Raw genomic sequence first — 69,274 nt, forward strand, 5'->3', positions numbered from 1 at the left:
TTTGCCTGTGACCCATCGTGAGGTCAGGTGTGAGGTTTATTTTCCACTTGTGGTGTCATGTCAGTGCTCAAAAAGATTCAGTTTTTTAGGCATTTCAGATTTTTGGATTAGGAACACTCACCCTGTTTAAGGGTTGCCTGCTAGTAGGGCGATGAGCCATCCTGGTTTGCATAGGACTGAAGAATTTTCAAGAATATGGAGCTTTTAGTGCTAAGACAAAGATAGAGCGTTGGGTGCACAGCTCAGCAGTGGACAAACAAACAAGCCAGACACACACACACACACACACACACACACACACACACACACACACACAAAGATAGTTCCTGGCAAACCTGAGTGACTGATCACACTCTGGAGATCTGCCCCCAGCGGGACAGCCCTCCCTGCAGGGCTCTGCATCCTTTCAGAAGGGACCTTGCATTTCTTCTCTTGATGTCTGTCCCAATTACAGAAAAATTGCAAGGGTAAAACAGTCCTGCATCTGCCGATGAACGTTCCACCCCATTTCTGTTTTCCTTTTTCCTCTTCCTCTGAACTGTTGAGGAGGAGAGTGCAGACATCGTGCCTCTTTTTCCTTCAATTCGTTGAGGTGTGTTTTATAAAAACGAGACTTTCTCTTTTATAACCAGTGTACAGTCATCGGAATCAGGAAACGAGTGTTGAAACATCGCTACCTGATCTACAGACTGTGCGGGGACTTTGCCAACTGTCCTTAAAGTGTCCTTTAAGGCAGAGGGCAACCAGGCTCAGGTGTTGGCGGCAGCGGTCACATCTCCTCAGTCTCCCTCTGGAGCAGCCCCCGAGGGGTTCTGAGAATTTCATGGCAATGACGCTCCAGAAGAGGCCAGGCCATTATTTTTAGAAGAAGGAGCTTCTGGGGCGACTGGCACATCCCTGGCTCCTATGAAGTGCCGCCTGCACTGAGCACCGACTGTGTCCCAGGCCCCTGGTATGGCTTCACACCCTCTCCCTCCGACAGCTCTGTGGGGACAAGAGACACGATGATCTCCATTCTGCACGGGCTCAGGGAAGTGAAGGGGCTTACCTGAGCTCGCTCAGCCAGAGAACTGCTGGATTTGAACCCCAGAGCATGGTTTCTTTTTTTTTTTCCATCACTGGGCTGTGGGGCACTGGGGAATTATTTTGGTGTTTTACTTATAGGTATTGTTGTTTCTTTTGGTACTGGGATATCAAACCCAGGGGCATTTTTATCTACAAGCTACACTCCCAGCCCTGCGTGTGTGTGTGTGTGTGTGTGTGTGTGTGTGTGTGTGTGTGTGTGTAGTACTGGGAATTAAACCCAGGGGCATTCTACCTCTGAGCTATACCCCCAGCCCATACACACACACACACACACACACACACACACACACACACACACATACATATATATGTATATATGTATACATGGTATATATGTATATATGGTATACATATGGTATATGTGTGTATATATGGTCTATATATGGTCTATATATATATTTTAGTACTGGGGATGGAACCCAGGGGCATTCTACCTCTGAACTACACCCTCAGTCCTATTTTTTATTCTTTATTTTGAATCAGGGTCTCATTGAGTTGCAAGGGACCTCATTAAGTACTCAAAGTAGCTGAGGCTGGCCACAAACTATGATCCTCCTGTCTCAGCCTCCCAAATGTTGGGATTACAAGCATGCACCACCAACATCCAGTTTATATTTTTGTTTTGAAGCAGGTTTTGTAGGTTGCTGAGGTTGTCCTCAAACCTTCTGTCTCAGCCTCCTAAGACCTGGGATTACAGGCATGTACCACCACACCTGGCGCCCCCAGCCTTTTTCATTTTTCATTTTGAAACAGGGTCTTACTAAATTGTTGAGGCTGGCCTCAAATTTACAACCCTCCTGTCTCAGCCTCCCAAACACTGGGATTATAGGAGTGTACCATTACACCCAGCTATTTCTTTTAACTTCTGGACTCCCAGGTCCTAGAGGTCCTTATCCCTCCCCCAGACACCCACAGATAGAAAGCTGACCTTTGACCGTCCCCAAGCCTGCAAGAAACAAGGAGCAATTAGCCTTCAGCACTTTGGAAAGACTCCAACCAAAGGTCAGAGGACTCCAGGGTGAAAATCCGCCTTTGAATTTGAAACCTCTGCCTCCTAGTCCAAGTCACTATTGTGGGCCAGGCAGGATAAGACGGACTAAGAGATTCTCCCTGGTCTTGTCGCCAGCCACCTGGCTCCCTTTCCTGCCCAAAGCTGCAGCCAGAGGCCAAGCGTCCTGTCGCTCTCCTCCAGGAAGTCTTCCTGGCTTGAGGCCCAGCCGCCCTTTCTGCTTCCCTAGTATTTCCTCAGCAGTTCTGCTTGGGCCTTACTCCCCGAGGTCTTTGCAGTCTTTGGGTCACCCGTCTGTGACTCTGTTCCCTGGTGAATCCATTCCTGTACACATCCGGTGACTGTCCACCAGGACCTGCCCTGTGTGAGAGCCTGCGGTAGGTGCTGGGCTCAGCAGGCAACAAGACCAAGTCCTTGTCTGCATGGGGCTTAAGGAACAGCAGTAAATACCCTAGGCAATGCAGGAGGCGGGGAATGCTTTAAGAAAATAAAACGAGGAGATAAGATAGGGAACAACGGGGGCCACCAGGGCTAAGGCTGCTCTGCAGAGGGGACAACTGAGATGGGCTGCTAAGGGTGAGAAGCCAGTGTGTACAGAGTACAGGGAACAGCAATCTAGACAGGGGAACAGCAAGTGCAAAGGCCTGGTGGAATGTTTGAGAGTCTGATTGGCTGGAGCCGAGCTTAGGTGGGGAGGTTCTGGGAGACACCCTAAGGCCTTGTTCACCACAGTAAGGAGTTTGGATTCTGTCCTGAGATCCATGGGAAGCCATTGGCGCTTTGATTTATTCATTTGTTTTCTTTTTTTTTCCTTTCTTTTTTTGTTTGTTTGGTGTCCCCCCCCCCACCCAGTACTGAAGATTGAACCCAGGGGCATTCTAATCTCTGAGCTACATCCCAGCCCTGTTTTTAATTCTTTATTTTGAAACAGGGTCTCACTAGGTTGCAGAGGACCTCACAAGTTCCTGAGGTTGGCAACTTGAGAACCTGCAATCCTCCTGTTTTAGCATCTCAAGTACTGAGATTACAAGCCTGTACCACCACACCTGGCGTTACTTTTCTCTTTGGTACTGGGGATTAAACCCAGGGACATTCTACCTCTGAGCCACACCCCCAGCTCTTTTTTTTTTTTTAAATTTTGAAACAGGTCTTGCTAGATTGCTGGGAGTCTTGCTAAGCTCCTGAGGCTGGTCTTGAACCTGCGGTCCTCCTGTCTCAGCCTCCCAAGTCCTGGGATTACTGGCATGTGTCTCCATGCCCAGTGTCATTGGGGCTTTTAAAGTCAGGAGTGATGCATTCTCCTTTATCTGTTAAGACTATGACCTCCAGGTGGCAGGGTCCAGATGGGTGGTCTCCTGGGCCCCCACCCTTCTGCCAAGTCTTGCGTCCCCCTCCTGCCTGGCCCTGTATGGCTCCAGAGGGCACTGACTGGCCCAGGTCTCCGGGTCCTCAGCACCGTCTTCCTCTTAAACCCTCCGTGAGCCCCACCCCAGTCTTGGTCCTCTAAGACCCTGCCCGCCCCCTGCAGCCTCTTTTCAGCTCTCCATGAATATTCTCTTGAGACCAAGCCCTAGGTAGCGCTGGAGCCAAGTCCCGATGTGGCTTGTAGGCTGCAGAATGAATTTCCTCCGAGCCTCAGTTTCCTCATCTGGTCATGACAATAGTGCCTCCTTGGCGAGGGCCTTCGCGAGCATTCAATGAGAAAGCTCTGGATTCTGAATCTCCATCTTCGTATACTGCAGGGACGGAATGGGACTGATGATGAGGGAGGTCAGTTGAAGCCGCTGATTTACAGGCCTTTTATGAGCTTGGCTAGGAAACTGAAGTGGGCGTTGTTAGTGAACACAACGCAGCCATTGATCAGCCTGGGCCCGTAGCCTGGCTGGCCAAGCAGAGCCTTGGAAGGTCCCCGTAAGCGCCTATGGAGACCTGTAGTGGAGAGTGCACACCTGGGCCGGGGGCCCGCCACTCCACTCGTTCGCCCTGTGAGCTTGGTTGACTTAATCCACAGAGCCCTGTTTCCTTTGCAACAGGCCCCTCAAGGCTGTGGTGGGAGGAAGAGCAGGCAGTGATGACCAGGAGCAGCTTTGTGAATGGCCAGCCTCGGTGGCCTCTGTGAAATGATGGTGATGAGGCCTGGCGTGGTGGCGCACGCTTGTAATCCCAGCATTCTGGAGGCTGAGACAGGAGGATCGCGGTTCGCCACCAGCCTCAGCTACTAAGTGAGGCCTTTTGCAACTCAGTGAGACCCTGTTTTATTTTATTATTATTAGTATTATTATTATTATTATTATTACTATTATTATTTTATTATTATTATTTTTGGTGGTACTGGGGTTCCTGGAAACCCTTCTACCTCCGGGCTACACTCCCAGACCTATTTTATTTATTTATTTATTTATTTTTAAATTTTTTATTGGTGCACTGTATTCATACATCATAGTGGGATACAAAAAAAACTTTTGTAGACATACATGCACACATTGCCCAGTAAGCCCCTACCCGATCCCCACCCCATTCCCTCCCCATCCCTCCTTCCCATGCTTGGCTTAGTGGTTGACATCTAGTATTATAGCAATTTATCCAACATTAAAAATGATAATCTCACATAACAGTTTTATTTGTCTGATACCAAGCTTTTGATAACTTAAAGATAACATTTCAATATTTCTTTTTGCTTTCTTTCTCACCAGAGAATATATTTTTTCTTTTTTTTTAGGTGAAACTATCATATATTTATATATTTATTTTTCAGAAAAAAATCTATCCTAATATGGAATATGGACTCTAGATACCCAAAACGATCTCGAAAAAGAACAAAGCTAGGAGATATATATTTTCTGATTTCAAGCCATATAAAGCTACAATAATTGAAACAGTGTAGTACTGTTATAAAGGTAGATATATAAACCATTGGGGTTAAACAAAAGCCTAGAGCTAAATTCTTCCATATATTGTCAAGTTATTTTTGACAAGGTTTCCATGAACATTTGGTGGAAGAAATAATAATCTTTTAACTAAATATTGTTGAAAAATAATAATTACATGAAAAAAAATACAATTGGACCCTTACCTAATCCCATATACAAATATTAACTCAAAATAGATAAAAGACCTAAATATAAATCTTAAGACTATCAACTTTTAGAAGAAAATCTGGGTTATAAAACCTCACAACATTGAAATTGGCAGTGATTTCTTGGATATGATTTCAATGGCACAGGCTACAGAAGAGTATACAAACTCCCTAAAAAATAAAAAAAATATTGTATATCCAAAGACAATGTAAACAGAGTTAAAAGTTACTGATAAAATGGGATAAAATATTTCCAAATCCTATATCTGGAGGTATATTAATATTCCAACTAGAAATCCTAAAAATTAACAACAATCAAAGCAAACAATACAATTTAGAGATAGGTAAAAGACTAACATAAATAATGAATCTCCAAAGATAACCAATCTAGTTGTCTGTTGGATGGAAAATCTTGTTTCTCTGGTTCTGGTGTGTGTTACCTATTTCTTCTTTGTAGTTAATCTCTTTGAGTATTTTCTCTAGCGCTGGTTTTGAAGACATAAATTCCTTCAGTTTCTGTTTGTCATGGAAGCTTCTTATTTCTCCATCTAATTTGATAGAAAGTTTTTCTGGGTAGGAAATTTTTGGCTGGAAGTTGTTTTCTTTCAGAGTTTGGAATATGTTACTCCAAGCCCTTCTGGCTCTCATGACTTGGTTTGGGAAGTCTGGAGTGATTCTAATTGGTTTGCCTCTGAATGTCACTTGGCCCTTTGTTTTTGTTGCCTTTAAGATTCTCTGCTTGGCTTCCACATTGGTCATTTTGACAATTATGTGGCGTGGGGATCCTCTTCTCTGATCTTGTCTAAAGGGAGTTCTATAAGTTTCCTGGACCTGTGTATCGACCTCTTACTCTATTTTTGGAAAATTTTCTGCTATTACTTCCTTGAAGAGATTGTTGATCCCTTTGGTGTCACTTTCTTTTCCCTCTTCTATTCCAATTATTCTTAGGTTAGGACCCATATTTCTTCAATGTCAGATTCCTGCTGTCAGATATTTTTTTCTAGATTAGAAACTATGCATTCATTTTTGGATTGATCATCTTCTAAGAGTGAGATTCTATTCTCCATGTGGTCTAATCAGTTGTTTGTACTTTGAATTGAGGCCTTTACTTCATTAATTGCATCCTTTATCTCTTTTTGGCTCTCTCTCTGAATTCTTTTCGAAACACCTCTATTATTTCTACAGTTATTTTCCTGATTTGATCTTCTAGAAATCTCTGAATTTCTGTTTTATCAGGTTCTGATGTTGTGGGGTTGTGGGCATTCATTGTTCCATTGTTATTCCTCTTTCCCATGATTTCGGAAGTTTGTGCCTTCTCTGGGTTCTTCCCTTGGGTCACTATAACTTCACTTAAGGTGCTCTGGATCTCGAGTCTGTGGTATCTCAGACCCCATTACTCCTTTAATGGGTTGTATCACAGAGTCTCAGACCCAGGGAGTCGATAGAGGCTGCTTTAGACTATGGGGGGTGCCCGGTTGGGCGTTCTCCTATGGTGTGATATCTCTGCCACCACCACTCCCCCACTGGGTCAAGTCCCTGGGAGTACAGTACTGGGATTTCTCCTCTAGGGGCCCCAATTTGACTCACTGTTGTTGAGTGCGCTGATGGAGCTGTAGTGGACTTGGTGAATTCGCTGCTGCTGCCGCCGGTGGCAATATGGCGCCGCTGCCACGCCCTTGGCCGTGAGGTTGGCGTATTTCTTCTCTGGTTTTGAGCTCCGCTCTGAGTCCCTCGGCTTGCTGTCCACCGCTTCTCTCTGGAGCCTGGTGGGCTGTTGAGTGCGTTGGTCTGTAGCCGTAGCCGTTTGCTGCTGCCACCGGCAGTAAGGCGCTGCTGCCGCGTGTTCGGGCGTGAGGCCGCCGTATCTCCTCTGTGGCTCTGAGCTCCGTTCTGAGTCCCCCTCCTCTCTGGAGCCTGGTGATTTTTTTGTTTCTCTGGTGATGGTGTTTTCTGGCTATGAAAGGCGTTGATTTTGTGGTAATGGAGATTGGTTGTTAGCGGGGCTCTTAAGCCCCACTTTTCTCAGTCGCCATCTTCCCGGAAGTCCCGGAACTCCCTATTTTATATTTTTATTTGGAAACAGGGTCTCTTAAGCCAGTGAGGCTGGCTTTGAACCAGCTCCATCCTACTGTTTCCGCCTCCCAAGCACGGGGATCACAAGTGTGTGCCACCACGCCCGGCTAAGAGAGACCCTGTTTTAAAATAAAGAATAAAAAAATAGGGCTGGGGGTATAGCTCAGAGGTAGAATGCCCCTGAGTCCCATCCCCAGTACTGCCAAAAAAAAAAAAAATTAGATGATGATGCTTCTGGGTGTGTGTGATGGTAAGAGGAGTTAGGTTCCCTACTGGCTGTATGACTTCTGGCAAGTTGCTTGACCTCTCTGAGTCCCTTATCTATAATATGGAGATAAGAGCTGTATAAGACTTGTAGAGAGGATTACATGGGATGTATTTGACTGAATAATGTGCCTGAAACTTGTGAATATGAGTTTATGTGGGAATAGGATCTTTGTGGATATATGTAGAGGTCATAATTGGATTAAAGTTGGCCCTTAAATGCAAGATGACTGGTGTCCTTCTAAGAAGAGGGAAATTTGGACACAGACCTTTAGGGAGGAGAACAGAGATTGGAGTGCTCTCTCTGTAAGTCATGGGAAACCAAACATCACCAGCCACACCCCTGGGAGTTTTAAGAGACAGGACAATTCTTCCCCAGATTCTTTGAAGGGAGCCTGGCCTGCTGATACCCTTGCATGTGAACTTCTAGCCTTTAGAGCTGTGAGAGAATATACCTCTGTTGTCTGAAGCCATCCTGCTTGTGGTCATTTTGTTATAACAGTTAACTGCAGGAAACTAGTACACTCAATAAATAGTCCAGAAGACACACTCAATGCTGCAATACCGGGCATCGCCACAGTGAGCGCTGTGTGAGGGTTAGTCATGATCACTGCTGGGACCACTCAGGATTATTTTATATATGGTTCAAGGTAGGTTGTGATAACTGCAGATTTTTTGGGAAGGGGGCTTCCATCTTCCTGGCCCCAAGTGTTTCTGGGATGGGGAGAGGCGGGAGGCCCCAACTCGCAGTCTTCCCTTGGCCCTGCCTGGAGGTGGTGGCGACCCTAGGGGTGGTGGGTGATGTTGGCTTAGGCTGAGGCTGGGGGTCTAGGCTGGGGCTGGGGGTCCTTAGGCTGAGGCTGGGGTCCTTAGGCTGGGGCTGGGGGTCCTTAGGCTGAGGCTGGTGTCCTTAGGCTGAGGCTGAGGGTCCTTAGGCTGGGGCTGGGGGTCCTTAGGCTGAGGCTGAGGGTCCTTAGGCTGGGGCTGGGGGTCCTTAGGCTGAGGCTGGGGTCCTTAGGCTGGGGCTGGGGGTCCTTAGGCTGGGGCTGAGGGTCCTTAGGCTGGGGCTGGGGGTCCTTAGGCTGAGGCTGGGGTCCTTAGGCTGAGGCTAGGGGTCCTTAGGCTGAGGCTGGGGTCCTTAGGCTGGGGCTGGAGGTCCTTAGGCTGGGGCTGAGGGTCCTTAGGCTGAGGTTGGGGTCCTTAGGCTGAGGCTGAGGGTCCTTAGGCTGGGGTTGGAGGTCTTTAGGCTGAGGCTGGGGTCCTTAGGCTGAGGCTGGGGGTCCTTAGGCTGGGGCTGAGGGTCCTTAGGCTGGGGCTGGGGGTCCTTAGGCTGAGGCTGGGGTCCTTAGGCTGAGGCTAGGGGTCCTTAGGCTGAGGCTGGGGTCCTTAGGCTGGGGCTGGAGGTCCTTAGGCTGGGGCTGAGGGTCCTTAGGCTGGGGCTGGGGGTCCTTAGGCTGGGGCTGAGGGTCCTTAGGCTGGGGCTGGGGGTCCTTAGGCTGAGGCTGGGGTCCTTAGGCTGGGGCTGGGGGTCCTTAGGCTGAGTCTGAGGGTCCTTAGGCTGGGGTTGGAGGTCTTTAGGCTGAGGCTGGGGTCCTTAGGCTGAGGCTGGGGGTCCTTAGGCTGAGGCTGGGGTCCTTAGGCTGAGGCTGGGAGTCCTTAGGCTGGGGTTAGGGGTCCTCCCCGCAACCTTGTGGCGGGAGGGGCAGTGTCTGCTCGCCGGTTACCGCCCTGCTTTCTGGAACACAGCTTGCAGCTGCCTCTGAAACCTGTCTGGCAGCGCATTCCTCGACACTCGCAGCCGGCTGTCACTCCACAGCCTGTTGTGGTTTTGCAAGGCGCAGACAGGAACATCAGCTGCTCCCCGCGAGGCCTGTGACTCACTTCGGCAGATCTGAGCCTAGGTTTCCCCTGTGGCAGCCAAAACCCTTGCTTCTCCCTCCACCCAGCTTCTGTTCGTAGACCAATACTGGTCTTCTGAGGCTTCCTACAAGAGGAGAGGGGCAGAGTTGGGCCTGGCCTACTGAGGCCTCAAGGACCAAAGACCTGGCTCTACTTCCCGGCTTTCTCAAGGGCTTGGCACCACTTCCTGTTTGGGGAAGGCATTCATTGTTTAAGTGTGTTCTTAGCCGGTCGTGGTGGCGCACGGTTGTGATCCCAGTACTTGGGAGGTTGAGACAGGAGGATTGGGGTTTACAGACAGCCTCAGCTACTTAGAGAGGCCCTCCACAAATTAGTGAGACCCTGTTTCAGAATAAAGAATAAAAATAGGGCTGGGGGTATAGCCTGGAGGTAGAATAAACCTGGATTCAATTCCCAGTACCAAAAAAAAAAAAAAAAAGTGTGTTCTCTCCACTGTGCTTGGCCTTAGAACCAGGTTCTAGTACTTTCCTTGGACTATCCATTTCATCTTTTAGGGGTTCAGTTTTCTCACCTGTAAATGGAGATGTTTTGAGGACTTGAGCTATTAGGAGCGGGGACTTCCAGCCAGGTATGGTGGTGCACACCTGTCATCCCAGTAGTTGGGAGTCTGAGACAGGAGAACCACGGGTTCAAGGCCAGCTTCACAACTTAGAACTTCAGCAACTTATCTTGTTTCAAAATAGACAACAGATCTTGTTTCAAAATAATTTTTTAAAAAGGGCTGGGGGTGTAGTTTGAAGATAGAATGCTCCTGGACTCAATCCCCAGTACCACCAAAAAAAAAAAAAAAAAAGTGGGGACTCCATGTCCTCCCCTCTCCCCAAAAGCCCAAGCACATTCATTGAATATGCGTAGTGGATGAAAGGGCTTGGATTTGCTGGGAAGAGGGTCTGTAGCATACTTTTCGGTGGGTACCTGGTAATGCCACTAGTTTAACTCAGGACTAAGAAAGCCTAGACCTGGGGGCAAAAGGGTCAGGACTCATGAAGCTCTTTACCCCAGCTGAAGTTCAAGGAAGTGAAAGCCTCTTTGCAGTAGGCGAGTCTGCGTGAATGGCCCCTGGGCCCACAGACACAGACATCATAATCAGATGCCAAGCACTGCATGTGAGCCTGCTGTGAGGAGCAGCAGGAAAGGAGTCTGGGGGGTGTTTGTGGGTGTCTTTGGTGAGACAGAAGAACTATGTCACAAACGCGGGCAACTTTGTTGGTTTGTGGGATGAGCCATGACTGGCAGAATTGGGGAGCGCGGAGAGCTTGTCTCCTTACTCTCCCCAGACCCAGAGGAGAGTGTTTTGCAGGAATGCTCCGCTCACCTCGCTTTGAATTTTGGAGCCTACATTTTCAATCTCAGTTGCAGCACCAATTTGGGGGCACCGTCAGCCTCAGAGGAATGGGGGCTTGGGTATTGGCTTTGGTCTTGAAGAGCATCCTGGTAGAAGAGGCAGGCCAGCTGCGGCCATGGCTCTAGCTCAGAGTTGGGGACAATGGGCCAAGAATCTTGCAAACTGCCCCTGAGACTTCTGGAGAAGGTTTGGAGGGGTCAAGTATCCTGGAAAACACTGGGGCGGTTGGAGCATGGAGCACAGAAACGCAGGGCATTCTGTCCCTGTGGCTTCGGGCTGGCAAAATCAACATTGAAGCTACTCTGGTTCCAGGTGTGCACAAATGCTGCTCCTACACAGCCCCCAGGACCCCAGAGCTTGTTCGTGGCCCAACTCTGCCCCTGGCAGAGCTGGCTCGGGCAGAATCTGTTTCTGTGGGTTGATGGGAGGATTGACTGGAGGAGTGAGAGCTGGCCGCCCCAGGTGTCCATCAGCACCAGACTCCAAAGATGGTGCGGCCCAGCTCGGGCAGGGCTACCCCTGAGCATTCTGGGACATGTGAGGGCTGTGTTTCTGAAGCTCCTTCCCATCCAAGCCTGTCCCACTTGCATCCATACTTGAGAGTAATAATGTGTGAGCGTCTACTGCGTGCTAGACTTTGTGGCAGACAGACAAAACAGCAAGAAATGATAATAGTGGTAATGTTGTCTTTCTTTTTCTTATACTAGGGATTTGAACCCAGGGCTTCACATGTGCCATGCAAGAGCTCTATCACTAAGCTATCTTCATCTCTCCTTTCTCCTCTCTCCCTCTCTCCTCTCTCTCCCTCCCTCCCTCCCCACCATTCTGGAAACTGAACTCAGGGACGCTTTACACTGAACTACATCCCCAAGGCCTTCTGATTTTATTTGGAGACTGTATCTTGCTAAATTACCCAGGCTGACCTCAGATTTACAATTCTCCCACCTCAGTCTCCTGAGTAGCTGGGATTACAAGTGTGCACTACTGCACCCACCTAACGGTAGTAGTCTTAATAGTAATAATGGTTTTTAAATCCATAACATGGGCAATAATAGCACCCATTAAATAGGGTGCTATAAGGATTAAAGGAGATTATGTACATAAAGTACTTAGTACACAGTACCTAGCGCATTGTAACTGCTCAGTAGATAGTACGCGTGTGTGTGTGTGTGTTTGTGTGTGTGTGTGTGATACTGGGGATTGAACCCAGGGGCATTCTACTTCTGAGCTACATTCTCAGTCCTATTTTATTTTTATTTGGAAATAGGGTCTCGCTAGGTTGATGACACTATTTGTTAAGGCTGTTCTCGAACCTGTGATCTTTCTGTTCCAGCCTTCCAAGTACTGGGATTACAGGCATGTGCCACCACACCTGGCTTCCTATTTTTTTACTTTTATTTTGAAACAGGGTCTCGCTAGGTTGATGAGAGTCTCACTACTTGCTGAGGCTATCCTCAAACCTGTAATCCTCCTGTCTCAGTCTCCCAAGTTCAGGGATTACAGGGGTACACCACCATACCAGGCAATATTGCTGGCTTATGAGGATGCTTAGGCACAGAGAGGTTAAGCACGGTACCCAAAGCCTCACAGCATGGGATTCTGAATCAGGAGAACAACAAGTGATGAGAAAAGGGCCGGCAACCCTGGGGACTTCTGACTGGGTGAAGTCAGGAAGGCGGCCAGGAAGGCGTGTCATGGGTCTCCCAAGGTGAAGGGGCAGTGGTCATAGAGATAACTGCAAGTATAAGGTAAGACGGTGGGAGCGCGTGGTGAGCTCGAGGGTGTCTGGGGTGAGGGTCAGTGGGAGAGAAGGCTGGGCGGGGTGGCGGCAGGCAAGCGGTGGTGATGCATGCTGAGGAGTGGCTGGGGACAAGGCCCATGCTGACTCCCCCCAGAGGCAGTGTGATGCCAGGCTTAAGACTCACACTCCAGCCAGCCTGTCCAGGGCGGAGTGGACCAGCTCCCACCTCTTATCGCCCAGTTCTGTCCCGGTTGTGGGTCCCTGCACCACGTGTCCTAGCCAGCCCCGGGGCTTCCAGGCCCCAGATGAGCAGCACCCGGCCCTGATTCCCAGTCTTTCTCCTGCTCTGCACCCCCCACCCCAACCCCATGCACCTGGCCCTTGGTTCTGGGGAAGGCAAGCACCAGAGGCCAGGGGCTTTCGCTGTTGTAGGCAGCTGGCGCTAACGCCTGTCTTTGGGTGTCTTCACAGACTGGCTGGAGTGGGGTGCTTGGAGGGGGTGACTGGGGTGGAGCTGGGTGCTGAGGGCCTCACTCCCAGAAAGCAAATCCCCAAGGCAGATCCGGCCCAACCTCTGTGTAGGTCTCTGTCACCCTGGCTCCCTCCCTGCCTCCCAGCTTCCTCAGAGCTAACGCGCACCCCTTCATGTGGCCCTCAGCTCCTCCAGGCCGCCTCTCTGAAAACAGCCCACCCTACCCAATTACCCGGGCAGGGGCAAACTGCGGACCGAGGGGAAGAAATCTGCCCCAGGCCACCCTGTGGACTGGAGACAACCTCTGCCCGGCCACCACCGCCTCAGCACTCCAAGCCATCCTACCTATACACGGGCCTCTGCAGCCATTCTCATAAGGCAGACCTCAGTTTCCCCACCTTTGAAATGGGACTGATAAAGCTGGCTGCACCGTTGGTTTGTGAGGGTCAAGTGGCACCGAGGTGGTCAGGCGACCTTGAGTGGGTGGCAGCTGACTTGGACGGTCCCACCCTGGCGTTCAAGGCCCTGCACGTTCTGGTGTTTGGGTGGGTGGAAGTGCATCCCTCCCTCCCCTGGGAGATGGCAGGCAGAAACCACGGAAACCATAGGGATGCCTGTCACGCCTTCCCTGTCATCTGGATGCCAGCGATGGACCGTGGGGTGGCTGGAAGGTTGAGACTTGCGGGGATGACTAAGAGCTGAGAGAGCCGTGGGAGGTGGTTAATCAGCTGCGTCAAAACTTCCGTTGCTGTTTGCAAACAAGAGCCACTCCCAGAGGAAGAAGACAGGGTTTGAGGGAGCAGCCGGGGCAGCACCAACTACAAGAGGTTGACAGGGTGGCCGGGGCTGGGGCTGGGGTTTCCTAGGAGCATAGGGCTTCCCTTACCTGGTGACTGTCTCTACCCCTTCCCTTCCCCTGGATTTTTTTTTCCAGGAGTGACTGATGGATTTCCTGCCAGAAGCCAGCACAAAGTGCCAGGGCGGGCTGAGAGCAAGAGTAATAAGTCAAGTTAGAGGCCCCTTGAGTAGGAGCATCCGCCCAGGAGGTCTCAGTGTGCTGCTGGACCACAGGCGGGTGAGAGGTTACAGAACCCACCTGTGGAGGTGACTGGGACTTAAGAGCTGGCAGGGATTGGAGCCTGAGCTCCACCTGGCCCTCACCCAGTTGACAAATTCTCACAGCCAGAGCCTTCTGCCTCAGAAGAGTCAGCCTCCTCCTCCTCCTCCTCCTCCTCCTCCTCCTCTTCTTCCTCCTCCTCTTCCTCCTCCTCTTCCTCCTCCTCCTCTTCCTCCTCTTCCTCCTCCTCTTCTTCCTCATTTCTTCCTTTATTTTTCCTTTTTTTTTGTTATTGTACTGGGGGTTGATCTCAGGGGCATTCTGCCTCTGAGCTGCACCCTTCAGTCCTATTTCATTGTTTATTTTGAAACAGGGACTCACTAAGTTGTGGTGGTTTTTTGTTGCTGAGGCTGGCCTAGAACCTGTGATCCTCCTGTCTCAGCCTCCCAAGTATTGAGATTACAAGTGTGCACCACCATGCCCAGCTCATTCCCTCCTCTTTTATCCTTTTCTTCCCCTCCTCTCCTTGTATCTTCTTCTCGCTCTCTCTCTCCTTCTTCCTCTCCATCTTCCTCTCCCTCTCACTGGGGATTGAACCCAGGGGTGCTTTACCACTGAGCTATACCCCCAGCCCTTTTTATTTTGTGATGGGCTCACTAAGTTGCCCTGGCCGGCCTTGAACTTGAGGTCCTCCTCTTGCCTCAGCCTCCCACACAGCTGGGATAACAGGTGTGTGCCAAGGTGCCAGCTCTGACACTCCCCTCTCTTGACAGATGTCGCTCAGACATCTTTTTATGCGCCTCTCAGGAGAAGCAGCCAAGGCCAGAATTCCAGATCCAAGAGAAAAACTGTAAATTAGCACAAAAAGTAGTTCCTGTCAAAAAATGCTGCCAACGCCTGTGTAAATCTGGTACAGCCTTTCTGAAGGCAATCTGGTGACATGTTTAGAACGTGAAAGCAAAATGCTCAGACTCTATTCAGAAAGATTTTAATGAAATTGACAGCCCCTCGTCTCCCTCCCCTCTCCCTTAGGGAGCATGCAGGCCTGTGTGTGGAGAGGTGTTGATTGCAACACTGTTCATAAAAGTGCAAAAGTGGGAGTGGCTCACATCTTGGTCCCATAGCATGGAATATTATGCAGCCATTTAAAACAATTCTGAGGCCGGGCGTGGTGGCGCACGCTTGTAATCCCCGCGCTTGGGAGGCGGAGACAGGAGGATCGCGCAGGTTCGAAGCCAGCCGCGTGCGCTGGCTTAGGAGACCCTGTTTCTAAATAAAAATATAAAATAGGTCTGGGAGTGTAGCCCGGAGGTATAAGGGCTTCCAGGAACCCCAGTACCACCAAAAAAAAAAAAAAAAATAAAAATAAATAAATAAATAAATAAAATAAAACAATTCTGAGGCTGGGCGTGGTGGCTCACGCTTGTAATCCCCGAGCTTGGGAGGCAGAGACAGGAGGATCGCGAAGGCTCGAAGCCAGCCTTGCTGGCTTAAGAGACCCTGTTTCCAAATAAAATATAAAATAGGTCTGGGAGTGTAGCCCGGAGGTAGAAGGGTTCCATCCCCAGCACCACCAAAAAATAAAAAAAAATTTAAAATAAAAATATAACAATTCTGAGCCTGGCATGGTGGCACAGGCTTATAATCCCAACATGTGGGAGGCTGAGACAGGAAGATTGCAGGTTCATGGCCAGCCTCAGCTACTTAGTGAAGCCCTTGACAACTTACTGAAACTCTGTTTCAAAATAATAAAAATTGGGCAGAGAGTATAGTTTGGAGGTAGAATGCCCCTGACTTCCATCCCTAGTATGGCAATAAATAAATAAATAAATAAACAAAACAATGATTGTGAGTGTGTGTGTGTGTGTGTGTGTGTGTGTGTGTGTTTTACTGGGAATCGAATCCAGAGGAACTCTACTACTGAGCTACATGCCCAGTCCTTTTTTTTTGCGGGTCTAGGGATGGAACCCAGGGGCATTCGACCTGTGAGCCACACCCCCAACCCTAGTTTTTATTCTTTATTTTGAAACAGGGTCTCACTAAGTAGCTGAGGCTGTCCTCGAACCGCGATCCTCCAGTCTCAGCCTCCCAAATGCTGGGATTACAAGCGTGTGCCACCACGCCCAGCTTTGCCCAGTCCCTTTTATTTTACTTTCAGACAGAGTCTCAGTTGCTCAGGCTGGCCTGAAATTTGCCATCCTCCTGCTTGGGCCTCCTGAGTTGCTGGGATAATAGGCTTGCATCGCCATGCACAAGGACTCTTTTTGGTGGGTCTCCAACACTGCCTGGGGTCTCAGCTTCAGCCTGAGGTCTGCAGAAAAGAGTAGGCCTGAATAGAAAAAGGCAACTATTTGATTTAAAGTGGGAATAATGCCGAATGTGGTGGCGCACGATTGTAATCCCAGTACCTAGGAGGCTGAGACAGGAGGAGCGCAGGTTCACAGCCAGCCTCAGCTACTTAGTGAGGCCTTCTGCAACTTAGTGAGACCCTGTTTCAAAATAAAGAATAAAAAATAGGGCAGGGGGTGTAGCTCACAGGTCTAATGCTGGGTTCTATCCCCAGACCTGCAAAAGAAAAAAAAAACCAATTCAATTATTTATTTTTAATTTTAAGATTTTATTATTTTTAAGGCCGGGCGTGGTGGCGCACACTTGTAATCCCCGCGCTTGGGAGGTGGAGACAGGAGGATTGCGCTGGTTCCGAGCCAGCCTTGCTGGCTTAAGAGACCCTGTCTCCAAATAAAAAAATATAAAATAGGTCTGGGAGTGTAGCCCGGAGGTAGAAGGGCTTCCAGGAACCCCAGTACCACCAAAAAAAAAACAAAAAAAGAATTTATTATTTTTAATATACCTTCATTGATGCATTGATCATAACAAAGTTCACAGTGACGGGGCGGGGCATGCATGCACACGGCACTTGGCAAGCTTTGTGGGTGTGATGCACGTGCCATAGTCCCAGCTACTTGAGAGGCAGAAGCGGGAAGATCTCTTGAGCCCAGAGGTTTGAGAATAGCCTGAGCAACATAGTGAGTTCCAGAGAGAGAGAGAGAGAGAGAGAGAGAGACAGACAGACAGACAGACCCACCCAGAAAGAGAGAGAGAGAGAAGAAAAAGAAGAAAATGGAGGAGGAGGAGGAGGAAGAGGAAGAAGAGAAGGAAGGGGAGGAGAAGGAGGTCCATCTCCAGTATTGCAAACAAACAAACAAAAACCCCAGATGGGGAGAAATGAATGAGAAAGTAGGGGAAGGCGGGACTGGTGTTAATGCACGTCTTGGCTTAGATCAAGGAGAGAAACAGAGTCAGGAGCAGGTAGGGGATGCGGGAGCTGCAGGTGAGGCGCAGCAGCCTCAGGAGCTGGGAGGCTGAGTGGGGGAGGAAGGCCAGCAGAGCTTATCTAGGCTGAGTTTCTCCCAGGGCCATTCTTGCTAAATCTTTTTATTACCCATGCTTAAGTACATTATCTCCCCAATGTTTGCATTCCTCTCATTTTTTAGGCTACAGGAAATGATAAAGGAAAAAAGAAGAAGAAGGAAAAAAAAAAAAAAGCCTGTGTTTGCTTTCTACCTTTGAGCACTGGGGGAGAGGAGGAATTCCTGCCAGATTTCTCCCTGGCATAAACAGGTTTTCAGTTCTGTTTTCTAATCTCTTACCCCAGAGCAGGGGCAGCTCTGAGGAGTCTAACACACACACACACACACACACACACACACACACACACACATCAAATGCAGACGCTGTAAAGCAAGGTGGCTTGGTTAGGGGGAGTGGAGGCAGGATGCCTTAGCTACCCGTGGTGATCTCTGAAAATGGAAGAATTATTTTTCATTAATATAGCTTTTAGGAAGAGGGATTGGAGAGAGAAGAGCGCAACTTATTCAAATATCTAGAGTCCCTTGTGCATGTCCAAGCAGAGCCAAGCCTACAGCAAGTAAGGGTAGAGGAATCTAGAGGAATCTGTAGTCCAGTCAAGGGTCAACCCGTATGTCCGGAGGAGCAGGGCTCCCTAAGAACTATCCCGCCGGAGCCTTGCACTAGCCCCTGACATGCTCAGGGGTTGAGGGACACGCCTGAGTCCTGCAGCGGTGAGGCGCCAGGCTGGGAATCAAACTCATGCTTGTGGCCTGGCGCAGGCTGCCTTCCTTCCCTCTGCCGGCCCGCTCCGGCTCTTTCAGTGTTCAGGATGGATATTTTCAGGGGTGTTGGAAGATAGAATTTTCAGTCAGCTGCCAGGAGTACTTAATATGGAATTCTGAACTCCAGAATGTTCTCTGACTTCAGTAAGCGGTTAGCTGGACACAGTGGCCCCGGGCTGTAGTCCCAGCTACCTGGGAGGCTGAGGCGGGAGGCTGGCTGGAGCCCAGGAGTTCTGGGCCAGGCTGGGCAACACAAGAAGATCCCATCTCCAAGAGGGGGGAAAAAAGAACTGTTTGTTACTCAGGATGCAAGAAGACAAGCACTCTTCTCAACTGTAGGGTGCTCTTACTGACCACACTGCAGTAATTGTGTGAGGGTCTTTCTGTCCCTCCCTTCTGGTAGGGATTATTATTAATTCACATGGGAGGAAAATCTGTTTGGACCCATATCATCATGCATCCTGCTCTCCTGAATTCAATGACATGCATGTGATACCATGTCGCCTGGCGAAATTTTCTCTATCATCGTATAAGGAGAGGAACTTGCCATCGGGGAGGGCTGGACAGGAAAGGCCATTCTGGTCCAGTGTGGGGATGTTCTGGGTAGGTGAGGAACTGCTTGCTGGTACCTGGAGGGTCGAGGTCTCACTGATCGCTAAGCTCTGGAAGATTTGGACCGGATGAAATTGGCCAGATAAACTTTAGTAGAGGCCGGTGCAATGCTTCAGACCTTGGGGCTGGAGGAAAGAATTTGCAAAGACCTTGGGGGGAGGCAACTGGATCTCAAGTTAAACTGTGAAATTAGAAATTCTCATAAATCTTCTCCATCCTGGACTCTGGGTTACTGTGAGGATCAGGTCAAACACCTTATGGATTTTTCTTTTCTTTTCTTTTCTTTCCTTTTCTCTCTCTTTCTTTCTTTCTTTCTTTCTTTCTTTCTTTCTTTCTTTCTTTCTTTCTTCACTAGGGATTGAACCCAGAGGCATTCTACCTCTGAGCTAAACCCCCAACTCAATTTTATTTCTTATTTGGAAACAGGGTCTCACTAAGTTGTCGAGGCTGGCTTTGGAACCTGCGATCCTCCTGTCTCAGCCTCCCAAGTACTGGGATTATAAAGTGTGCCACCACACCCAGCTGGATTTTTATTCCTATCACTTTCCTCTAGGGAAAGGAACTCTCGGCCCTTGGCTGCTTCTTTCATAGAATCCTTAGAGGTCAGGGGTTTTAGGCCCTTTGAACACAAAGACGCTGCCTTTTCCTGGCCTTCCCTGAGACAGCCATGCCTCTATCAGGAGGTGGGCAGGAAGGCCAAACGGTCAAGTTCAAATGGCCAGTTTTCTGGCAGATCCTTCACTTTGCCCGGTGGCCAGGGGAGAGTTGGCAGCTTCCATATGTAAAACCACCAGTGAAGTTTCTAGGACAGAAATGACCTTGGAGTTGGTATGTAGTTAGTTCCTGGTAATGTTATGCATTCTTTTTTGTTGTTGAAGGGGATCCTGGGGATTGAACCCAGGGGCATCCTACCTCTGAGCTACACCCCTAACCCTATTCTTAGTTTCTATTTTGAAACAGTCTCACTAAGTTGTAGAAGGTCTTGCTAAGTTGCCAAGACTGGTCTCAAACCTCTGATCCTCCAGTCTCAGCCTCCCAAGAACTGGGATTAAACTTGTGTGCTGCCATGCCCAGCTATTACGCATTCTTAAATTCTAGCCAGGCGTAGTGGGTAGTGAATACCTACAATCCCAGTATTTAAGAGGAGAGGATGGGAAGATTGCAGGTTTGAGGCTGGCCTCAGCAATTCAGCAAGGCCATCAGTGAAACCCGATTTTAAAAAATTAATAAAAAGGACTAGAGTGTAGGTTGGAGGTAGAATGCTCCTGGGAATAATCTCTAGTATCAAAAAAAAGACAAAAAAAATGAACCATTCAGCGATTATTTTTTACATTTCAAGCCAGAGTTTTGGTAACTTTCAAAAATGCCTCATTTTAATGCCTCAGTTTTCTTTTTTCCCTTTCTGGTGCTGCTGCTTTGATGTGTGTGTGTGTGTGTGTGTGTGTGTGTGTGTGTGTGTGTGTATACACATCCCTATTGTCCTTACAGCTCAGCTCTGACACACATGGAGTTTATGAATGAGCTTTCTTAGTCTCAGTTTCCTCTCCTGAAAAAATGGTACCCGCCTGATAGGGCAATCAGGGTTAAATAGGATCTTGTTTATAAAGAGCTTAGCGCAGTGCCCGGCACAGCGTTAGCTTTGAATAATGGTATCTATTATGTGCACGAGGGAAAAAAAAAAGCCTGTACTGAAATGTTGGCAGCGTTTATCTCCAGTGGGTGGGATTATGGTTACAATGAACATCTATTACTTTTGTAATCAGAGGGAAAAAAAGAACAATAAATGTTGTTATTAATTTCAAAATCAAGCTTTGGCTTTGTCAGAAGAAACCTGCTGTTAATGTCAGTGTACCAACCCTCAAGGGAGATGAGGACTCTGGTTTTATTCCAAAACTTTAAAGACACCCCCTCTTAAAACAAAACAAAACAAACAAAAAAAACAACCTTGGATGGGCACTCCCAGTTCTTAGCAGGAAATCTAACTCTCCAGGGAATGATTCCAGGAGAGTGACATTTACCCTGTGTCAGGATTTCACTCAGTAATCTCAGAAAGTAAATCATGCACCAGCCCACTTCTGGCTGGCGGGCGTGACTATCCTGGTTGGGCATCCTGGACAGGATGAGGCCCAGGCCCTTGGCTCTGTCTCCAGTCCAGATTCTTGACTGCCAGCCCCATGCTGGGGCAGCAGCAGGAGGCAGATGCACAGAAGCTGCAGGACCCACTCCAGTGCCCTCCCACTCCTTCAGGCCCAGCCCCTGCCAAGCAGGAAGGGACAGAGGGCCCACCTCCCCGGGCTATCTGCTGCCCATCGCTTGCACTGGGCCAGCTTCTGAGCTACTCCTTTCTCGTGCTTCCGCATCCTGGAGGGGCAGACTGCTGCTGACTCTGGAATAAAAGGCAGCCTCTGTTCCAGAGACAAAGAACAGAGCGGCTCCTCTGGTCAGCTGTCTCTCTTGACTGACTGGCACCCTGCTCTTCCCCAAGCCTCTTCTGAGGCTCCCAGGTGCCCCATGAGGGGCTGGGCCCAGAGCTGCTGCATTCTGAAGGAATATTTCATCCTGACAAGCCCCATGGCATTTCCCTATTGTGGAAGAAGTTCACCTGCTGGGATGGGGCAAGGACGCTGGGGCTGGGGAGGAGCCTGGCCTAAACTGGGTGCTAGAGCAGGCAAGAGCGCGCGCGCGTGTGTGTATGTGTGTGTGTGTGTGTGTGTGTGTGTGTGTGTGTGTGCACTGCACAGCAGTGTGAGTGCATGCTTATGTGCCAGAGTATGTGAAAGTGTGTGCATGTTCTATCTCTTGCACGAGCACCTCTGTGTGTGTACGTGTGCGCATGCGCGCGCTAGAATAGGAAGAAAATATAGAATGGGGGGTGAAGGTCTATGTGTGAGGCATATGTGTGAATCCAAACTGGAATGAGTGAAAGTTTTGTACTCTGGTGTGGGGCTGTGCTCCTAGTGTGAGTGTAAATTGTTGGGAAGGTACCACCTGGGGTTGGGAACGCCAGGCGCAGAGGTGTCCCTGGGCGCTAAAGCACGTGGGCAGGCGTGTGTTAGTAGTAGAGGGCGCGAGTGTTCAGGAAAGCACGTGTGCTCGTGCGTGTGCACCGCGGGTGAGCGCACACGTGTGCACCGGCGTGTGCGGGGTCGCACGCTCAGGCCGTGCGCGCGTGAGTGTGCGCGCCCGTGCCTCCCTAGCTGGTTGCCATGGGAACGCGCCGCGGCCCGAGTTAATCATTTCCTGTGGAAAGTGTGCGGGAGGGGCGGGCGCGGGGCGGGCCGAGCCGTGAGGAGGAGCAGGCGGCGCCGAGCTGCCTCCGCCGCGGGCCGGGCCGAGCCGAGCCCGGGGCGCTGCGGCGAAGCGGGGATCCTGCCTCCGCCAGGCCGGTGAGTCGGGGGCCGGGCTGGTGGAGTCCTTCGGGGCTTCTCGATCCTGCCCGCTCTGCACGCAGGACCCTTCTGCTGGGACCCTCTGGGGCGCGGGGAAGACCGGGCCCCCGAGACCCAGCCGTGCCCAGGGTCCCTCTGCGTCTAGCCAGAGCCGAGGACCTTGCAGGTTAGGAGCGCAGGCATGTCCCTAGATCGGAGCTGTCGGAGGGGACGCCTTTCCGATTTCATCGCCAAGGAGAACCGGAGCCCTACCTAGCAGCCAGCGTCTATCAGCACCGCCCCCTCCCCTGCAGGGGTCTCCCGCACCTCGGATGAAGCTCCAGAGAAGCCTGCGGTTTAGGTCCCTCCCACCACCTCCTCTGGGCAGTTGCTTTCTCGCTGTCAGGCCTGGGTGCGCCAGCCCTGAGGTTAGGAAGGAGGGCCTTGGCTGGTGTCTTTTGGACAGTGAGGAAAATCCGGCCATTGACAGCTGCAGACTGGGAATCCCACAGGGAGGAGAGCCCAGAACCTACCCCCCTCGACCCCCGTGGCCAATTAGAGCAAAACTCCTCCTGCTGACTGGTGCAAGGAAGGGCCTGGTCCAGGGCATTTTCAAGAGAAAGCTGTATTGAATTCCCCAGTACCATGGGTCGCCTCCCACCTGTCACCCACCTACACATCTGTCTCAAGGTTGGGAGCTGTGACCACCCCTGGCCTTTCCCTCTGCCCCAGACCAGGCGAGTACCTGTCCTTGCCCAGCATATTCCCCATGCCCTTGATAAAGTAGCCGTCTCCTTGGCCAGGGAGAGTCTTTTGCTATGAATGCAGCCTCAGAACAGGGCCCTGGATGTACAGTGCCTGGACTTCAGGGACACGGTGTGGTGAGTTCTGTAATGGCACCAAGGAGTGGAGGCTTTGGAATCTGGATTTGCTCTGGAAAAGCCAGGATGTTTGTGTGCAGGGGAAATTCCAAGCAGCGTCTAGTACCCACCCCCTCTGTCCTCCCTGGGGGACCAAACCTTCTGCAGCAGCGGCCTCTGGGAGGGTGACAAGTCTGTCCTTCAGTATTTGCAATGTCTCTGGTCGAGGGCAGCGGGGAGGACTGCAGGTCTGCTGTCCAGGCCTAAGCCCAGACAGGCAGATGCCCCTCTGCATTCATCCACGGGTGCAGTCACTCAAAAATAAAATGCCCGAGCTCTTTGTATATACGCCAGTGTTGGTCTGCATACTATGCATGCATTGCCTCATCTTTACACCAACCTTATAAGGTGGAGCTCTGTCCACTTTATAGATGGACATAATGAGGCACAGAGAGGCCAAGGAGCTTTCCAAATGTCACACTTGTACTAAGTGGCAGAGCGGGTTCGGAACCAGTCCCACAGCTGCCTGAAACAGCACAGATCAGGTTATCAAACACCCATGCAAACGAAGAGAGATAGAGTGGCTGTCTCCCGCCTAGACCCCTGGGCTGGTTTGAGATTCCTGGAAGCTTTTGACCTTCACACCCCTCCAGCTGCTAAATTCAGCTGCTTTTTCCTCTTGGGGATCAAGCACACACCCTTCCACTTTCTTCCTGACATCTTCCTGGCTGCAACTCCAACTCCCTTCCTGATAGCACAAAAATATTATCTCCTCCCACCCCTGCCCCTGCCCTTGCACCCTGGACTTAGCTGACTTCCCAGAAGTCTCCTCCCTTAGTCTTGGAGTCAGCCTTCAGTGCCCGGCTCCATCTCAGCTTGCCCGTGGCTGAGCGAGCAGGTCGGTCCTCCCTTACCCCCGTCACAGGGTTGGTTTTTCTCGGCTCTGTGTGACCTGGAGGAGCGTGTGTGCTGTGCGCTCCCTTGGTTCTTCCACGCGGGGCCAGCTCAGTTGCTCAGTGCTGCTGGGACACTTATTTCACTTAGGCTCTGCCTAGTCCTTTGCTCACACTCCTGTCCCCTTCCTTCCCAGAGTGATTTGCACTCGGGAGCCACCTCCTTCACTGCATCTTAGGAGGGAGGGGGCTAGGACTCCCTTCCTCCAGGGCTCTGCTCTGCAAACAGATTGCTGACCTTCAGCCTCCTACCCTCAGGCTTGGACTTTTTTTTTTTTGCCTCTCAATGCTTCATTCGTTTCTGCCCCCTTGTCTACCCAATATGCCAACTCTCCCTGGTTCTAAATATCACGCCCATAGCTGGGCGTGGTGGCGCACGCTTGTAATCCCAGCATTCAGGAGGCTGAGACAGGAGGATTGCAGTTCATGGGCAGCCTCAGCTACTTAGTGAGGCCCTTTGCAACTCAGTGAGACCCTGTTTCAAAATAAAGAATAAAAATAGGGCTGGGGGTGTAGCTCAGTGGTAGAATGCCCCTGGGTTCCAACCCCAGTACTGCAAAATAAATATCATGTCCTCCCAATTATCCTTTCCTCCCCATCCTAGCCAGACTTCCCCAAAGTAAAGGAAGTGGCTGCTTCCTTGGCTCCCACCCCATTCTATGGGCCTTCCTGGGTCTGCCCTCTGTCTTGCTGCTGAGACTGCTCTTAAGGGCCCAGGCTTTCTTCAGTGCTGCTCGGTCGTCTGGCTGTCCTTCCCACTCACTCTTGGGTCACTTCTGGGGGCCCTGCATGCACCCAGTGCTCCTGGCGCCTCTCAGACCTTCCTTCTTCAGCTTCCCTTCCCAGCCCAGGAAGGGAGACCCCCGTCCTCACCTAGTTGCCTCCTCTCTTGCTCAACCTGTGGTAATTCTGTCCTCACCTTTGGCAGCGGTCGCCTATAGCTCAGGTGGCGGTGCTTACCCCTGACCTCTCTCCCAAGCTGCAGTCGGAGCTGGTGTGTGTGTTTGTTTCAGGATGTTCATCCTGTACGCCACCGCAGAGCGCTCCGCGTGGGCGCAGCTCCGGCTGGGTGCCATGGGGCTGCAGAGGTGAACCTGCCATAGCCCTACCCCAGGGAGCCGAAGCGGGTCAGGGATGTGGACCCTGTCCTAACAGATGTCTTCACTGCTGGGCAGGAAGGGACCAGTGAGAGATGGGGAAAATGGTCCACAGTTCACCTAGCCCCACAGGAAGACCTTTGGTATCTGCAACTCAGTCCTCAGAGCAAAACCAGATCACCTCTCCAGGTTGACTTGGCTTCGGTAATGGCACCCCATCCGAGTCTAGGGCTGTTGCTCAGTGAGTTTAAATGCCTTCAAGGCTGCTCTGTACACAGTAGGCGCCCCATAATGATGTGTGCAGTGAGTGCTTGGACTCTGTTCTGTCCTGATCACTGCTCTCTACCCAGCCTCGCCTGCCACGATCTCTGGCCTCCCGGTGTCCTTTCAAGATGTGAGAGTTTATTGAGGAGTTTATCTCCCTTGTGACAGAGGGCTTTGAGGCCATGTTTCTCCTGATCGGAGGGCTCCTGGTTGGTGCCTTGCACATAGTAGGCACTCAGTAAAAAACTAGTAAGTGAAGAATGAATGAATCTTTGTATCTCAACCTGGCAGGGTGCCTGCTGTGCCCCAGACACTGGGATACGCAGTGAGCTGAATGGTAAGGGAATTTGCTTCCACTGGCCACGGCCTTCGGAACCGTTCCTTCCTTGAGAAAAATGCTAATATTTAGAGCAGTACTTCTGGACAACAGGTGTGAGACAGAGGTTCCCAAAGGCTAAAGGTTAAGCCTGTGGCTGAGTGTGATTAGAAAATGAAATGTCTTAGAAAGGATGAGACTTACCAGGCTGCTGCCAACTCCAGGTGCTTCTCCATGGGCAGCCGTGGCCTGGCATGTCTGCCTGCTGCCTGGCTCTGGAGGAGGGCTTGGACTTGGGGTCTTCACAGGGTGCCAGACACACCTGCCGTGCTCCTTGCCCACCTCGGAACCTCCCTGTTTAGTAACAAGCACTCCAAAATAGAGACAAGCCCGTTTCATCCTGTGAACCCAGGGGTCCTTCAAGGATGCCCTTTGTAGACCCTTCCTTCCTCGTGGCCCAGGTGCCAGCCAGGCCTCTTCAACGCTGCCTCCCTGGTTCTCTCTGCAGGATGCCCGGCAAGCAAAGGAGGCTGCTGAGCCCCGGGCCATGGTCCCCTCTCGCAGGACGTGGAACCTGGGAGCCACGCCTTCACTGCGGGGCCTGTGGAGAGTGGGCCGGGCCCCAGAGCCCGAGCTGGGGATGGCTCGCCCCGCCCCAGCCCCAGCCAGCCCAGCTGCCCGCCCTTTCCCACACACCGGCCCAGGGAGATTGAGAACTGGTGAGTCCGCATTTTTAAAATGCCTCTTTATTCCCCTTCCTTCCTCCAGATACCAGAGATGAGACTGAGGTTTCTGCTGGTTCCTAACCTCAGTCAGAGCTGTCAGGTAATTATAGGGTAGCCGGCAGTCCAGAGCTGGGCGGGCGTGGAGGAAAGCCTGGATTTTCGGCTCCTTCCCTGTGCCCCTGCCTGGAAGGAGGAGACTTGGAAGCGGGTTAAACTTTAACATTCGCAGAACAGAGGGATCAACCGCGTTCTCGCTCACCCAGCCAGGTTGGGCTCCGCGTGCGATTTGCTGGTCCCTGGCGGTGGGCTCGCTTGTCTGCCTGGGCTGGTAAACAAGGTAGGTGAAGCTGTCCTGCTGGGCGCTGACACTTGATCCCGCCCAGGCTCGCAGGGTGCTAGGAATGGACTGAGGCTGCTCAGAGTGTTGCCGGGAAGGGTTCGGGTGCCCTGTGTCGGTTTAGGCTTTGTCTGTGGCGGCTTCTGTAGACACCCCGATGGCAGGTGTGCAGTGAAGGGGTCCTGAAGTCTGGGCCCCTTCTGTACCCCTGGGGAGCTGTCAGAGCCAGCTTGCCTTTCTGGGTCACGTCCCCTGGTGCAGGAACATCAAGAGTGAACAGCTCCTCTGATTCCGGATAGGGGCCGGATTGTCAGGGCTGGGGAGCCATCCATGACCCTTTCCCGAGCGATGTGTGGGCAGGTCACCCAGGTCGTGTGGGGGAGACAGGGCTTTCCAGGTGGGGTGCCATCAGGGATTTGCTGTCTTTTGCTCCTGACCTACAAGAAAGGGTTCAGTTTACCAGCTTGCTCCTCTGAGCCATTTTGCCCGCAGCAGACAAGGGGGAAACTGAGGCCGGAGAGGGCACACAGCGAGCTCCTGTTCAGCCCTTTCTTCCCACCACTTCGGTGCTCTCAGCAGCAGTCACAGTGATACTTACAAGGACTCTAGCTTCTGCCCGGAGCTGGTTGCTTCCCAGCATCAGAACGGGGCTCAGGACAACCCTGGGACCTCCAGGAAAAGTTTATGGGCTAGGTACAGCTGATAGGAGCCGAGGAAGGTCTCTACCCCGTGAGGTCATCCTAAGGATTACAAATGTGATGTGAGTGAGTGTGGCTTTTCTGGTTAAAGAAAGGAAGAAAGAAAACAAAAATATTTTCCTGTGGAAAACTTGAAAAGAATAAAACCTCACAGCACACTATAAAAGAGGAAATAAACCACTGAGCATTTGATAGAGTTTCTTCCAGTCACATGTGCATGCATGCATATATGTCTTCAAAACGAGTATTATGACTATACAGATTTTTTTTTTTTTTTGCTGTACTAGGGATGGAACCCAGAGGCATTCTACCTCCAAGCTACACTCTAGTCCTTTTATTTTTATTCTTTATTTTGAAACAGAGTCTCACTGAGTCACAAAGGACCTCACTAAGTAATAGCTGAGGCTGTCCATGAACCGAGATCCTCCTGCCTCTGCTTCCCAAATGCTGGGATTATAAGCGTGCGCCACCACGCCCGGCTTATACACATTTTTGTCCACTTAAAAAAATTTAAGGCAAAGGTCAAATAGAAGCCCTGTGTGTAATGTGCACATGCTGTGCCTGCCACCAGGCAGGGTCTCAGCGGCCTCAGCTGCCCCAGACCCCTCTACGCCCCCACACCCTCATTGCCACCACCAGGGGGTAGGCGCAGAGCGTTGGTTAACAGTGACATCTGAACACTGGCTCTGGGTGACCTTGGCGTGTCGTCCACCCTCAGGGCCTGCAGTTCTTTGCCCGTCACATCAGGAGGATGCGTGGCCAGCATTTGTGGGCACTTTGAGTATTTTTTGCCCTGCGTGGGTACTTCAGGTGTCTCACCCCATCCGATGCTCGTCACACAGCTGGGAGGTTGGTTTATTGGCCCCATTTTACTGACAGGAAAATGAGGATCAAGGAAGGTCACAGGAGCCGGGCGTGGTGGTGTACACTTGTAATTCTAGCATTTGTGAGGCTGAGACTGGAGGATCGTGATTCACAGACAGCCTCAGCTACTTAGTGAGGCCATCTGCAACTTAGTGAGACCCTATTTCAAAATAAAGAATAAAAAAAAAAAATAGGGCAGGAGATGCAGCTGAGAGGTTGAATGCCCCTGGGTTCCATCCCCAGATCTGAAAAAAAAAAAGAAAGGTAGGTCACAGGACCTGGAAAGCCTTTGGCCCATTGCTTGATGCTCAGGTTGTCCTTAAATCCCAGAACAGTGGCTCTGCAGTTTGCCAGGTAGTATCATTTCCCCCACCCTGTCCATCTCCATGTGGATGGGTGTCAGGTCCCTGGCAGCAAGGCAGATCAGAGACCCCAGGGGATGCTCTTTAGTTGGCCCTCAATAGGCTTGCTTTTGGAGACCGCAGGGACCAGGCCACCCAGCGTGGGTTTGGTCTTAATGAAGGCAGGGGAGAAATTGCCACCTACAGGCAGCCTGGGTAATAAGCCAGGGCTCTGGGGTGCACCTCCCTGGGTGGCACAGTTGGCTTCCTTCTTCTGCTCTCTGTAGAGGGTGCTAGTGAACAAGTGTGGGGCTCACAAGCCTCCCTGGGGAGAGGGGAGTTCCCGGGATGCTCCGGTAACCTCCAGAAGAGAGCCTGGTAGATTTTGGTAAGAAGTCATGCGGCCCCTTCCCCAGGCGGGCCCTCCCTCTGTACTGGGCAGGCGTGTAGGGGCGTGTTTGTCCCTCCCCGCCACGCCTGGGCCAGCCGGGAGTGTGTGAAAGCTGAGCTCAGCCGAGGCCCCGGCCAGTGGTCTATGGCCACCTGTCTAAGCACCTCACCTGTCTCTCTGTTCTGGGACAGGGCGTGGAAAAGACACCCTGGTTGGCGGTGACGAGGACTCCAGTGCCCGGGTTGCAGCTCGCCCGGCCCTAGCGCAGTGCCGGGCCCTCAGCGTGGACTGGGCGGGCCCCGGTAGTCCCCACAGGCTGTACCTGAGCGTGCAGGTAAGCGCCAGGGTCAAGGTGAGGGGATGAGCTGGGCTGGGCATGCCTAGGCCTCTGAGCTCCAGCTACTGTCCCCTGCAGGCTTCCGGGGATGATCTGGGGACCTGCAGCCCACCTGCCCGTGGACCTGTGTGGATGAAGCCCTTTTCTTTATAAGTCATCTCAGGGAAGGTCTCATGGGTGCATGACAGAGCTTTTCAGCCACACCCTGGCTGAGGTGTTGCACTTGGGGCCTTCTCTGAGATGGGCAGAGGCCCCGGGGAGGTGTTGGGAGAACAGATCGGTTTGGGGTAGCTGCTTATTTCCTGGGACAATGCTTGTGTTTCTGCATCTGAAGTGAGAAGCCAAAGCTAGATATGAGTTTCACTAAAAATTGAGTTCTTTTTTCTTGCAGTCATGACTGGTTTTTAAAAGACATACTTAGCAACTTAGTGAGAACCCGTTTCAAAATAAAAAATAAAATAGGGCTGGGGGAGTAGCTCAGAAGTAGAGCCCCTGGGTTCTATTCCCAGTACCCCCCCAAAAATAAGAATGAATACATATATATATGCACATGTTTGGTTATGCGAATGAAGCATAGAGTGGTCCAGCTGTGGTCCCTCTACTGAACAGAGGCATTGTATATTACATCGGTTCTCATAGTCTGAGAGTCTCGTAGTCTCTCAGGAAAGCTTCTGTGTCATCTGAGTTTAATAGATGAGGACACAGTGGCTCAGAGGGGTAAAGTAATTTGCTGCTGGTGACACAGTGAGCTGGGATCTGAATCACTGAACACTAATAGCCTTACAACACACAGTGGAAAGAGTTCGCACTGTAGCCAGATGTGATGGTGCACATCTGTAATCCCAACTTCTTGAGAGGCTGAGGCAGGAAGATCACAAGGTCTTGGGCAGTCTGGATGACTTATGGAGACCCTGTCTCAAAACAAGAGATAAAAGGGGCTGGGGATGTATCTCAGTGATAAAGCACTCCTGGGGTTCAAGCCCCAGTACCCCCCCAAAAAAAATTGATGCTGCAGAGATAGAATATCCAGAAACTGAATGCCCCCTGTCGTCCTTCTCTGTGAAGTCCACTATGCAAAGTTCAGTGTTGACCCATTTATCTTTCCTAGGCAACCACTTAGTTATATTTATGTGATTTTTATTATCTATTTTTTACATATTGTTCTGTAACTAGCTCTTTTCCTCATCAGTAGTCTTGGTGATTTCTCCAGGCGTGCTGGTATAGAGAGAACTACCTCATTCTTTAAAAAGCTGCATAATACTCTACTTGAGTTTTGACCATAGGTTATGATTGAGCTGAAGGTATAGCTCAGTGGTAGAGCACTTGCCTGGCATGTACAAGGCCCTGGGTTTCATCCCTAGTACCACCACCACCAAAAAAACCAACAAAAACAACAACAACAACAACAAAAAAAAAAAAACAGGAAGAAAAATCTTATGGAGCTGATTCTCTGTGTTGTTTGTAATTCCAGCAACTTTCTTGCGCATCCATGCAGCCCCAGCTTTGGGTATTTGGGGGGCAGTACAGGCTCTGCCTATTTTAAATCAATGCACTTATTGAACTGATGTTTATGAAGTGCCTACTGTGTGCCAGCGTTGTTTGAGGTTCCAGGATACAGGGAAGGAGAGTAATATTTGTGACAGTCTAGTGTAGGCACCGGTCACCAGATGACACCGATGTGTGAATGCAAACCAAGCAGGGGCCATAAAGGCAGAGGCTCGGGATAAAGAGCGAGGGTCGTCTGGGGGCATCGGTGGGGCCCCTAAGGAAGGCTGTACCTAGAGAGTCCCTTCTCTCATCCTCCTCTGATGACCACACAGATTCCCCCCATCCCAGAACCCACATGTGCACAGAGCCTTGAAGAACATTACAAATCCGGGGCAGGGTGGGGTGTGGGAAATGCACGCACCCTTCAAGTATGTCATTCCTCCTCACGCAGACACAGGGCCTGGGCCTGGGCCGTGGGCAGGTGGCCCCAGCCCCTGATCTGGGTACGGGCCCAGGTTGACGTTGTTTCAGGGACAGTCTCGTGTTTCGTGGTGTTTCTCTGTCCATCTCATATGATTCATCTGAAAATGGAACAGTCCTCCTTTTATCTGTAAGGTCTTTGAGAAGCAGTCCTGGTGAGAGAACAGTTAAAGAAACTAGCAAGCGGTTCTTTGCTCTGACCTGAGCCACTGGTAGTTAAATCGGGAGGCTGTGGTCAGGAGCTCGCAGCCCCAAGTTGGGCGGTGGCTCTGCTCTTAAGTTTTGATTATGGGGTGCTGGGCTGTGGCTGCAGCCGAGTCCTGGGGTCAGCAGATCTGCTGAGGATCTCAAAGCTACTGCCACAGTCGTATCTTTCTAGGCCCCTGCAAAGCTTTTTTTAGTTTATAGGTACATCAAGGTTTTGGATGTGAGGCCAAAGGGTCCCAAGCACAGCGAGGCTACTCATAGGCTTGAGGACCCCCAGACTCTGCTCCAGCAGCTAAAACCCGAGACACTCCCAAAGGCGCTGTAGAAATTCCCAGGCCCCTGGCCAGCGGCCTTTCCTGTGCCTTGGCCAGTAGGCCAGAAATAGTGTAACCTTTGCTCCTGTCGGCAAATGGAAACTTCCAGCTGCTACTGTTGCTGCTACTTTGGACAAGCCTGCTCCTGATGGTGTGGCAGTTGGGTGGGGGCAGTATTAAGTCGGCGGGAATTTTTCTAAATACAAGAGGTGTGTGCTGGATGTAGTGGGGCAAATCTTTAATCCTAGCAACTCTGGAGGCTGAGGAGGGAAGATTGCAAGTTCAAGGCCAGCCTTGGCAACTTAGTGGGACCCTGCCTTAAAATAAAAAATAAAAAGTGCTGGGGTGTAGCTCAGTGTAACCCAGTGAGCACTCCTGGGTTCGATCCCCGGTACCAGGAGAAAAAGGTGGGATCCCATCTAGTGTGGGATGGAGGGAGTGGACGGCAAAGGAACAGGCTCTTCAAGGTCATTTTTCTTTTCTTCTTGTTCCTTTTATTGGCTTTTTGATGAGTAAAATTTAAAAAGTAAAGGTTACTGAAATAATGTACTATGAGCTGGGCGTGGTGGCACACGCTTGTAATCCCAGCATGAGGGAGGCTGAGACAGGAGGATCATGGTTCACAGACAGCCTCAGCTACTTAGTGAGGCCCTTTGCAACTCAGTGAGACCCTGTTTCAAAATAAAGAATAAAAAATAGGCCTGGGGGTGTAGTTAGGAGGTAGAATGCTCTGGGTTCTATCCCCAGTACCACACACAAGAAAGAAAGAAAGAAAGAAAGAAAGAAAGAAAGAAAGAAAGAAGGAAAGAAAGAACGAACACTGGGTGTAGTGGCACACACTTGTAATCTCAGTACTTGGGAGGCTGAGACAGGAAGATCGCAGGTTCATGGCCAGCCTTTGCTACTTAGTGAGGTCCTCTGCAACTTAGTGAGACCCTGTTTCAAAATAAAGAATAAAAAAAAACCAAGGCTGGGGTGTAGCTCGGAGGTAGTATGCCCCATGGGTTCAATCTCCAGTACCGTAAAAAAGAAAAGAAAAGAAAAGAAATAACATCCAGCTCAAGCTGCCCCACGTCGATGCTACTTTGCCTGAGCTGGTCACTGTGTGAGTGCTCTGTCTTGGGGCTGCAGTGGCTCTGCGCAGAGGCCATGGCTCCAGGAGGCCTTGCCTGCAGCCACATGGCCTGCAGGTAACAGAGCCCACCAGGGCCTCACCCGCTCCAGACTGAGTGTTTTTAAAACATCACACTGGCCTTTTTGTTTTGGATATACGGGGCTCCAAGACTCATAAAATCTCGTCCACCGTCTCTCTTCCCAGATACCTCTGTTGATATTTAAAAAAAAAAAAAAAAGCAAAAAAACCAAGCACAAGGCTGTAGATGTTGATAGGTGAACAATTCAAATGCCGGGAAGGTTCAAAGTGAAATGGAAGGCTCTCTCTTTTCCCTTCCTCCTCGTCCTGTTATGTTTTTATTTCCCCCAGAGTTTAAATGGTGTTTGTTCCTACTTAGCCACTCTACCATCCTCCCAACATCTCACGGAGAACCACTGTCTGAATCGTTCTCTAGATAATTTCTCTCCACCTGTTTTATGTTCACTACCCTCAAGTAGGCTGGCATTTCCCTATGGTGCTGCTTACCTGGCATCTCTCTGGGCGAGGTGACTGTCTCCTCTCCCACTGATTCACTCTGTCCCAGCCTTGGAGTCCCATGGTCCCTGGATTGCCACATGGGACAGGGGAGTGTAGGAGGCAGGGTGGCCCTTGTACTGTTCGGATGGGCTTGTGTTCAGCCTCCTAGGCCATGGGGCTGGATGGTTGCGTGGACAGTGGGTTTGTGGTCTGAAGTGGGCAGGCTGCTGGGCTGCTCGTGGAACCTGCAGAGCCGGCCTGGGATTCACCTGAGGACTCCAGAGAACCTTCTTTTCTGGTGCACTGGTCTGGCTGCTGTGGGGCTGGGAGAACAGACCGGCTCTGTTTTCTTTGTAGGGTCTGAGCGTGTTTTCTTTCAGACCCCAGGCCTTATCCCCACCCACGCAGGGAGGGCTTCGACCCACTGGCCCTGGGCCACACCAGCTGTAGGAGTATCCCATCCCCGCGCTCGGGGTCCCCACCTAGCACAGTCCCTTCACGTGAGGATTCTGGTTGTGTCTTGGCAGCAGGCCCTGCAGGACAAGGGGTGCCAGAGCAAGAGTCAGGGGACGAAAGAAGACAAGCTCCTGAAGAGGCAGGCGCCGGCCCCCAGGCGGGACCGGGAGGCCCCGGAAGCTGGTGGCGCCATGAATGTAGAGAAAACAGGTAAAGGAGGTCTGCCCGCTGGCCAGGACGCCCTGGTGAGGCTAGTGCAGGAGGGAGGCCCCTGTCGAGTCCGAGCTGTCCCCATACCCTGTCCTCCCTGGCTGGAGGTGGCCCAGCCAGACTCTGGCCACCTGTCATGGAACTCCCAGATTCTGAGCTGCCTCTCCAGATCCAGGGACAGTGTGTGTCTGTCTCCTTGGCCCTCACCAGCCTCCTTCCAGAGCCACCACGGCCCCACCCAGTGATAAGAGGCCTTGGCCAGCGGGGGCTGGGGTTGGATTTCCCTGCCTTTTGTCTTTTCTGGGCACCTGTCAAAAGCAGGGCACAGGTGGCCGCCTCCCAGACGCCGCTGCCTGCAGGAAGGCTTGCCACCCTCCCCTCGGATCCTGGGCCCAAGGGGGTCTCGGGCTCCTAGCACAGGGCTTTGATTCTTTTGCCTCCAGGCCAAGGAAAAGGAGCTGATGGCTCCACTCTTCCCTGGCAAGGGCTGCCATGGCACCGGAGGCTGACTGGTTCTGGAAGATTCTACAAGCCCCCTTTATAGTCTCACAGGGCCTGCTGAGCTGTGTTCCCAGCAGGAGCCTGGGCTCAGCAATCACTGAGAAAGAACACCCTCAAGGAGCCATGAGGAAGGCCGGGGAGTGTGGAGGGAAGGAGCTGTCTTTCTGTTCTTTCTGTCTCCCGTCGCCAAAGGGTTATTTGTGTGTCTGAACTTGCTGGGTGCTGGAAGGGGCCACTCCCTGCTCTGTGGCTGTGTGTGGAGCTGGGTTTGCCTGTCTGGGCCCGGGTGCTCTTGTGTTCAGGGCAGGCTTTGGGCTCTGGGTGAGGTGTGGGCATCCAGGCCCCAGGAAGGGGACACTGTCCAGCCAGTTAGGTGGACTTTCTTCTCTGGGCCATGAAGGTACCGAGAAGAGGAGGGGCAATTGTAATTTTGGGGTGAGGACTGGCCCTCAGCAGGGGCTGGGGCTGTGGTCCCTGAGGCCTGCGATGGGCAGATCCTCGGCCCCTCGGGTGTCCTTTGTCCTCCCTTCCTCTTCCTCCAACCTCTCTTAGCTTCTTCCTTTGGCCTCCCTTCCAGGTTTCCCCCAAACCCTTGTAGGGAGCCCCTGGCATCTGCTCAGGGCACCAAGCTGAGGTCTGATGAGCCCCACTGGGCGGGCGCCCAGAGTGTTTCAGAGCTTCCTGTCCCAAGAGCAGGGTCTCTGGTGAGAGGGGCCCTCCAGATCTCTGTGCAGCCCCGTGGCCTGTGATAGTCCCTCACCCCCATGGGCTTCTTGCCTAAGGTTGCTTTTGGGCAAAGGCCCACTGTTCCCTTTCACATAGGAAGGCCCTGTTGGTCCCTGCCGCACAGAACCAGCTCTCGGGCCAGAGTCCAGCGCGTTCCCTGCCACACCACAGCAGCCTGCGGAGGGCCACGCCAGTCACATGCCACCGCAGCAGCCCCGTGTGCGGGCCTGGAAGCATCCCTCTGTCCTCACTCTCTCTAGAACAGAGCGCAGAAGCAGGGCCAGCTCTGTGTGACTGGCACAGTGTGTCACATGCAGGCCACACAGCTGGAGTCACCACCCAGCAGGGCCTGCCCAGCCCCAGCTCTGTGGAAGGAGGGAGAAGCTTGCTCTGAGTGTCCGTCCTGCCCTTTAGTCAGAGCGGGCTCTCGCCCATCTGCCCTGGGGCCAGTGGCAAGTTCTGCCCAGTGCCAGCCGCCCCCACTGCCCCTCCTGCCCAGTCCCCAGGCTCCCCTGCAGGCTGCCAGCGGCCCAGGGCAGGAGGCTTCTTCACACAGCAGCTCCTTCACCCTGGGAGGAGCCAGAAGCCCCGGCCCAGAGGCGCAGCAGGGGCCACTGGCTGGCTGGTGTACTCTTCCCGGGGCGCTTTGCATTCCCCCGTTTGGGTTGCCCAGAAGGAGCCAACCCCCCTCTTTCCCCCTCTCCTTTGCTCCCCGCCTGCAGAGACCCGGCTCATTCTTGCTGACAAGCCTTCCAGGCCGCAGTAGACCCCGTCCATGTCTCTGCCCTTGGTCCATCTGCCTCCCTCACTCTGTCTCTTGCTCCTGGTGACAGCCCGTTGAAGGCTGTGGGAGGAGGCGGCCCGGGCCGAGGCCTGCCTGGCTCATGTCTGTCCCTTCTTGGGCCTCGGAGCGGCCTGTCTTGGGCTGTCACACTTGCTCATGCTCTTCCTGCTTCCTCTCCGTGCACTTCCTACAGGGGAGGCTGGGGAGCCCCATTCTTCTCTTCTATACTCTTGAGAGAGCCCCAGGTTTAAAGAAGTCATTTTCCCCAGAGCACTGTTTTCTGGGTGAAAAGCCTTTGTCTTTTTCAGCTGCAGTTCCCTGCAGCTGGCCACCGAGAGGGGCGCGCCCTCCACACGTAGAACACAGGAGTTGAGAATAGTCAGTGAAAGTGGCTTTCCTAAGTCTTGGTCCAGGTGATTCCATCCCCTAAAAGCTTCCTGCTGAAGGAACCTTGTATGAGGCGGGCCCAGAGGCCCCCCTGGCTGACCCATAACAGTGAGGCCTCCATCCCTCACCTGCCCCTACCCACCTGCATCCCGTTCACATCCCTAACAGGCTGCCTGGCCACGATGGGCGCTTCTCCCAGCCAGGGTGGGACCTCCACTGATCGGCCACTACTTTGCTTGTAGGTGGGCGGCTCTTTGGCAGCGGGAGGTGTTCGAGCCTGTCGGGGTCGCCAGGCGCGGCCCCCGTGGTGCATAGGATGGTGGAGGCCATGTCCCAGCTTCAGGAGGAGAAAGCCCAGCTTCAAGAGGAGCTGGTGGCCCTACGGGAGAGGCTGGCCCTCCATGACAGTGACCAGCAAGCCACATCTGCCCAGCTGCAGAACCAGGTACCTGGGGAGGCAGGGACGGGCAGACGCCGCCGCTGCTATGACCTCACCAAGCCCCTGGCAAGCTTACTAGGAGGCGGATGGGGCCTCCTCTCCTGGCTCCGGAAGATGCTAGAGGGTGAAGTGGAAAGATCACCTCTGGCCGTCCTATGCCCTATCTCACGGTCACCGGGCGTCAGGATCTGCGCCTCAGGAAGCGACAGAGCCGCTAGGGGGGCAGGAAGTGCAGGGATGTGCCGACCCCTGCCTGCCACGGTGCCCTGGGCTAGGCAGCCCAGGTGGACAGAGCTTGCCACAGCCGATCACCCCCGAGACCTGCAGGAACCGGGAGCTTGGTTTCTCACGAAACGTGGAAACTAGCAGAAGGGGGGACCGCAAAACCTCCCGAGGCCAGGGAGAGCCGAGTTCTGTGCCGGCAGCATCATCTTTGTCGGCTGGCAGAGGATGTGTAGGGACCGGGCTGGGAGTTGCGTATGCTCTGGGGCTGAGCACTGGCCTCTTCTGTGCGCACGGCTCGTCCTCCGTTTCCACGTGGCCCCTTTCCTAGCGCTCACCCCCCACTCCTGTGGTCAGCGTCTGTCTCTGTGGCTCTCTGAGCCACGCCCACAACACCCCAGCTCTCCAGCTGCGCCTGCTCCAGAATCACCTCTGGCCTGGCCACCGGGCCCAAAGCACCGGGCCAGACTGTTGTCAGCTTAGGTGGAGCCGTGCTCTTTCTCTACCCTGTGAGCTAGCAAAGAGATTATTACCTCGACATGTGGACCATCTGCTGGGAAAATGTCACCAGACCCTGTGACTTGACCTGAACTCCACGGGCAGCAGATAATTTGCATGTAGCTTGTAGATGCAGCATTTCACCTGAGCGCTGTCTGTCCTAGCCCCCTGCTTCTGAGAGTCTTGTGGGTCCCCGGGATCTTCTTCTTGTACCCCATTGCTTTCCTGCCTCTGAGCCTGCTCGTCCCACTGGTGGGCAGCTGCTCGCTGGCTCTGTATCTGTAGTAGAGAGCCACGTGCTTGCCGCCTTCCTCCCCTTCCTGCGAGTCTCTTGCGGTGGACACTGAGCTGGACACCGGGAATGTGCAAATGAACAGGCATGTCCCTGCCCCTGGAGAGGCCCCAGGCCGGGGGAAGATGGACATCTGTTGCATACACATAAATGGGAAGAGTGACCAGGAGCTATAGGAAGAGCATATACGTGGCATGGTGGGTTTGTCCCAGGGGCTGTGACCCAGGCATGGAGGTCAGAGACAGCCTCCTTAAGGAAGCAGTGCTGGCGTAAGGTCTGGCACTGGACGCGCATTCTGAGCTAAGGGAAGAGCCAGTGCAAAGGGACTGTGGCAGCAGGAGGGAGCGCTGGGGAGCACTGGGGCTGGGGGTCTGCCGTCCCTGACCGAGGGCCCACCCTGCGTGATACACCATCTCTCCAGGAAAGAGCTCCGCGGTGGGTCTGCCTTCCCAGTGGAGGATGACCCAGCACTTGACTTTTCAAACAAGTTTTGTTTTTCTTTTTTGGAAAAGTGCTTTGAGAGATAATTCACATATCATAATATTTACCCCTTCAGGAGGGTGAGTTCAGTACTTATAAGTCGATCGAGATGGTGATGCACCTGTTACCACTCTAATTTTGAACCATTTTCAACATCCTAAAAAGTCCCAGAAATAGTCCACACCTGTAATCCCAGTATTTGGTAGGTGCAGACAGGAGGATCACAGGTTCAAGACCAGCCTCAGGACCTTAGTGAAACCCTGTGTCAAAGTAAAAGAATAAATTAGGGCTAGGGGTAGAAGTTAGAGTAAAACACTCCTAAATTCAATCCCCAGTACTGATGGGGGGGGGGGAGATAATATGTGGCTTTTAGAACTTTAAAAGTTTTTTGTAAACTTTTTTTTTTTTTTTTTTTTTACAAACTCCACTTTTATTTCTTATTTGGAAACACAGTCTCATTAGGCTGCCGAGAGTCTTGCTAAATTGCTAAATTGCTGAGGAGGGCTTCAAACCTGCGATCCTCCTGTCTCAGCCTCTCAAATAGTAGGATAACAGACATGCTCTGCCGTGTCTGGCTTCTCCTTAGTTTTAAGAGGAGACGTTGAAGGTGAAGCGGTCGCTTGCTGGCATTTCTGAGCCCTCGCTCTCCAGCCTTGCTCAGGAGAAGCCCCAGTGCACACCCCACCCGATGGCCTGGGAATCAAGGATAGCTCCTGACCTTTGCACAGGTTTTGTCCGCGAACGTTCTGACTGCTAGCTCTTTTCTGGAAGGCGTTCAAGGTATATACCCAAATCTCCAGGTCTCTGAGCTGCTCTCTGGAGGGTCTGACTTTGGGGAGACTTGGCCAGCCACCTGGAGCTGGAGCAGGATCAAACCCTGACTTCGGCCCTGTGCATTAGCTGTGCGATCGTGGGCCAGCCAACGCCACTCTGCCCCTCAACGTCCTCATCTATAAAACACACGTAGCGCCGGTGTCCAGATGAGATGATCCCAGCAAGTTACTGGTGTTGCCATGGGCACCATCACCATCCTCCCCGGAAGAGTTTTGGATTTGGAATCTGGAGCCGCAGTCTGGTCCTGGCTGCATCGTCTGTCGGCTCGGCTTCCGCAGTAGCTACCTTTGCTCTGAACTTTCATTCCTGGGCTCTCACCTGGGACTAATACATGTGGCGTTGTGGCTGCCGGTGGATCAGTTGTGAGAATGGAAGAATGGGAGGCAAACTATAAAGCGCAGCGCCCCCGGGTGCCCTCCTGCGTGCCCTGGTCTGTCTGTCTGCTGGTCTGAGGCCGAGTTTGCCCTCCTTGGTTGTCTGTATGCTGTTGCTGGGGGTCGAGCCCCCCCCAAGGGGGTTGTTCCCTGGTTTTCATGGTGCTTGTTCGAGTCGCCTCTCCTTCTGTTTCTTTGAAGTTCCTGAAAGGCTATATTGCCTCGTAGTTTGGGGGTAAGGACTCTGGAGGGAGAGGCAGCCCGACCCTAGTCCCAGCTGAGGTCCATCCCCTAGTGGTCAGGTGACCTGAGTCAATTTGCCAAACCATGGCTGACCCTCTGGAGCCTGGCTCTTCCTCCTCTGCAGTGGGGATGATGGTAGCACCCGTCACGGGATCGGGATACAGAGTGATGATCACACAGAGCCCCTTGCCCCACTGGCAGAGCTAACTGGGAAGTGGGGTGATGGTTTTATGGGACCTGTGTGCCTTCTGATTGCTAAAGCGTCACAGGAGAGGGTCCTGTTTATTGGGAGCACTGGGGCTGGGGGCTGCAGTCCTTAGGCACCAGCTGACCCCGGCCACAGAGGTCCTGGTCCTGGTCCTGGTCCTGGTCTAGGAACCGAGTGAGGTTGTGGCTGGTCCCGCTGGCCCTCATCCATGTCAGCAACAATAGCCCCAGGCCTAGTGGCGTGAGTGCCCCTGTCCTCTTGTGGATGTCCCTAGAGCCCTGGCCCAGGTCCCTAAGGTTCCCCCCAGTATTTGCTGCTGCCCAGCTGTTCCCCACCACGGACCACCCCCTGCGCCCCCAGGCAGAGCCCTGCCCACTGTCCTCAGAGGCCACAGGCTGGAAAAGTAGAGCTGGTCCTCAAGTATGTCTTGTTTGTTTGGCCTGCTTTTATTTTATAATTATTAATTTTTTTGTGGTACTGGGGATGGAACCCAGGGGCATTTACCTCCAAGCTACACCCCCACCCCTATTTTTTTTTATTCTTTATTTTGAAACAGGGGCTCACTGAGTTGCAAAGGGCCTCACTAAGTAGCCGAGGCTGTCTACGAACCGCGATCCTCCTGTCTCAGTCTCCCAAATGCTGAAATTACAAGCATGCACTACCACGTCCGGCTTATAATCATTTTTAAGTATTTTTCAAAAGCCGGGCATGGTGGCACACACTTGTAATCCCCACGCTTGGGAGGCTGAGACAGGAGGATCATGCAGGTTCGAAGCCAGCCTCAGCTACTTAGTGAGGCTCAGCAACTTAGCGAGACCCTGTTTCCAAATAAAATATAAAATAGGTCTGGGAATATAGCCCGGAGGTAGAAGGCCCCTGGGTTCCATCCCAAGTACCACCAAGAATAAATAAATAAATAAATAAGTACACGAATACATAAATAAATCTTTTTCAAAAATCACAATACACTACACATAAAATTCACCATCTTCACTATTTTTAGGAGTAAAGTTTGGTGGTGCTAAGAACATTCACATTGCTAGGCAACCACTGCCATCACTGTACTATCTGTCTGTGAATTCAAGTACCTTAGGTACCTCGTGTAAGTGGAGTCAGAAGAACATTTGTCTTTCTGCAACCGGCTTATTCCACTTAGCATAATGTCCTTGAGGTTTATTCTGTTGTAGCACATGTCAGAATGTCCTTCTTTTAGCCGGGCGTGGTGGCGCACGCTTGTAATCCCCACGCTTGGGAGGCTGAGACAGGAGGATCGCACAGGTTCAAAGCCAGCCTCAGCTACTTAGTGAGGCTTTCAGCAACTTAGTGAGACCCTGTTTCCAAATAAAATATAAAATAGGTCTGGGAGTGTAGCCCGGAGGTAGAAAGCCCCTGGGTTCCACCCCCAGTACCACACACACAAAAAGAATGTTCTTCTTTTAAAGGTTAAAGAATGTTCTGGTGTATGTATATATCACCCTTTGTGTTTGTTTATCCATCAGTTTATCAGCGGGTTGCTTTACTTTTTGGCTATTATGAATAATGTTGCTATGAATTTGAGTGTACAAGCATTCCTTCAAGTCCCTGTTTTCAATTCTTCTTTGGGGATTGAACACAGAGGCATTGTACCCCTGAACTACACCCTCAGTCCTGTTTTATTTCTTATTTTGAAACAGGGTCTCAGTAGGTTGATGAGTCTCACTACTTGTTGAAGATGTCCTTGAACCTGTGATCCTCCTGTCTCAGCCTCACAAGTACTGGGATTACAAGCGTGCTCCACTCCACCCAGCTTGATAATTCAGTTTTTTAACTTTTTGAGGAACGACCATACTGTTTTCCAGAGCAGCTGCACTATTTTACATTTCTACTAGCCATGCTCAAGGGTTTCAGTTTCTCCACATCCTCCCCAACTCTTGTTTTATGGTGGCTATCTTAGGGGTATGAAGTGGTGTCTAATCATGGTTTGGTGTATATCCCTAATGATGAGTGATGTTGAGCGTCTTTTCATGTACTTCTGGCCAGTTGTATATCTTCTTTGGAAAAATCTACCCAAATTCTTTGCTCATCTTTTTTTTCTTTTTTCAGTACTGAGGTTGTAACCCAGGGGCATTCTACCTCCGAGTTACACTCCCAGCCCTAGTTTTTATTCTTTATTTTGAAACAGGGTCCCATTGAGTTGCAAAGACTGTCCACAAATTGCAATCCTCCTGTCTCAGCCTCCCAAATGCTGGGATTATAAACGTGCACCATTGTGCCTGGCTCTTTGCTCGTTTTTTAATCAGGTTATTTTTCTCGGTGAGTTGTAGGAGTTCTTTATGTATTCTGGATTTTAATCCGTTAGCAGGCATATGGTGTCCATGTTTTTCTCCCATCCCATGGATTGTCCTTTCACTGTGCCAGCATCCTTTGCTATACAAGAGGTTTTTTTTTTTTTCTTTCTTGGTAATGAGGATGGAACCCAGGGACATTCTACCTCCACGCAAGAGCAATACCCCCAGCCCTATTTTTTATTCTTTATTTTGAAGCAGATTCTAACTGATTTGCAAGTGGCCTCACTAACTAGCTAAGGCTGGCCATGAAGCGGGTGCCATCACGCCAGGCTCAAGAGTTTCTGATTTTTATAAAGCCCAACTTATTATTTCTCTTACTGCTTGTGCTTTTGGGACCATAGCTAAGAAATCATTGCCAAATTCAGTGTCATGAAATTTTCCCCTCTTTTTTTTCCTAAGAGTTTTATAGTTATGCTATGTTTGGGTCTTTGATTCATGTTAATTTTTGTCTATGGTATAAGAGTCTAACTTTATTCTTTTGCACGGGGATATCATTTCCCAGCACCATTTGTTGAAAACACTATCATTTTCTAATTGCACGGTCTTAGTTCCCTTGTCAACAATCATTTGAACATATGTGCCAGGCGTGGTGGTGCACGCTTGTAATCCCAGTACTTGGGAGGTTGAAACTGGAGGATTGAAGGTTCAAGGACAGTCTGAGCAAATAGCAAGACCCTGTTTAAAATAAAAATAATAGGACTGGGGGTGTAGCTCAGAGATAGAATGCCCCTGGGTTCACTTCCTAGTACCACAAAAAATAAAATTTGAACATATGTAAAAGGACTTATTTCTGGGCTATTTCCTTCCATTGTCTTTATGTCTCCACTGCTTTGATGAAAAGGAGACTCCTCAGTTTGACTTCTCAGATTGGCAAACATTTGAACGTTGGACCAGGCGTGGTGGCACATGATTGTAATCTCAGTACTTGGGAGGCTGAGACAGGAGGATCACAGGTTGTGGCCAGCCTCAGCTACTTCATGAGGCCCTCTGCAACTTAGTAAGACCATGATTCAAAATAAAGAATAAAAAACTGGGCTGGGTTTGTAGCTTGGAGGTAGAATGCCCCTGGGTTCAATTCCCAGTACTGCAAAACAAACAAGCAAAAAAAAAAAAAAAAAAAAAAAAAAAACCAAAACAAAACACAAAGATCCTAAATCCCAAACTTTGAGTGTCAACGGGATGCCACGGGTCTGTTGGCTTAGTGTATGCAAACTTTATTTCATACTCAAAATTATTAAAAAATTGTGCAAAATTACCTTTAGGCTATGTGTATATGAAACCTAAAGGAAATCTGTGTTTAGACTTGGGTACTATCCCCAGGATTATTTTATGTATATGCAAATATTCCAAACTACAAATAAATCTGCAACACACACACACTCTTTCTCTCTCTCTCTCTCTCTCTCTCTCTCTCTCTCTCTCTCTCTCTCTCTCCTGGTCCCAAGCATTCAGGTGAGTAATAGAATAATAGAACATTACATTATTCAGCTTGTAGTAATAAGTTCTGGACTCTATTGTAACTGGTTCCTGCATATTATCTTGTTTAATGTTCAAGACACTTTGCTGAGGTTTCCTCATAACACAGATGAGGCGCCAAAGGCACCCAGAAGTTTAGAGATGTGTCCAAGATCACTGGAGGGCAAGGTGAGGTCTGGATTGGAACCTGGGTAGCGTGGCTTGAGAATCCGTGTCGCTCAGTTGTGAATACTTGGCAGTAGAGACAGCTGTGTAGACCTGGACCAGCCAGGTCACGTGGGCAGGATCCAGCCTCCGGGGACGGGAGTGTGTGGTGGCAGGAGGGGTGGGTGGCTGTGTGGGGGTGCTCCACCTGGAAGGGCCCAGGTGAGGCGGGATGCAGGAAGATAATCAGCAGGTTGTCCACATTAAGAGGCCGCAGAGCAGACTGCTGAGAGAACAGACGTGAGCGGTGGCTGTGGGCCCGCCCCTCCGCTGAGCCAGCTCCGCCAGGATGTGTGCATATGCAGGTTGCTGTCAGGTCAGCGGAAGGCCTGACTCCCTTGACTCCTCCACTGCAACTCAGTTTCCCCAGCTGGCGAGGAGCTTGGGCCCCCGGCAGGCTGTTACCCAATCCCTGGCTGGCCCCTCCTCCGCTCTGGGTTGACCTCCCTGCTAGCCTGGGGCCGTCTCTGCAGCCTGGTCTGAGGCTGCTTTCTCCTGTGTCTTGGCTTTGGCTCAGGAGTGTGCACACTGCCTCTTTGTTGTAGTTTTGAGCATTTATTAAGCATCTACTGTGTGCTGGCGTGACCCTCCCCTCTTAGACTTGCAGATGCCATGGGCCATTGCCGGCTCAGAGCAGGCTGTGGTGTGTGGGAAGGCCCAGGCGCCGGTGGGGTTTCCCTTAGAAGGCCCTGATCTGCGCTCACTGCCTAGGCCCCATCTCCTGTCCCCTTTTTGGGTGCTTCACTTGTTTCGGACTTCTTTTTGGCCTGTCCTCCCTAACTCTGCAAGACTTGCCTGCTCTGCCTTTGGGGCCGGGAAAAAACTGGCATTGTCCCCCAGCCCACCTGAAGCACATCCCTCCTGGTAGAGGGCAAGGGTCTCTCTCTCCTGGGCAGTGCGTTCTTACTGCCCAGCCCCAAATGGAGTCAGGGGTCATCGTACAGTTTAGCCATTTGTGCCTGATGGAGCCCTGACCACCGTGGCCAGGTGCCCCTCTCTCCATCAGGCAAGCCTGCCCGTGGCAGCCACCTCCTCCTGGGTGCCCCTTGCTGATTCCACAGGAGCCAGGAACACCCGGGCCCCCATTGTGACACAAGAAGGGGACAGGAGCCCGGGATGCAGGCAGGTGGCAGAGGGGTGGGGCCATCACACCCAGAAAACCCTGGAAAACCTGCATCGGGGTCCGGGTGCCAGCGTTGGAGAGAGTCGAGGTCAGACACACCTCGCCCTGGGCTGAGGCGGCAGGCCTTCTGGAGAGAAAAGGGGGTGCCCGACCTTTTCACAAGTGGGAACTAGACCCCCCCTATTTCAGGTTGAGGGGAGTACAAGAGAAACACATTTTCTTTGACACCTAGACATTACTGAAAAGCATATGGAATTTGTCAGCTATATTTATATAACCCAGAGCGCTCTACCCTCTGTTTTCTGAATTGTACACAATTCCCCCACCCCTGCCCCCTGGATTTTTCTTTGACTTAAGTTGGTGGGAGTGTGGGGGAGGGAAAGGGGAGTTGAAGAGGGCTGTCAAAGGCTCCTTTGGTCAGAGACGTCAGACACCAAGTCCTCTCTGGCTCGTCTCAGGCAGAAGAGCAGGGGGTGCAGCTGAGAAGCAGCACTTGAAACTCCTCAGACTCCGCCTGTAAAACTCCCGATGAACATAATTATAACGACCACGTAACTGTCTCTGTGGTAGACACCTGTGCGCACTGTAATTGACCTAACCGCTCCCCCAATGGTGGGTATTTAGGTTATTCCCAATTTTATGACTAAGGACTGAAAAGCCACCTCATGTGTCCTGCCCCTCACTCCCTTCTGAGGCCAGAGGACCTGAGCCCCCTCACCCCGGGCTCAGCCCCAGAAAGGGGGCGCTGGTGGTGGGCAGAGGCGGCATGAGCTCCACCTCCTGGCTGGGCCCACGGGCCTGCGTGGCTAGGAAGCCACAAGCTGGCGGCGGTGGCAGACACCTGCTGGTCCACCAGGAGTCCTGGCCCCTCTGCTGGGCTTGTCTTGGAATGCCCTTTACCAGCGCCAGCAAGCCCCGCCCATGTCGTGGTCCTTTCACGGAGGTGGGAAGATCGTGTCCCACCCCCTCCCTGACCACGCAGAGCAGCAGTGGCCCGACTGTCCCCAGCACAGGTGACAGCTCAAGGCCAGGCACTGCCCATGGACTTATTTGATGATGTTTCAGCCATATACAGTGGGGAGATTCTACACACAGGCCCCCAAATACCACCTGGCCTGCTTGGCCGTGTTCCTGCCTGGCCAAAGCTTGTGGGGAGCCCATGGTGGCCGCCTCCTCGGCTGGCTCTCCATCCCGGCTGGCCCTGTAAGCTGAGGACATTGTCACCTGTCATTTAGTAACCAGAGCCCAGCACCTTCGCGGCTGGCAAGTCTGACTCTGCCTTTGCCAAGGCGGGACACAGCCACCACCATGTGTCCTGTGGGGGACGCTGGTGCTGGGCCTTTGCCACCTGCATCATTTCCCGAGAAGCAGCTCCTGGTGGGCTGTGCAGGGTTCAGGGTGTGGGGCTATGGCAAGACGGCCAGCTGAGGACAGCCCAGGGAAGGGGTACTGATCTGGCTTGCCCACCTCAGGCACCCTTGCTTGTAGGGGGCAGACTCTCCCTTCTCCCCCAGCCTTGGCCAGCCACAGCTTACCTGCAGGGCACACTGGGAGCGGAGTGGATACAGATCCCACACGGGCTCTGGCTGCGGGCACACCTGGCTTCAGAGGTCACCCTACCACCCTACCAGTGGCACATTCTGAGCACTGGGCAAGGGATGGATCCAGAGTTTGCAGGGCCTAAAGCTGATACAATTTGGGGGCCTTTTTTGTTTTTTTAAAGAAAGAGAATATAAAATTGCACATAGGAAGGCAGGTCCAAAGCCTCAGAAAGGGTCTGTGCTGGTGAGCCACCCTAGGGTGGGCCTGGCCACATTCTCCCCAGACTTCCCCAAGGGGCTGGGGTGGCCCCGTTTTGCAGCAGCGGAGAGTGGCGAAGGCTGTCAAGCCAGCTTCCTCTCACTGGAGTCCTAGGCACACATGGGGCCGTGCGTAGGAGGGGCTGGGGAAGCCCCCTCTGCCGTCATGGTCATCCCTGGCACATGTGGGTAAAGAGGCTTGGGCCTGGGCGGAGGCAGGGACCCAGGCTCAGCCTGCCCCTGGCTTTGTGCCGGCAGGTGGAGAATCTGAAGGAGAAGCTCATCAGCCAGGCCCAGGAAGTGAGCCGACTGCGATCCGAGCTGGTGAGGCTCCCCAGGCGTCCTGGGGCGGCTGTCCCTCCTCAGGGGTGCGGCCCGGTCCTCCGAGCCTGTCTCAAAGGCAGGCTTGTAGCCACCACTGGTATCCTCGGAGATCGAGTGGCTCCCGAGGGCTGGTTGACGTAAAACGGGGTGTGAACTCTGTGCATAAATGTGACTTCTTGTTACATTCACACTCAGGAAAATAGAAGGCGGGGGTGGGGGTGCGGGGACGTGGTGCTCCAGCCTCTCCCTGGGCTGACTTCTCCACTCTCCTGACTTTTCTCTGGGCTCCTGCTCTCTTCCTTCTCCTGATCGCCTTGCTTTTCTTCCTTTTCTCTATCCTTGTCTTTCTCCTGGCCTCTGCCCTGCACGCCCTCGGCCTGCCCCTCTTGCTCTCCCCGCCTGCCTCGCCACATGTCCCCCCTGGGCCCTGGCTCTCTGCAGGGAGGCACCGACTTGGAGAAGCACCGGGACCGGCTGATGGTGGAGAATGAGCGACTGAGGCAGGAGCTGCGGCGCTGTGAGGCCGAGCTGCAGGAGCTGCGGGCCCAGCCGACGACGGCTCCCTGCCTGGGGTGCGAGCACAGCCAGGTGAGAGCCAGCGGCCCCTCCCGGGCCAGGGCTCCGCTACCTGTAGTGATCCCAGCTCCTCACAGTGCCTCCCTCGCCTGCAGGAGAGCACCCAGCTCCGTGACAAGCTGTCCCAGCTGCAGCTGGAGGTGGCGGAGAACAAAGGTATGCTGTCGGAGCTGAACCTGGAGGTGCAACAGAAGACCGACCGGCTGGCCGAGGTGGAGCTGCGGCTCAAGGACTGCCTGGCCGAGAAGGCACAGGAGGAGGAGCGGCTCAGCAGGCGCCTGCGCGACAGTCATGAGACCATCGCCAGCCTGCGGGCCCAGTCCCCACCAGTCAAGGTGAGCCACCAGCCAGGCAGCCGGGGCCAGGCCCAGCGTAGGTGCCTGCCGTGTGCCAGTCCCAGAGGTGCGTAGCTTCTGCAGCTTCTTGTCTTCTGAGCCGATGCTACGCTGCAGCCAGGCTCACTGTAGGCTTCATTAAGATGAGAAGATTCCAGGAGGCTGGATTTGCAGCAGTCTGCAAAGCCAGGACCTTGCAGCTCCTGGCATTTTCCCCCGGGGGCTCTTAGAGGGATGTTCCTGGGACTCCTCGGCCATGGCCAGCTGTGCTCCACCTCCATGGGCCTGTCCTTCCCTCCCCTTGCAGTACGTCATCAAGACAGTGGAGGTAGAATCGTCCAAGACCAAGCAGGCCCTCACCGAGTCCCAGGCCCGGAACCAGCACCTGCAGGAGCAGGTGGCCATGCAGCGGCAGGTGCTGAAAGAGATGGAGCAGCAGCTGCAGAGCTCACATCAGCTGACGGCACAGCTCCGGGCGCAGGTGTGCAGGCCAGGGAGGGTGCACGCAGGCACAGTGTAGAGGCTGAGCCTTTGGGAACCCCACAGACCTGGGGGCCAGTCCCTGGCTGGGTGCAAGTTTTGCCCAAGCCTCCTTTTCCTCATCTGTGACGTGATCTGGTCACAGACCCTCTTCACAGCGGGGACTTAGGCAAACGATCACAGAGTGCTATTTGCTCCAGTCCTAGCAGACACTCTTCCCATCCCTGCGAGCACGTGGCTTATGCACCTGTAGGTGCTGGACTGGACTGGTGCTAGAACTGATACAGGGAGGTGGTAGCTGCACGGAGCTTACAGCCCTGCGTGAGGGGAAGAGGTCATCCTACCCCTCTGCTCACGTGTCTGCTGCTTGTGGAATGGGAGCAGGGCTTCTTTCCTGATACCCGGCCCTCTCCTGTGCCGCTGTGCCTTCTCTTGGCCTGGCCACCAGATTGCCATGTACGAGTCAGAGCTGGAGCGGGCACACGGGCAGATGCTGGAAGAGATGCAGTCCCTGGAGGAGGACAAGAACCGGGCCATCGAGGAGGCCTTCGCCAGAGCCCAGGTGGAGATGAAGGCCGTGCATGAGAACCTGGCAGGTGAGCATGCCAGCTGGGGTATGCCCACGCCACACCTGGGCGGCTTCACGCCCTGCCCATGATGCACCTGGGCGGCTTCACACCCTGCCCACCCCTCACCTGGGCGGCTTCACACCCTGCCCACCCCTCACCTGGGTGGCTTCACACCCTGCTCACCCCGCACCTGGGCGGCTTCACACCCTGCCCACGATGCACCTGGGCGGCTTTACACCCTGCCCACCCCGCACCTGGGCGGCTTCACACCCTGCCCACAATGCACCTGGCGGCTTTACACCCTGCCCACCCTTCACCTGGGTGGCTTCACGCCCTGCCCACTTCTCACCGGGGTGGCTTTACACCCTGCCCACCTCTCACCTGGGCGGCCTCACACCCTGCCCACGATGCACCTGGGCAGCTTCATACCGTGACCACCCTTCACCTGGGTGGCCTCACACCCTGCCCACCCCTCACCGGGGTGGCTTCACGCCCTGCCTATGCTGCACCTGGGGGGCTTCACACCCTGTCCACCATGCACCTGGGCAGCTTCACACCCTGCCTACCCCTCATCAGGGTGCTTCACACCCTGCCCATGATGCACCTGGGCAGCTTCACACCCTGCCTACCCCTCACCTGGGCAGCTTCACACCCTGACCACCCCTCACCGGGGTGCTTTACACCCTGCCCATGATGCACCTGGGTGGCTTTACACCCTGCCCACCCTTCACCTGGGTGGCTTCACACCCTGCCCATGCCTCACCCAGGCGGCCTCACACCCTGCCCACCCCTCACCCGGGTGGCCACACGCCCTGCCCACCCCTCACCCGGGCGGCCTCACGCCCTGCCCACCCCTCACCTGGGCGGCCACACGCCCTGCCCACCCCTCACCTGGGCAGCTTCACACCCTATCCACTTCACACCTCTTGTGTCCCACAGGTGTCCGCACCAACCTGCTGACACTGCAGCCAGCGCTGCGGACCCTCACCAACGACTACAACGGGCTCAAGAGGCAGGTGCGTGGCTTCCCTCTGCTGCTACAGGAGGCCCTGAGGAGCGTCAAGGCCGAGGTGAGCCGGCAGCAGGGCTGGGGCGAGGCCTGGAACTCTGGGGCAGATGCTACTTCCACTCTGGCTCCCTTCCAAAACTCAGCCCCCAGGCAGGAGGCCCCCCCTCACAGTTTGAAAATGGAGTGGTTGGGCAGGTATTTGGGTGATTGTCTTTCTGTGATTCTGTTTTTGTTTTGTTTTGTTTTGTTATACTGAGGATTGAATCCAGGGGCATTCTACCTCCAAACTACACCCCCAGGCCTTTATATTTTGAAACAGGTTCTCTTACGTTACTGAAGGTCTTGCTAGTTGCTGAGGCTTGCCTCGAACCTGCAATCCTTCTGTCTCAACCCCCCAACTATTGTGAATATAGGCATGAGTGCCATACCTGGCTTCTGATTCTTTAAATCAAATATGTTGCATACTATCCCAAATGTACTACACATATTCTATGTCTGCTTTATCTAGTTTTTGTGTGTGTGTGTGCATGGTGCTATGGTGCTGGTGGTCATATCAGAGCCTCATGCATGTTAGACAAGCTGTCTAGACAGAGTTACATCTCAATTCCTAGTTTTTTTTTTTTTTTCTCTTGGCACTGGGGATTGAACCCAGGGGTGTTCTACCCTAGCCCTCCTTTTTTTTTTTTTTTTTTTTGGTGGTGCTAGGGATTGAATCCAGGGGCATTCAACCTCTGAGCTACACCCCCAGCCCTATTTTCTTTTTTTATTTTGAAACAGGGTCTTGCTAGGTTGACGAGAGTCTCTCTACTTGCTGAGGCCGTTCTTGAACCTGCTATACTCCTATCTCAGCCTCCCAAGTACTAAGATTATGCGCCATATACCTAGCTCCCTAGGCCTTTTTATTTTGAAACAAGTTCTAAATTGCTGAGGCTGGCCTGGAACCTGCAATCCTCCTGTCTTAGCCTCCCAAGTATAGAATTACAGGCATGTACCACCACACTTAGCTGAGTTCCTAGTTTTTTAAAAGCTGTAATCATACAGTATGAAAATAAACAGTCTCTTACGTGCCTCTTACATGCTGAGCCTATGGCTCCTCAAGTTTGTATGACAGCTCTTTCAGAGACTAATATATTTGTAGAATAGAAAATAGTTCTTTAAAAAATGACATCAGAGCCGGGTGTGGTGGTGCACACTTGTAATCCCAGTACTTGGGGAGGCTGAGACAGGAGAATTATGAACTAGCCTCAGCTAGTGAGGCCCTCCACAACTTAGTAAGACCCTGTTTTGAAATAAAGAATAAAAAATAGGTCTGGAGGTGTAGCTTGGAGGTAAAGTGCCCCTGGGTTTAATCCCATTGCCGCAAAAAAAAATTAAAATAATAATAATAATAATAATAATAATAATGTCAGTAACCAATGGACATGGTGAAAGTCAATCCCTCCAGCCCCCAAGGGCTCCCTCTCTCTTCATATTTTCCTCAGAGTGTTCTGTGTTCTGAGCACCATTAAGCCTACTGATGTATGCAGACAAATATATATATACACTTCCCTCTTACCCAACAAAGGGGGACAGACTGCCCGTGGTTTTGCATCTTGCTTCTTCTCCCTTCAGCATGTAACATGGAGATCAGAGATCACTACCTGTCCTCTCCTCTAGATTCTTGAGCTAGACCCATTGTGCCCATTTTAGAGATGAGAAAGTTGAGGCTCAAAGATATCAAGCCGGTTGTCTCAGGTCCCCCTGCTACGGAGGGGTAGAGCTGGAATTTGAATCCAGCAGAATTGCATTGCCAGCACTGCAGAGCAAAGGCAGACTCTGGCTCTTTGCTCATTCTCAGGAGAACCTTGAGCCCTTGGCTTAGCCTCTCGGGGCTTAGTTTCTTCATGTATAACATGGGGATGCTGGCAGCACCTTCCCAGAGGGGCTAGGAAAACCTGACAGGCAGGAGCACAAGTCAAGTGCTCGGGGCGGAAGGTGACACTGCTGGGCGGGATGAGGCTGAAGCAACAGACCCACCAAGGCTATGCGTGTCCTCAGATCGGCCAGGCCATCGAGGAGGTCAACAGCAGCAACCAGGAGCTGCTGCGCAAGTACCGCCGGGAGCTGCAGCTGCGCAAGAAGTGCCACAACGAGTTGGTGCGGCTGAAAGGTGACCGCGGGCGGGTGGGCGCCGCGGGCTCTCTGATGAGCTCACCGTCACCCTTGGAGCTGTGCCTTGTCCTTGGAGCCAGCATAGCCCCCTATGTGTAGACCAGGAAACACGGGCAGAGGTTAAGGAGCTCCCTCAGAGCCGCGTGGTGCGCTGTCCAAGTCCACAGCCCCAGCGTACCCCCAGGCCTGGCTGGTCCAGGCTGCGCCCTGCACTAGGCAGAGGATGCCAGTGGCCATGTGTCCTTACCTGGGCCAGGTCAAGCTGCTGGAGGCTCCTCCATTCACTGCACCAGACCCTGGGCAGTGCCGGCTCTGCCAGGTGCCGTTCCGTGCCTGTGATTCTGCCATGGCCCCCCACACACGGTGCCCACAGCCACCATGCTTGTCTTACCTAGAAGGAAAAAGATCATTCATTACCCAGAGAACCCCAACCCTGCCCCGTTACCAGCTGCTGGGCCGATGACGGTGTTGGGGGTTCCCTTGAGCACAGAACGGGGCGTGCTCCCTGGGGGTGTCTTCTCCCTATTGGGAGCACAGGGATCCCACAAAGGGAAGGAGGCAAGAGGGGGGTGTGACCACTGCACCGTCAACCCACCCCGTGACAGTTCTGTCTATGCCCATTAGACTGTGCTAGTCATCCACTGTCCGGCCCCACATGCGCCTCTGGTGCCTGAGCCCCATCGCGGCTTTCATGGCATCCTTTTAGAGTGATAGAACAAATCCCCTGGCTCATGGGCCGAGCTTCTCGTTGGATAGATGAGGAAGTTGCATCCACAGAGAAAGAGTGTCACCAAGACTGCAGTGCCCGAGCTCCATAGCCGACCTTTGCTGCCCACCCCCAAAGTAAAACTCCTGCCTCAACAGGTCTGTTCAGGAAGAAAATGCGCTGTAGTGTGAGTGACTAATAACAGCCTTGTGGGCCACTGTCCCCGGGGCCCTTAGAACGGGGCCTCCGGGCCACCACCGTGGGCACCAGACAGAAGTCATCTGGTCTTGACTCAACCTGGGCCCATTTCTCCATCCCCAACCACTACAGGAAATATCCGGGTAATTGCTCGTGTCCGGCCAGTCACCAAAGAGGACGGGGAAGGGCCTGAGGCGGCCAATGCTGTGACCTTCGACCCTGACGACGACTCTATCATCCACCTCCTGCACAAGGGCAAGCCCGTCTCCTTCGAGCTGGACAAGGTCTTCTCCCCATGGGCCTCACAGCAGGATGTGAGTGTGGCCATGGGGGTGGCCGGCATCCACAGGGAAGAAGAGATCTGTGGACAGAGGGAAGGACGGGTGCACCGAGAGGGAGCAGGAGGAGCTGAGGACAGGACCAAGAAGGGTGGTTTCAGGGTCCCTCTCACCTTCCTTTGGGGAGAGAAAAGAGGGTGGGATGTCGCTCACTGACATATGTGCCTAGCATGGCGAGGCCCTGGGTTCCATCCCCAGCACTGAAAAAAAAAAAAAAAAAAAAGAAAGAAAAAAATATATCCTCTAGTAAGAAAGAAAGCAAAAAGAAACATTGAAATGTTATTTCTAAGTCATCAAAGGCTTGATATCAGACAAATGAATCTGTTATGTCAGATTATCATTGTTAATTTTGGATAAATTGCTATATTATTAGATATCAACCACTAAGCCAAGCATGGGAAGGAGGGATGGGGAGGGAACGGGGTGGGGATCGGGTAGGGGCTAACTGGGCGATGTGTGCATGTATGTCTACACAAGTTTTTTTTTTTTTTTATCCCATTAAGATGTATAAATACAGTGCGCCAATAAAAAAAAAAATTTAAAAACACACACCAAAACCCAAAACCAAAACTTGCAGAGCCCTGACTCTGGCCCAACACCCCCACCCCGGTGACCTGGGGCCCCAAGCTCCTCTCATCTCTGCTGGCCTGCCACACCTGCGCGCTCCTTTCCCCATGCATGCCCTGTCTTTGCTCCATCCTCTGTCCGCTGGCAGGCAGGCCCAAGTCCTCTGCCTCATTGGCCAAGTCTTCCTGGAGAGCAGGAGAGGCGGGGGAGGGCTCCGGGTCAGGGCGGTGTGCGTGGGCTGCACAGTCCGCCCTGTCTTCCAGCAGCCAGGCTGCCCACCAGGATCCCCTGAAACAGCCCAGTAGCCTCACAGGGAGCTGGTGGGCTGCAGACAGGGAGAGTGCCTGGCCTTGGAGCTGGCAGGGCCCCTGGTCTCACAGTCCCTGAAGCCCCTCACTCCCCACGCCTTGCCCCTTCCAGGTGTTCCAGGAAGTGCAGGCCTTGATCACCTCCTGCATCGACGGCTTCAATGTCTGTATCTTCGCCTATGGCCAGACGGGGGCCGGCAAGACGTACACGATGGAGGTGGGTGCCCAGCGATGGGCAGGGTCTGGATGGGGCGGCCCCTTGTTGTTGCTGCTGCTGGGCTTCCTCATCGGCTTCGGGGCTTCTGTGCCTTGCACTCTGCTCCATTTGATCCTCTTGACTGGGAGCAGAGCTGGCATGATCCACGGGAGCCCTGAGGCAGTAGGCCTGTCGAGGGGCGCCTTGCAGTGGGCACAGCAGAATTGGAGGCCAGGGGATGGGGCAACGGGGTCCAGTCCAGGGCAGCCACAGCCATGTCTCAGGCTGGAGCGTTCACCTCACTCAGCTTCCTCCTGCTGTCTGGCTGCCTGGCAGTGAGCCTAGGATGCTAGGATCATGGGCAGGTGTCAGTCCTCAGGGAGGTCCAGGGCAGTGGGAGCCACCAGCCACGTGATGGCTGTAGTGGGCAGCCCAGCTCCTACGGCAGGGTTTCATCTCCCTGCTGTGGCCAGCCCTCCTCCATGGGGTGTGGTGGGAGTGGGCACCACAGCCAAGGAATGGAGCCCTGAGACAAGGAAGAATCTAGCTAGTGTGGGTAGAAACAGAAAGCTGGCTTGGGGAGGGGGCCCTTCCTGGCACTTCCTGGCTCCTTGGGGAACTGTGGAACTCCCCAGGAAGGGAAGAGGGCAGATGTCCTGGTGTCCAGGCAAAGGGAGCGAGAGGGCTGGGCAGGCTCTGCCAGGCAGGCATCAGGATGCTCTGGGAGCCTGCCATGGAGACCCTCTCCCCCAGCCTGGGACTGGGGAGATGGGTTAGTAGGTGCAGGCCAGGCAGGCTAGGGAGGGTGGGGTGCATCTGGGGGGCTGCTGAGTGTGGAGGTGCCCCCAGAGCACCTACCCTCCCCGATGTCTGTTGAGGCCTGAGGGGTGTCAGGCACCAGCCAGGCACAAGGGGGACCTTACAGCAAAGTCAGCAGGTGCCCCAGGTGCCAGGAGGCAGTCTGCAGAGAGGGGCATCTGAGGTGAGGAACCCTGGGGGAGCCTAGGGGCTGCCAAGGGACAGCAGGGCAGAGGAAAACCTCCCCTGCGGCAGGAATGGGGGTGGGCGAGGGCCAGACTTGGCCCAGGTGGGGACCCCAGATTTCCTTCTTGAAGGGCCGGCTTGCCCAGCACCCACGAGCCCCCCGGTGGGCAGTGAGAGGGAATCACTCATCTCGGCTGCCCCTCCCAGGTGGACCAGCGGGGCCAGGTGCATGCCTGGTGTCAGCAGCCTGGCCCTCCCCCACTGCTCTGCTCTGTGTCTCAGGGCCCAGTGACGCTTAAAGATGGAGAAGCAGCCTGGGGAGGGCGTTCTGAGGGGGCAGACCCACATGCAGGGGAGCTCGGGCCAGGGACTCCCCTCCTGTGAGGGGTAGCCGAGGAGTCAGGGGCCAAGGGTACTGTGTGCACATCTCCAGGGACACTGGGGTCTTTCCTTCTGCCCTCAGGGAACCCCTGAGAACCCGGGCATCAACCAGCGCGCCCTGCAGCTGCTCTTCTCCGAGGTGCAGGAGAAGGCGTCTGACTGGGAGTACACCATCACCGTCAGTGCAGCCGAGATCTACAACGAGGTCCTCAGGTGTGTCTGGGCGTGAGGGGCCCGGGCAGGGCTGGAGCCTCCGGGGGTGGGCAGTGGGGTCTTCCTGGTGGCATCCAGCTTCTGAATGAGGCTGTGAAGGGGCCTTCTCTGGAATACATGCTGACAGCCTGGGGGCCAGCTGGTCCCAGCGGGGAAGGCCCCTCAGCCCACCCAGTGGAGGCCCTGAGAGGCGGCTCAGCCTGAGGCCTGGAGGTGTGATGGGTGGGGAACATTCCAGGCTGGGAGGCCACTGTGGGGCCAGCAGAGGCCAGGAGAGGGAGGAGGACATAACTTTCCTGCCTGCCTGTGCAGGGACCTGCTGGGGAGAGAGCCCCAGGAGAAGCTGGAGATCCGGCTGTGCCCAGATGGCAGTGGGCAGCTGTATGTGCCGGGGCTGACCGAGTTCCAGGTGCAGAGTGTGGACGACATCAATAAGGTGAGGGGCTGGGGCTTCTGGGAAGATTCTGGGGGCCCTTGACCACACGCAGAGCTTCTATGGAGGATAGAATGGGACTGGAATGCCAACCGGAATGCCATATCCTAAGCGTGCCACTGTGGGTGAGGCCCCAGGCCCCTCTGAGTCTCAGTTTCCTCATCTAAGGCACAGAGGGCGCCGTGCGGCTGGAGCTCCGGGGGCCTCATTCTGAACCCTTGCCTCTCCCTGCCCCAGGTGTTTGAGTTTGGCCACACCAACCGCACCACGGAGTTCACCAACCTGAATGAGCACAGCTCCCGCTCCCATGCCCTGCTCATCGTCACGGTGCGCGGCACGGACTGCAGCACCGGCCTCCGCACCATAGGTGAGGCGGGCGGTGGTGGCAGGGCCTGGGGGGCCCACAGCCCTCCTGGGGCAGCCGTGATCGGCCCATGCTCTCCCTGCAGGGAAGCTGAACCTGGTGGACTTGGCTGGCTCAGAGCGCGTGGGCAAGTCGGGGGCTGAGGGCAGCCGCCTGCGCGAGGCACAGCACATCAACAAGTCACTGTCGGCCCTGGGGGATGTCATTGCTGCTCTGCGCTCCCGCCAGGGCCACGTGCCCTTCCGCAACTCCAAGCTCACCTACCTGCTGCAGGATTCGCTCAGTGGCGATAGCAAGACGCTTATGGTGGTGCAGGTGAGGGCCTGGGAGCAGAGTGGGCAGCCCGCAGGTGTAGGGTTCTAGGCTGTGTGGGGAGTCCTCATCTCCAGTGGCTCCAGTGACTTGCGCCCTCCTCTGGCCCCATACATGTGCCTGTGTGTCCCCACGGCTCTCTTCTGTGTCTTTCTCCCACGTCGATTGCCCTCTGGCTCCCAGGCCAATCAAGAGGGCCTGGGAGCGCCCTCCAGTGACCTTGCTGCCCCGGCCCCCGGGCTGTGGGAGCAGCCAGACGGCATGGGTGGGGCATGAGCTCTGGTGTCCTCTAGGTGTCCCCCGTGGAGAGGAACACCAGCGAGACGCTCTACTCCCTCAAATTCGCTGAGAGGGTGCGCTCTGTGGAGCTGGGCCCTGGGACCCGCCGCGCAGAGCTCGGGTCCTGGTCAAGTCAGGAGCACCTGGAGGTACAGGGGTCACTGTGGGCCTGACTCAGGCTGGCCCTGGGCCAAGCTTGCAGGTCATGGAGGGTAGGAGGAGGTCGGAAACAGCCCAGAGGGGTGGTCATGGGGACGGCATCTTTTTGGAAGGGATAGAGCTAGAACTTGGACCCAAACCCAGCACCTCTTCTTGGCTTCAGAGGTAGTTGTGGGGGTCATCAGTTGTTAGGGGCAGGTCTCAGGCCCAGCGCATGCGAGGTGTACAGTAGGAATTAGTTTACTTTTTACATATATTACCTCACTTAAACCGTGCGCTGGCTTTGCAAGGCGGGAGTGTAGTTTCAGGAATGCAGGGAGGAGTGCAGGGAGGCCTGGTGGGTGGGAGGAGGGGCTGGGCAGTCAGCCCCCAGCCCACCTGCCTGTCCTGCTCACAGTGGGAGCCAGCTTGCCAGACCCCGTCAACGCGAGCCCACTCGGCACCCAGCTCCGGGACCAGCAGCCGCCCTGGCTCTATCAGGAGGAAGCTGCAGCCCTCGGGTGAGCTGCAGGACGTGGGCTGGGTGGGCGAGTGGTTAAGCGTCTCCACCTGATGGTCATCGCCACCAGGTGGCCCTTACCTGGATGGGTTTTCTTTGCTATTTGATGAAAGCTTACATAACTTCAGAACCTGTCTCATGGGGAGTAGTCAGGACAGGCAGTGCTGTGTCCATTTCACAGATGGAAAATCCAAGGTGCCCCAGAGAGTGGTGTGAGGAGGAGCCCATCCTGGCTTCCTAGCTGGGGTTGCTGATTCAAGATTGCCTGGGCCTCACACTGGGAGTGGAAGGCTGGGCTCACCCCATGTCCTGGAGGTATAGGCCCCACTACAGGACTGTGTCCCCTGCTTGGCCCCTCAGGACCTGGCCAGTCCTCGAGTCCAGAGGGACAGGGGCAGAAGGGTTCAGAAGGGTTCTGACTGGGGCAAGTCCACCAGTGAGACGCCTGTCACTTTGATTTCAGCCTGAAGGCTGGGGCTGCAGAGTCTCCAGGTGAGTGTGGGGCCAGCCGCCCAGGGCTGTCTGCCTGCCACCCTCCTGCTGCTGCTGCCGTGGCTGGCAGGGCTGTGTTGCTCAGCTGCTCGGGGCTGAGCCTGTCCCACTGCCTGCTGTCTGTGTGCTTCTGCCGGGCTTCCTCCTGCTCTCGCACCTGCACCTGCTATGGGCCTGGCCGCCATGCAGAACAGGTTGACGAGCCCGCCTCTCTCCTGCAGGGAAGTCGAGGCCGGTGGCTGTGTGAGGACTTGCATCCCATTGAGATTGGAGCTGGGCCCGAGGCCTGCTGTCCTGCTCCTGCTGCAACGTGGACCACAGGAGGTGGAGGCCTGACTGAGGCTCTTCTGCCCCGACCCCTCAGAGATGAGAAACATGTTCAGAAGGAATCTGTGTCTCTCAGCTATGGCTCTGGGCATAAATGGCAGGGGCTGGAAGGGCAGCGGTGGCCTTCATGCCCGGCAGGCTGGGCCCATACGAGCTAGGCCCTCGGGGAGGGCGGGACTGCGTGGGGGAGGTGGGCTCTCACCAGCGCTGGCCCAGCCTGCGGACACCCATAGTGGGTGGGCCAAAATACCTCCAGGAAGGCACAGGAACCATGGGACCTGGGCCAAGGGGCAGCTGTGTGTACCTCCCTCCAGGGAGGGGATCCTGCGGTTGGTGTGTACATGTTATGTCTAGTGTACAAAGGAGCCGCCCTCCCTGCCACGGGGCTGGGCTGTATTTATGGCCGGCAGAGGCCAGTGGGCGGGGTCCTGCGTTCCCCTCATCTGCCTGCACCAGGCACTCTCCTTGCTCGCTGGTTTCTTGGACATTTTCTTCTCTGAAATCTTATTTAAGAACTTTTGGAAGCTTAGCCATTTTTATTAAAATAAAAACTTTTTTTACACAAGTATAGTGTGACAGTGTTGGTCTCAGCCGCTATCAGCCCGATCACCGGGAGCGGGATGCGGTAAGTCGTGTCCTGCTGCCGGCTGGCCACCGCGGTCCCCAGGACCTAAATCACGTAGGGGCCACGTCCGGAACACCCGGGGACTAGGGGTCCTCCCGCCCTGCCCTCCCCAGTCTAGGCAAGTGCTACCTTCTGTTGCTTGTGGTCACAGGCACCTCCCGTGTGTGCTGCACAGACTGCCCAACAGTGGTCTCACCTCCATGCCACAGAATAGGCTGAGACTCTGGGAGCTTCAAAGACTTCTCCCAGCATCCCCAAACCACGCCTGAAGTTCTGACCTCACTGCCCATCTGCCCAGCCTTTCCTGTCTTCATCAAACTAGCCAAAGATGAACACAGCCTCCTCCCAGAGCCTCTAAGACCCCTGGTGCCCCAAGCAGCCCCCCATGGGGCTCCTCCCTGCTTGCCTGAGCTGCACTACACCCGCTGCCCTGGGAGGAGGAGGTGCTCCTCTTTAAGGATGGCGTGAGGCTGGCTCTGGCCCACCAACACTGGGGACTCCTGGAGGGACCGGAAGCTGTTTGGAGCCTGCAGGACTGGGCAGTTACCCTTTGGCCATGCCTCCGAGGCTGGAGTCCTGGCACCCTGCAGCATGCAGCTGTTGGGGCTGGGTTTACTGGCCTTTTGGGTCAAAGGACAGCTGGGAGTGTGTGGCTGAGCGTGCACTGGCCTCACCTGCTTCTCTAGCCCTGGGGGCTGGCGGCATCCTTCCCCAGTCTGAGCCTGCCCTTTGTGGTCACATCAGTTGCTCTGCTGCCCCCTGCTGGCCGCACAGCCAGGATCCCGGCCCCTGGTGCTTGAAAGGGAGTGACTAGCAGACAATCCTGGGCTGGAGAGCGGTGTGGTCATAGGATGCCCCTCTCACAAGGAAACCAGGAAATAGTTACAAATTTAATAAAATTTGCCTTATAAATTACAGCAGCAGCCCTAGGGCTTGGTTTGCTGCCCCAAGAAGCAAGAGTTGGACAGAGCGGGGCAGCTGTTACTGGAGAGGAAGTTGTCTCACAACTTGGGGCTGTGGAGTGGATCAGTGCCACTGTCTCCAGGATGGTGGTGGGGGCCAGGCAGAGGCTCACAGGCCAGTGGGTACACAGAGGACAGGAGGGGTGAGGCCAGGGCCCCCCTCCCCCCACACTTGGCTCCTCAGTCCAGACTGGCCATGAGCAGGTGCAGCTCACGGAAGGCACTGCCGTGGCGGCCACTCAGGCCCGACTTGCTCTTGACGAGGCTGCTGATGCTCTTGAGCTGCTTGTAGCAGAGCCTGCACTTGTGTAGCCTGTGGGCAGAGGGAGGCTGAAGAGGTCTCTGTGAGCCCACCCAGAGGAAGAACCCCCAGGCCCGGGACGCAGCCAGACCATTGAGGAAGCCCTGGCCGGCCCTGGGCCTCAGCTCCAGGTGCCCCATGCTCCGCTGTAAGCTATTCCAGCAGGCCATCGACATCTGCGCCCCAGCCCCATCACACACACCGGCCCTCACCTCTCCTCCCGGCTGATGTCCACACCCACAGAGGGTGGAGCTGCCAGGATGTCGGTGATCAGGGGCAGAAACCGCTGTAGGATCAGCTTCAGGGAGGTGCAGCCTGTCTGGACATAGCTTCAGGGGCAGACAGATGGATAGCGTCACAGACAGACCCAGAGCCACAGCCAGAAAGATTAGCATAGCGAGGTACACAGAGGTCAGTGAGGGGTGAGCAGGCGGGAGGCAGGCAGGCGCGCATGCACACGCACTCCAACCGCGCTGGGGTGTGGGGTGGGAGCATGCTTAGCCACCTCCTAGGATCCCTGGAGCACGCCCCCAACACACACATGCAGGCCGGGCTCCCTACCTCTCATACTTGCTCTGTAGAAGTTTCTCGATCTGCGGCAGCACCGTGGTACAGAGGTCCAGCTTCCACAAGGAGCTGGGGAGAGGCCAGGGTGGTGCCGTGAGGCCAGCCCTGACTGCCCTGCCCTGCCCCTCATGGCCACTTACGCTTTCTGGTTGACAATGTTCAGGAGGTCCACCACCACTGACAGGTCGTTGATGGCCACAGCAGAGTCCACTGATGTCTGCAAACAGAGCTCTGTCAGGGGTGGGCACGGGGCAGGGAGGTGTCATGATGGGGCTGGGTGTTCCCAAGACTGCACCTAAAACAGGGCAGGGCGTGGCCAGAGACTGGCTGCTCAGCGACAGCAGCTTGGGCCGTAATGCGGGAGGAGATACAGTCAGTTGCAGTGAGATCATGGGGCTCCCTGTCCCCCAGGGGCCCCTTCTCAGCTCTGCCCTAGGACCGGGCAGCAGGGGAGGGGTGGGAGTGGGGCCAGGCCCGGCAGGGCAGGTGCGTGCCTTGATGTCACCCGTGGTCCACACGGCCCGCACGGTGTCTAAGTTCTTGTGTCGGCTCGTGAGCACCACACACATGGTGTCATGGCCCTTGCGGATCTGCGACATGGCGTCCTCGTCCACCAGCTCCGCCTGCGGGGGGATCTTCACAGCCTATGTGGGACAGGCGTCCAGATGCAGGCCAGGTACCCGGACACTGGCACCGGAGCAGGCGGCACAGGTCTGCCCCGCCCCGTGGCTGGGTCCCCACTCACAGGCAGGAAGTCGGAGGCCTTCAGCCCGACGGGCTCGTTGCGCATGGCAGGGATGATGGCAGGCTCACCCTTGGGTGCAGGCGTGGATGTGACGACTGGGGGCCGGGGCAGGACCTCGAGCTATAGGAGTCAGGGGCTCAGCGAGCAGGTGGCTGGCACGATCCTCCACCCCACCTCCCGCCATAGGACTCCCCAGTGCTGGCTCAGGCCTCCAGCCCCACTTGACGCCTCTTCATGGGGACGTACATTTGGCACGGGGAGTTGCACGTCCGTGGCTGGGCTGGGCTTCACGGGCTCCTTCACTGTGGCTAAGTCTGGGGGCAAAGGGCAAAGACTGCAGGGTCAGGCCAGGAGCAGGGGCTGCTGGGAAGAGGGCAGGACTTGGGCAGCATTTGTAATGGGAAGGGCAGAGCAGGAGACTGGGGCAGCCCAGGAGGGGGCTGGGGAGACTGTCAGCAGGGTGAGGGTCCTGGAGAGGCTGAGGGCAGGGGCTGGGCCTGTCTCTTCCTGTACTCAGATCTGCTGTGACTGACACCCAGGAGTTCCAGGGCAATCTTGTCACTAGGAACGGAGGAGGGTGCAGTGGAGGAGCGAGGGTGGAGTGTGGACAGTGGACAGGAAGTAGAGGAAGAGGCCCTTAGGAAACCCAGCCTCAGGAGAAGAAAGGAGGTGGAGGAGAGGGATGCCATGGAGGACACGGGTCTCACCCCTGCCTTCTCCATCCTAAAACAGAACATATATCTTTCTAATCCCAAATGTCCAGGCAGGTCCTGGCCTCCTGGGCTGGTCAGACCTGTCCCAGGCCCTGGCCCCTCAGCCTCCTCCCTGTTCCTTCCCCTGGGGCCCTTGGGCCTCAGAGCCTCCCCCAGCCCCGATGAGGTGACTCGACTGTCCCCTGTGCACGTGCCCTCAGGCATGAGCCCTTGAAGGGGGCACCTGCCCACCTCACTCCTGCTCAGCCACCAGAAGTTGCCCAGGGCCCAGCACACAGCGGCGCTTTGGTCCAGCAGAGGGGGCCTAGGAGAGGGGCTCGTCAGGTGGTGGTTCACAAGGAGAGGACCACAGGGACCACCGCCCGAGGCCAGGCTGCCCACACTCACCGTCCTCTGGGGGTGCTGGGAAGGGCTCGCTTCTTCGGGGCGGCGTCCGGCCTACCAAAGCAAAGGGGGCTGGCTGAGCTCTCCTGGCCGGGCCCACCTGGGGCCTGAGGCTGAATCAGGATGTGGAGATGGAAGGCGGTTCCCAGGCACCTGCCCTGGGCCGCTGTGCCTGATGTGGTGACCAGGAGCCTTGAGCCCTTAGCAGGGACAGGGGGGGGGCACTGCATGGAGAGTGCCCAGGCTGCTACCCTCGGTTCCCTGGGAGCAGAGGCAGAGAGCCTGGAGGCCCAGAGGGCTGGGGATGAAGCTGAAGGGATGCCCTCCCTGAGGAAACCCTGGCCTCTGTCTCCAACAGGGACGCTGGGGCTGGGGGCTCACTGATGCTGTTCTTGGGCTGGAAGATCTCCGAGTATTCCTCAGCATTTTGGATCTCGGCCCTGGACTCCCGCTCGTCTTTGTCGTCCTCGCTGCTGGGGCTGCGGCGCTCACTCTCTGAGTTGTGCTTTACCCTGGGGCACAGGGCCAGCCAAAGGAAGGCAGGGCCCAGGTGAGGCCGGGGCTGGGCCTCAGCCTCCCGCACAGTGTCCTCCAGGGCCTGGGCACCCACCTCTGCGGCTTGCTGCAGGTCGTGCTGGGCCGCTCGTAGATGCGCCGGAGGGGGGCGCTGGGGTTGGGCAGCTGCTGCGTCAGGGGCTGGCTGTCCTGCACAGGGTCCTGGGCCACCGTGCCCGTCCTGGTGACCCGCGTCAGGTCCACCACATAAGAGGAGACGTTGCTCTGGGAGAAGGCCACGCCTATCTGCAGGAAGTGGCAGAGCTGGGGCCGGGGAGCAAGATCCTAGTAGGGTCGGGTGCGAGCGAGGGAGTCTGAGGTGGAGATGGGCAGGTGGCATGGAGGGGTGGGCAGTGGGCACCTCGGCTCTCACCAGCTGGTCATTGCAGATAGCCAGGTCGGCCACCTTGCCCCAGTTGACGAGGACCACGTCAAAGCAGCGCTCTGGCTCCCAGCCGTAGACACGCAGCGAGTCCTGGCAGCCACTGTATAGGCAGCAGCCATCAGGGTTGAAGAGGACGCTCCTGGCCAAGTAAGAGTTGGCAGTGGGTCCTGGGGCACTCGGCCTGAACTCTACCCCAAGGAATCGTGGTAGCCCAGGACAGAGATGAACACAAAGTAGAGACGGGGAAGGACCAGGCACACCCGCATCCCGCTGCCCAGGAGGGCCTGGGCCCACCCACTCCACTGCTTGCCTACCTGACCGGCCCTGGCTCCCCTTCGATGCAGCTCACCACCTGGAATTTCTCCAGGTCCCAAAAACGTATTGTTCTGTAAAGATAGCCACTTTGTGCTGGGAAGCCAGCCCCCCATCCTGGCCCCTAACCCAGGCAGCTGCTTCTTTCCAGACTCCTCTCCCCCCAGGGCCACTGAGAGCAATGTGGAATGGGGTGGGGCGGAGGCTGGCCCTGCATGGTCAGAGGGTGAGGGCTCAGCAAGGGGTGTCCGTGATCTAGGCTGACAGGATGGCCTTGCCTGCTGGGCTGGCTTCCAGCTGTGGGCCTCCCTGCACTGTGGGTCTTGGGTCCTGACACACCCATGACGCACAGGCCCAGGACACAGGGTCTGGGATGCAGAGCCATGGGGTGAGGAGATGGGACCAGGGTCCAATGTCTCCATGTTCATCAGGCACATCCCACCCAAGACAGGGAGAGAAGACAGAGAAGGCGAGGGGCAGCAGTTGTGGTCAATGTGTCTTCTCTTTCTCACCTGTCAGAGCTACCGGAGGCCAGGAGGTATTCATTGGGGTGAAACTCCACCACGTTGACAGGCCCCGTGTGACCAGGGAACTCAGACATCATCTTGCCAGCAGTCAGATCCCAGAGCTGGGGACAGGTGAGTAGAGGTCACGCCTAGGCCAGAACTTTGGCTTCCCACTCACCCTCTAATCCAGCCCCAGCCCTGTCCCAAGCTGCCTTTCCCTCTGCACAGGCATGGGCACAGGAGGGATCATCACGAGAAGGGAGGAGGGCCAGCCTGGAAGTGACCAGCAGGCCTTAGACCTTGAGCCCAGGCCAGGCGAAAGCTACCTTCACCGTATGGTCGTCTGCGGCCGATGCCAACCACTTCCCGTCAGGGCTGAAGCGGAGACACCTCACGGCCTGGCTGTGGCCCTGAGGAGAGAAGACAAAGCACCAAGCTCACCGAGGGCCTGGCCTCTCCCCAGCTCCTCCACCCCTGCCCCAACGGTGCCTTCCTGGGGAACAGGCACAGAGGGGACCCGTGGTCACAGTCGGGAGATGTCGGAGAGGGACACTTCTCTACGTGTGGCCAGGGACTCCTAGTCCTGCAGGGCTCCAGGAAACAAGATGGCATGGTCATGTCATTTGGGAAGCATTGCATTTTACAGCCTCTCTTGAAGAATTTTACGCCCTCTTTAATGTTAAAGGCGCTGAAAACCTTCAAAAATAATTCTTTGTTAAGCACAGTGCTGCCAAACTCTTGTGATGAGGAATCCCCTTCGCCTAATGACGCCAGTTACCTGCCAGGGTACAGAGCAGTTTGATAAGACAGGCTCTTGGGGATGGGTGGAAAGCCAGGAGCCCATGTGGACCACCCAGAGCCACTCCCGCACCCCTACAGACCCATGTTACATGCCCTCACCCACGATGGACAACAGTCCCTCGCTGCCAGGGGTGCGTCCTTACCCTGTACCGGAAGACACAGCCTTTCCTCCTGATGTCCCAGAGCTGTGAGGGAGAAGCAGAGGGGCAGGGGCAGGAGAGGTCAGGACCAGTCCTGGAGCCTGGGCCAGGGGCAGTGTGCATCCTGAGCAGAGAGGGGGCTCTGGGGCTCTCCAGGTCATGACGGCCACCGTGACAGAGGCCTGGAAACTGTAACCCCTCCTAAGTAGCCGGGGTTACAGGTGTGTCACACTGTGCCCAGCAGACAGCAACCACCTCTATCATTACTTAAGTCCCCTCAGAATGTATCACACACCCCCTCAAGTTGGGCGAGCTGAGGCCAAGTGCTTGGCAAGCACCAGCAGTGCCCCTTCCCCAGGAGGGTGTGGACGCTGCGAAGGGAGGGTGCCCAGACACGGGAGGAAGCCCATCCCTCACGACAGTCCTGCTGCTGCCAGGAGGAGACACAGGCAGAACGGCACACACCTTGATGTTCGTGTCCTGGGAACCTGAGGCCACAAACTCGCCATAGGGGTGGAAATCCAGGCTGCAGATGTTGGCTTTGTGTCCCATGAGTGTGCGAAGAACTAACAAGGCAAAGGAAAGCAGAGAGGATGGTGTGAAGGCCAAGGGGGTGGGCAGAGCGGGCTGCTGGGCTCATCTGCATGTTTCAGGGCTGAATGCACAGAAAACCAACACGCAGAGCTTAAAAATAGGGCTCAACCGGACTCCCACGGCCTAACAACTAGCTTCTTTTCTTTCTTTCTTTCTTTTTTTTCTTTTTTTTTTTTCTTGCAGTACCGGGGATGGTAGAACCCAGGGGCGTTCTACCACTGAGCTACATTTTATGTAGCTTTTTATTTATTATGAAGCAGGGTCTAAGTTGCTGAGGCTGGCCTCACACTTATGATCTTCCTGCCTTGGCCTCCTAAGTAGCTGGGGTTACAGGTGTGCAACACTGTGCCCAGAAGACAGCAACCACCTCTATCATTACTTGAGACATCCCAAAATGTATCACACACCCCCACAGCCTGTGTCTCTGTGCCAGTGTGCTCCCACATACGCAAAGCCCCAGAGGCAGCAGAGCCGGGCAACTGCACTCAGCTTGGGCCCTGCAGCCGTGGAAACTGCTGCCTGCAGGGCAAACATGCTACTCAAGACCCAAGACCGTGCCAAAGAGAAATCAAGAGAGAGATTCCAGCCAGGAAATACAGTTGGAGAGAGAAATCCAGGAGGGTGTTATGGAGGAGGCCGTGTCTGAACAGATGTCAGAGGACGAGGTACGCCGCTGGGTAGACAGATGTGGAGGGCCTGTCTGGTATTTCTGGGTGACGCCTATCCGTGGGATCTTTAGGGTGGCCACGAGGTCAAGTGGAGGGGCTGTGGAAAGGGAGAAGAGGCAGAGAGAATATGGCCAGGGGCGGACTGATCACCACCGCTGCCCTAGGAGCCACATCCACCCGCTACGGTCTGGCAGATGGCTCCAGCTGAGAGGCAAACCTGTGCTACCATCTTGAAGTGCTCTCTACCACCACTCAGATTTGTCTCACAGGTCTTCCTTTTGGAAGATTTATACTTCTGCTGTCTGCCCGTGGGCACTGGGAGCCAAGAGGCGGAGTCCAGCCATCTTCAGGTTTGAGCCAACGTGGGGTAGTACGTTCTCTGTTGCAGGAGGTGCCCAAGACGGCAGAAGTAACACTTCATGAGCAGGAGCATGGAGGTCTGAGCACTGGGTGAATAAATGAATTCTCCCGTGTGATCTTCTCCATCCCTCAACAACAGGCCAGGGGCTTGGGAGGCAGGCAAAACCGGAAGCAGTGCCGGCTCTTCTCCTGGCTGGCGGTGCGGCCCTGGACACGCACTCTCGTGGAGCATCGAATTGGGTCATGGTCAGAAATGAGTCAAAAAAGAACATAAAGTGCCAGGCGTGGGCCTGACACATGCCAAGTGCCCAATAAATGCCGGCTATAATCATTCCCGCTGATTTCTTCCCACGGAAGGTCTGCCTTCAGCTTCTGGTCTGACCATCTCTCCTCCTCAGGCCTGGGAGCACCTGTCCTGCTTCTGCCTCCTCTGGCCTCTGTGATGATGCACTACCCAGGGCTCTGGCCACGTGGGGACCTCCCCTGTCTCCAGGACGCCCACCGAGAACATTTCCGGTGTTCAGGAGGCTGAGCAATTTCACTGCGTTAGGTCACCAGGTCTCTCTGACCACACCAGGAGGTAGGCAAGGGCCGAGGCTTACAGGGTGCAACAGCCTGGCTGAAGCTGAACAGCAGGGTGCAGGCGGGAAGCAGGGCCGGGCTCCGCAGCAGCAGCATCCCCCTCCTCCACCTCAAGTCCGCCATAGCTGCTGGTGCAGGCAGGTACACGTCAGAGCAGGATGAAAGGGAGCTGTTGTCATCATCCACCTTGGGGACAAAGGCCGCTGTTCCATCTAGCTTAAGTGTTTTCTGTAGCAGGCCCTGCTAGGCACTGGAGCCGAGACTATACCTCCCTTACCCCAAGGAGTGACAGGACCCTGAGCCACAGTCTCCTTGCTCTCAGCGCATGTGCTGCCGAGAGTTCGCATCGTCTTGCTGGCCGAGGTGTCCTTAGGCACAGGCTGCTCAGGCTGCACACTGGCTCCTACTCCTGTCCCCACCAACCTCCACCTCCAGCTTTGCATCCACAGCAAGGATTCAGAAATACCAGCCCGCCCCCACAGGCCGTGGTGGGCCGCACCCTGCCCTGTGTTTTCCTGTGGGATCCACCAGGCTGACCCGCCCTCGCCCTCTGGCTGCACCGTGGAGAGCTGGCAGGACCACATTCTTCTGGGATGACTTCTGCCCTTGCTCATCTGCCCCAGGTGATGTGGGGCTCAGACACAGGATCCAGAGGTTGCAGACTGGAGGAGCACCTGGGTCTGTCTGTCCCACGTGGGAACCTTCAAGTCCTCCCAGTGGAGCAGCTACTTAGCCTCTGCTCAGCACATCTGTTTCAGGGCAACCATGTTACAGTGACTCTTAGAACTCTTCTGCGCCCGCTTCAACAGGCCTCTTGTCACGGTCATGCTCTG

At 54.3% G+C, this 69,274-nt stretch overlaps 2 protein-coding genes across 2 annotated transcripts in view; one reads left to right on the forward strand and one right to left on the reverse strand.

Moving 5' to 3' along the window:
- Positions 1-26,193: 26,193 nt before the first annotated feature.
- Positions 26,194-58,476, forward strand: KIFC3 (kinesin family member C3; the record flags this gene model as incomplete). Its single annotated transcript, XM_080703515.1, has 19 exons — positions 26,194-26,365; positions 29,194-29,336; positions 33,986-34,124; positions 36,765-36,967; positions 47,300-47,365; positions 47,807-47,953; positions 48,037-48,276; positions 48,584-48,757; positions 49,205-49,352; positions 50,265-50,395; positions 52,372-52,483; positions 53,522-53,703; positions 54,715-54,819; positions 56,246-56,376; positions 56,689-56,812; positions 57,047-57,176; positions 57,259-57,488; positions 57,779-57,913; positions 58,321-58,476. The coding sequence occupies 19 exons, from the start codon at positions 26,194-26,196 to the stop codon at positions 58,474-58,476; spliced, it is 2,868 nt and encodes a 955-aa protein (XP_080559641.1).
- Positions 58,477-61,008: 2,532 nt separating this feature from the next.
- The window catches only part of KATNB1 (katanin regulatory subunit B1), a gene marked incomplete at both ends in the record, with an annotated part of 18,826 nt that continues 10,560 nt past the window's right edge, over positions 61,009-69,274 (reverse strand). Inside the window, 16 exons of the mRNA XM_080703282.1 lie at positions 61,009-61,141; positions 61,342-61,458; positions 61,691-61,765; positions 61,837-61,913; positions 62,191-62,340; positions 62,442-62,561; positions 62,688-62,755; positions 63,542-63,592; positions 63,920-64,050; positions 64,149-64,339; positions 64,467-64,617; positions 64,793-64,864; positions 65,303-65,418; positions 65,623-65,706; positions 66,241-66,282; positions 66,703-66,803. Coding sequence (XP_080559408.1) covers positions 61,009-61,141; positions 61,342-61,458; positions 61,691-61,765; positions 61,837-61,913; positions 62,191-62,340; positions 62,442-62,561; positions 62,688-62,755; positions 63,542-63,592; positions 63,920-64,050; positions 64,149-64,339; positions 64,467-64,617; positions 64,793-64,864; positions 65,303-65,418; positions 65,623-65,706; positions 66,241-66,282; positions 66,703-66,803 — 1,679 coding nt within the window. The remainder of the gene's footprint in view (positions 61,142-61,341; positions 61,459-61,690; positions 61,766-61,836; positions 61,914-62,190; positions 62,341-62,441; positions 62,562-62,687; positions 62,756-63,541; positions 63,593-63,919; positions 64,051-64,148; positions 64,340-64,466; positions 64,618-64,792; positions 64,865-65,302; positions 65,419-65,622; positions 65,707-66,240; positions 66,283-66,702; positions 66,804-69,274) is intronic.

The sequence above is a fragment of the Muscardinus avellanarius genome (genome assembly GCF_963383645.1).
Source record: "Muscardinus avellanarius genome assembly, chromosome: 10".
In the NCBI taxonomy this organism is placed as follows: Eukaryota; Metazoa; Chordata; class Mammalia; order Rodentia; family Gliridae; genus Muscardinus; species Muscardinus avellanarius.